General features: G+C 28.2%; 8 protein-coding genes and 1 long non-coding RNA gene across 19 annotated transcripts; 4 read left to right on the top strand and 5 right to left on the bottom strand.

Moving 5' to 3' along the window:
• Positions 1–19137: 19137 nt before the first annotated feature.
• On the bottom strand, positions 19138–21671 carry LOC111035466 (coatomer subunit epsilon). Its single transcript, XM_022317105.1, has 7 exons — positions 21398–21671; positions 21211–21320; positions 20944–21107; positions 20059–20208; positions 19853–19988; positions 19432–19656; positions 19138–19369 (listed from the first exon to the last, which is right to left on the bottom strand). The coding sequence occupies exons 1-7, from the start codon at positions 21402–21404 to the stop codon at positions 19253–19255; spliced, it is 909 nt and encodes a 302-aa protein (XP_022172797.1). The 5' UTR covers positions 21405–21671; the 3' UTR covers positions 19138–19252.
• Positions 21672–22497: 826 nt separating this feature from the next.
• On the top strand, positions 22498–28099 carry LOC111035464 (set1/Ash2 histone methyltransferase complex subunit ASH2). 4 transcript variants are annotated; one of them, XM_022317102.1, is made up of 10 exons: positions 22498–22770; positions 23863–24056; positions 24724–24902; positions 24959–25131; positions 25243–25411; positions 26510–26899; positions 27033–27177; positions 27253–27382; positions 27471–27737; positions 27810–27908. In XM_022317102.1, exons 2-10 carry the CDS (start codon positions 23887–23889, stop codon positions 27906–27908), a joined length of 1722 nt encoding a protein of 573 aa, XP_022172794.1. In that variant the 5' UTR covers positions 22498–22770; positions 23863–23886. The 4 variants fall into 4 exon arrangements, with proteins under 4 accessions (XP_022172794.1, XP_022172793.1, XP_022172795.1 ...); XM_022317101.1 differs by having other exon boundaries at positions 22499–22935; XM_022317103.1 differs by lacking the exon at positions 22498–22770 and adding an exon at positions 23045–23062.
• Positions 28100–29851: 1752 nt separating this feature from the next.
• Positions 29852–30888, bottom strand: LOC111035465 (ras-like GTP-binding protein Rho1). Its single transcript, XM_022317104.1, has one exon. It carries the CDS (start codon positions 30845–30847, stop codon positions 29915–29917), a length of 933 nt encoding a protein of 310 aa, XP_022172796.1. The 5' UTR covers positions 30848–30888; the 3' UTR covers positions 29852–29914.
• Positions 30889–32601: 1713 nt separating this feature from the next.
• LOC111035483 (CDK5 regulatory subunit-associated protein 1) lies at positions 32602–36387 on the bottom strand. 5 transcript variants are annotated; one of them, XM_022317126.1, is made up of 9 exons: positions 35930–36385; positions 35600–35836; positions 35305–35518; positions 34893–35038; positions 34624–34829; positions 34275–34559; positions 33653–33802; positions 32877–33014; positions 32602–32778 (listed from the first exon to the last, which is right to left on the bottom strand). In XM_022317126.1, the coding sequence occupies exons 1-9, from the start codon at positions 36189–36191 to the stop codon at positions 32665–32667; spliced, it is 1752 nt and encodes a 583-aa protein (XP_022172818.1). In that variant the 5' UTR covers positions 36192–36385; the 3' UTR covers positions 32602–32664. The 5 variants fall into 5 exon arrangements, 4 of the variants coding, with proteins under 4 accessions (XP_022172818.1, XP_022172820.1, XP_022172822.1 ...); XR_002604651.1 differs by lacking the exon at positions 32602–32778 and adding an exon at positions 33076–33216 and having other exon boundaries at positions 32897–33014; positions 35930–36387; XM_022317128.1 differs by lacking the exons at positions 32602–32778; positions 32877–33014 and adding an exon at positions 33075–33216 and having other exon boundaries at positions 35930–36387.
• Positions 36388–39979: 3592 nt separating this feature from the next.
• Positions 39980–44941, top strand: LOC111035476 (solute carrier family 35 member F6-like). Of its 2 annotated transcripts, none has more exons than XM_022317118.1 (9): positions 39980–40261; positions 40541–40687; positions 42126–42273; positions 42337–42487; positions 42932–43102; positions 43198–43308; positions 43920–44081; positions 44155–44309; positions 44436–44564. In XM_022317118.1, exons 2-9 carry the CDS (start codon positions 40614–40616, stop codon positions 44562–44564), a joined length of 1101 nt encoding a protein of 366 aa, XP_022172810.1. In that variant the 5' UTR covers positions 39980–40261; positions 40541–40613. The 2 variants fall into 2 exon arrangements, with proteins under 2 accessions (XP_022172810.1, XP_022172809.1); XM_022317117.1 differs by having other exon boundaries at positions 39981–40333; positions 44436–44941.
• A 2874-nt stretch (positions 44942–47815) lies between these two features.
• LOC111035478 (reticulon-4-interacting protein 1 homolog, mitochondrial-like) lies at positions 47816–56198 on the top strand. 2 transcript variants are annotated; one of them, XM_022317121.1, is made up of 6 exons: positions 47816–47901; positions 53555–54014; positions 54106–54329; positions 54413–54610; positions 55289–55401; positions 55703–56198. In XM_022317121.1, the coding sequence occupies exons 2-6, from the start codon at positions 53666–53668 to the stop codon at positions 56130–56132; spliced, it is 1314 nt and encodes a 437-aa protein (XP_022172813.1). In that variant the 5' UTR covers positions 47816–47901; positions 53555–53665; the 3' UTR covers positions 56133–56198. The 2 variants fall into 2 exon arrangements, with proteins under 2 accessions (XP_022172813.1, XP_022172812.1); XM_022317120.1 differs by lacking the exon at positions 47816–47901 and adding an exon at positions 48152–48287.
• A 2057-nt stretch (positions 56199–58255) lies between these two features.
• On the top strand, positions 58256–67330 carry LOC111035470 (reticulon-4-interacting protein 1 homolog, mitochondrial). Of its 2 annotated transcripts, none has more exons than XM_022317112.1 (6): positions 58256–58377; positions 60572–60928; positions 62087–62316; positions 62898–63095; positions 65240–65352; positions 66278–67330. In XM_022317112.1, the coding sequence occupies exons 2-6, from the start codon at positions 60724–60726 to the stop codon at positions 66681–66683; spliced, it is 1152 nt and encodes a 383-aa protein (XP_022172804.1). In that variant the 5' UTR covers positions 58256–58377; positions 60572–60723; the 3' UTR covers positions 66684–67330. The 2 variants fall into 2 exon arrangements, with proteins under 2 accessions (XP_022172804.1, XP_022172803.1); XM_022317111.1 differs by having other exon boundaries at positions 58277–58377; positions 60450–60928.
• On the bottom strand, positions 60799–62080 carry LOC111035471. Its single transcript, XR_002604650.1, has 2 exons — positions 61059–62080; positions 60799–60962 (listed from the first exon to the last, which is right to left on the bottom strand). It is a non-coding gene; the product is annotated as an uncharacterized LOC111035471 (long non-coding RNA).
• Positions 67331–69678: 2348 nt separating the features above from the next.
• Positions 69679–71348, bottom strand: LOC111035475. Its single transcript, XM_022317115.1, has 4 exons — positions 70867–71348; positions 70570–70799; positions 70166–70500; positions 69679–70099 (listed from the first exon to the last, which is right to left on the bottom strand). Exons 1-4 carry the CDS (start codon positions 71247–71249, stop codon positions 69752–69754), a joined length of 1296 nt encoding a protein of 431 aa, XP_022172807.1. The 5' UTR covers positions 71250–71348; the 3' UTR covers positions 69679–69751.
• Positions 71349–72089: the final 741 nt, after the last annotated feature.

Raw genomic sequence — 72089 nt, 5'->3', positions numbered from 1 at the left:
AGCTAAGATGAAATAAAATTATAAAGTTAATGATTTTCAAAATGCTATAGTTTTATTTTACATGAAGATTAAAACAAAATAAAAACCATCCTAGTGAAAACTTTAAAGTCATCATTCATAGAAATTTAACAAAATGCTTTTAAAACCCAAAGCGGATAAAATAATAGCCAGAGTTTAATCACTTAAAATACAAATCAACCAATGCATTATTAATTCAAAATACGTGTGCCAAAAAGTTTCAAAGTAAACAGATAAAAAAGTAATTAACAGAATACGAATCAAGAATATTTCGCAATGCGCTTGAATATAATATTACCCACAAGGGATATTACGAGGCTAAGACAACTTAAACTAAATCTGGTGTCTAAGAATTGTTTTTAATCGCAACTCATAAAGCTAGAAAAAAAATATATTTATATATATATATATATGCTTATGAATCAAGAAGTTTGACAATTTAAATATGTAAAGTACTAATCTTAATAGAATTTAAATGACACTTTAAGTTATAATAGCTGCTATAATGTACCATAAAATATTAAAATTTGTTATAAATAAAACATGTATCTTAAATATATTGCGATCATAGAATTACAACTTCAAAAATAATTTTCCTATAATATTATATGATGAAAAAAATGTACGTACATATAAGAGTTGTTATCCTATTTTATATATACCTATTATACGATATAGATTTGGAAACTGATTAAAAAAAAATGATATACCTACTCTAAGAGGTTTAGTAGGATTTTAGGATTAGCACTAAGTAATATTGCAAGTGAACCAGCAAGTAAAAGAAACATTTGAGAAAAGCTATGTCAATTAAAAACTTTATGCTACATTGGTCTAAGTAATTATTATAGAACTTTGAACGAGTTATATTATTAAATAAAATCAATAATTAAAAAAAAAATGTATTTGTAATTTTAAGTATCATATCTAATTATTGTGTACTGCCTCTTAAATATAAATATGCAATATAATAGTGTTAGATACTTTATTTCTTGGTACTTTTCGTGGTTAGTCTTACTCAATAATTATAATACAAACATATTATTTTAATTAACTTAAAATTGTAATATTTAATTCGTTTTATGTTCAATTAATTTATTTTAATAGGAATAATTTTGGTTTAGATTTGTTTTTAGTAAATAAGAAACTAAGCTGATGTATTAAATTAAAAACATAAGTCAGTTTAACATTTTCTTAAATAAATTAAAGCTGTGGGAAAATAAAATAAAAATAACTTGTTATTTATTTACTATCATTTTTTTCATAAATTGAAGATAGCAACCAAATGAAAATGGCAGTATTATATTATAGCTACCGTGTGCTATGCGTAACGCTAATGTATAATATGATTTAGATATTTCCGTATTGGAAAAATGTATCTTATTTAATGTTAGCTATATTCTTTTCTTAACAATTATATTTTATCAGTGTCTAAAATAGTTAGGTAAGGTGAAACTTAGTTTTGTTTCAATTTTTACATTATAAAGTTTATGCAAAATGAAATAACTTGTATCTAATATATTATTTATATTTGATTTAAAATATAATGTTAATAATAATATGTTATATTTGTAATAAGGTTACGTTCAAAATGTACACACAAACCACTGACTAGTAGTTTAAAATTACGAAACGAATATGAAAATGTTAAATGTAATTTTTGAACAGAATATGTTATGCTTGAGTGCAAAGCTTATATTATGAACATTTACATCACAAAATAATAAAACCATAATTTATAAAAGGTTAACATTTTTCAATCTATACATTTTGTTAATTTAAAATTTTAACTATTTTGTATCAAACATTTTTGCAAATATAATAAAAAAAAACTCATAACTATAATAAATCATATGACATTGAGTTATTTTCTTCCTACAATAATAAATCACTTGGCTACTCTGTAGTCTGTGTTTATGTACCTATACAACATTATAGATGGAAACTTAATTATTTTTTTAATGCATTGTTATATCTAATTTTATATTTATTAATGAGCCATATTGATATCATATAATTTTTTCAATATTTGAACACATATAGGAACCAAATATTTTTAAATCTACACCAAAAGTTTATATTTGTCGAATGCATTTACCTAAAGAACGCTTATCGTATAAGAAAGCAATTGAGTTATTTGTATTCCAGGTAGGTGAAACTCAAAAGTTTTAATGCCACATATGATAAGAGTGAACAACTAAACTTTTTTATTTTATATATCATTTACAAGCAACATAAGTTGCTTGGAATAACAATATTAAGCCTAAAACTAACATTTGTAAATAGCTTAAAATAAATGAAGAGAAACTATATGAAAATACTTTTACTTCCAATTTACCATCACACATGATTAATATCTATAAAACGAACATTCATCTAAATAAAGATTATTATTTTAAAATTAAATATTCAAAAAGGTATACAATAATAAAATTAAGCTCTATTGAGCTTTGTATGTACAACTTATATGCCAAAAGACATTTTAATACCCATTTCATCTTTTTCGAGATAAAACCCAAAATAAAATCCAAACGAGGTTTACACATTCAGAAGAATCTGACAGTTTTAGTCGATGAATAAAACATGGGATTAAACGAGTGATACTGACTTGTAGAGTAAAGTTTGTGGGTTTCTTTTCTTGTTTTTATTATAATTCAACAAACGCCTTAAAATCCTTACATTATAGTATTTTTGCCTTGCTAAATAATTGTTTGGACAATAGTTACTAAACTAATATAATATATGATTACTGATTACTGATTACTGATTACTGATTACTGATTACTAAAACAAATGTTATAGTGTTACTATTTTACATACAATAAATAATACATATTTTTGTTTAGCAAATTTATTTTTATCTTATATTTTAGGTACACATCACTTGTTTAAATTAAAAGCCCTTTTTCTTAATGAGCGCAACATTAGCAGAGCTTGATATACCTACTTATGTGAATGTTCTGAAGTCCCAACTCCATATTTTCATAAGCTTTATAATTTACATGAATAAATATACCTTTAGTAAACGGAGGGGAGACTAATTTTATAATAGGCAGAGCTCAGTTACTAGCTCTGTAAATGTAATGATTTGCCTGCATACAGGGTGTTTTTTTAAACAGTAAACATTCATTATTTTAAATAATTTTGAAACATTTTTCTATGTTCTTTTTTAAAAATTTAAAGTATATATTATAATTCAAACATTTCGTATAAATTATGATACCATAATTGCTTTACTCATACGTATTGAATTAATTTAGGTTTAGGCGTGTGAAATGAATAATTATGATATTAAAACGGGATTAATCAAATCTTATAACGTTTTACATATTACCTACATTTGCGAACTTTTTATTATCTACTTCTCTTATCTACTTCTCTACTCTATGTAAATACTTCTATAGATTGAAAATATCCAATTATAAGTTTAAAAATTAATCATATTTTCAAATGAATATAAAAATCGTACGGTTAAGAGGTTGTCAAAATACCAGTCACAATTATTATTAATTTGTTTCCTCCTTTTCGATGATTATTTTGAAAATCGCCAAATTGTTGAGAAGTTTAACGCAAGTTTTAATTGTATTCGTGGTTATGGCAATAAGAGGTATCTATATATAATACTAAACGATAATAAATTATTTATTAAATAAAAATAGTTAACATTTTATACATAACTCCTAAGAATACAGTAAATCTACCACGCAAAACAAAGAACTATGGTGCTCAAACACCAACACCAATTTATTTTCAACTTAGAGCAATTATATCTATAAACAATATTTATGTCCGATTTCTATCGAACATAATAACAAAACATTCCATTAAAGTTTAAAAACTTAGTTTTACTACGATTATTCAATAATAATATATCATAACACATCTTTTTTTTTTCATTGTGGTATCGCAACTGAGGTGGGAACCACTATAGTATTACTTACACCTCAGTTGCATCGTATATTGTACAAATTGTGTCAAATTTCAACATAACATAGATACCTATTAAACAATTATGTAATATATTGTATGAGGTATATGTTCAAATAAAAGTTTCTTGTAGGTAAGTGTATACAGTGCGTTCACCAATTTAGGGCACACTTAATTTCTCAGCTGGATTATATTGAAATTAATCGATTTTTTTTATAAGCTAGTGGTATAAATATAGTAATATAGTAATAATATAGTATATTTATAGGTATGAATTTCAAATTTTTAACCCACTCAATACGCACGTTCGCAACACAACTTGAATTTTTTAAATGGCAACAGGCATTTTCGGATAAACTGAATTTTTTTCTAAGTCATTTTCACCTATTAGCCATGTTTGTCTCTAAAATCAAAATAGACTGAATAAGAGCCATTTAAATGTTAATAAATAATACATTTTTAGGATTCATTAAAATTCATAAAACCATTTATAATATTATTTAGTATTGGTTACTTTTTGAATATTTTTAAACATTTTTTTAAGTGTTAAAAACAAGATTGACAAAATATGGGTGTAAAATGATTTATTAAAAATCGATTACAATAGACAACAGTTATTTTATAATTACACAATGAATTAAATAAATTGTTCAAAGTTCAAAGCGATTTCCGATGCATAATAATTTAAAACGTTGTAGATAGTCAATTAGTTGCTGACATTATTTGATTTTCAGTAAGGTTATTACACTCAACTACTATTTTTTAAATCTGCTAGATTAACTGGTGGATCTGCGTAGACTATTATTTTCAAATGTCCCCATAAAATATATCAAGTGGAGCAATATCTGGAGATCTTGATGGCCATTCAATGGGTCCATAAGTGCCAAACCATTTTCCCAAATAATTTTATACCGATATTATGTTAATCTTGTTTATAACACTTATAAAAATACGTAAAAATATTCAAAAAGTAACCAATAATACATAGTTATAAATGGTTCTATGCATTTTAATGAATCTTAAAAATTAGAGCCATGTTTAATAAGTCAAAATGACTTTAAAAAAATAAGTCTATCCGAATTAAATATTGAAATTATCGGCTGCATTTAAAAAAATGTTAAGCTGTATATTGCTTCGAGAGGGTTAAAAAATTGAAATTTATCTGAAATGTGTACTTATATACCACTAGCTTATAAAAAAAATTGATTTATTCCGATATAATGAAGCCGAGAAATTCAGTATTCCTTAAATGTGTGAGCACACTGTATATCTCGGAGCCAACTAAAAGAATTTATAATTTTCGAAAATCGTGCTAAAATAATTCCCCCAATATATTATACCTCCGTATATAAAATCTGTACATGGAACAATAAATAATGTATAATAAGACTTTGAAGTTTTTGCGGCACCATTATTATAATAGTTGTACACTAAAAGGAAATACTTTTTATTTCGTTTTTATATAACCGAATGTGTACTATAAATAATATACTCCGATATACTTTTCTACCTATTAATCTATTCTTAAGTGCAACCACAAACTTTTTTAGAATTTTTTTCCATTATAGCATTGACAATACTGGTTTTGGGTAGTTGGGTGCCACTTGACTTATTATAAATTGCTGCTGCCCATACACAATAGTAATGTCTTGGTCAATGATCGAACACCGATTTCTTTTTCATATATATAAATATCATCAGAAAACAAACATATCATCGACCTGTATTATCATTATTTGTTCTTACCTAACCTAACCTAACCAAACTTAGCCCTTTCACCTTTGATACGTTATTAATTTATCATAGGTTATTTTCATTTTGTTTTTTCACATATCGAAAATATAGTCTACTTTAATAAATTTAATTTTAAGACAAATCACAAATCTAAAAGTATGACGAATAATTGACATGCTACATAACGGCAATTAATAATTAATATTTTTTATTTAAATGTTTGAAATACATTTTGATAAGTAGTTTAATAAAAAAAATTTTTAATTTTAAATTAATTTTTCATCAACATGGGTACATATTTTGTATTTAATTAATGTCTGTTTTTTAAATCGTACAATCGACTTGTGCAACTTATATCAGTTATCAGTATTTATGAAATGATACTAAGCTTAATGTTTTAATATTTTAGAACATTCATTGTTTCATAGGTAGGTACTCAAGTCGTATTTATAATGTACAAAATTCTAAAATAGCTTAGTTCCACTGGACTACCAAGTAAAACTAATTCTGCTTTAAAACCTAATCCCTTAATTTGTTTCAAAACTATATTATGCTAATTGTTCAAAAAATACTATCATATACATTTTAAGTCTTGGGGTTCTTAGATATGACATGAATGCATGATGTTTAAAACATTTAATCAATAAAGAGTGTTAGATTTAACACATAGTTGTATAGCACATAAATAGACTATAGTACATATATACATTTTACATCTACATTACATTATGACATCAAGGTCATATAGGTCAAACAAATTCATAAATAGCATTATTAACTTGTTTAAAGTACTTAAAACTTAAAAATACTGTGTAAATATATATTAGTATACATGAATACCTTTGATATACATGTATGAGATAAATATCATAAATTCATAATACAAGGGAATAATTTAACAATAAATAATTAATAAAGTAAATTATATACCTATCATCTTACATCAATATGTTAACCTTTTCTTGTATTACTCTTGTATTACTAATTTATTTACTGTTATTGACAAATAAATAAATTATTATTATTTATTATTATATACCTTCCTACTGGAATAAAGTGCTTCTTAAAGGATTCATACATGCAAATTATTGAGGTCAGAAGAATTCGTCATTCTAGCAGTAAGTATACAGGTTGTAAATGTGTAAAAAAAAACAATAGATGATTGACAACTATGTAACTTTTGATCTCATAAATAAAAATAAAAATATTTAAAAACGGATGAGAATTTAATTTTTTCTTGTACCTAGTTAGTTAATTAAATATTTCAGTTCATTTTATTTTACTCTGAGTAATTAGTGGACATAGCTAATCATTCCATGAATGAAATAGAAATATATGTTAATAGTTTTATTTTTTGAAAAATTACCTCTTCGTAGTTCTGATACTATAACATTCATTTTTTTGGAGAAAATTATCTTCATAAATATTGCTATACTAAATTATTAATTATTTAGCCTATAATTTGAGCATATATTATTTCATAATCAAAGATTTAAAAATTATTTAGTTTTCATTCCAAGTTGAACTTTTTAAATTCAATACTTTTTAAAAAAAAATTTTATTTTACTAAAACACCACAATAGAGACAAATTTCCCTTTAACTTTTATTTTTTAAATATCCATCCCCTTAGTTTATTAACCTTGATCAGCCGTATCATCCTATCAGTTATGTTAGGGTATTTTAAATTCTAATGTAACAATTGTTATCAAAATGATAAAATTTTCAATTGACATGTTTTTACAAAATGTAATATCAGTATTTAATTTCATAATTATTACACAATAATTAAAAAGTTTTTTTAAAAACAAAGCTGAAGTTTTTTCTGATCCAAACATTTAGCTAAAAAATATTTACACAAAGTTGTATACAATGTTGAATTTAGATTTTTTCTATCAACAGTGATTTTTCAAATTTTCAAATACAGTATAATATATTATAATTATTATTATCTACTAAAGATTAAACGCTATCATATCTTTTCATTTATAAGCGCTTCCTGAAAAAATGTTCATAAAAAATTGTATCGTCTCATTCTGCGTATAGACTATGGTACACCACAGTAAAAACCTTAAATGAAATATATGAGACTAGTATTAAGAAAAATTCTATCCAAAAATTACAGAGTAAAAGAATTTTATTTAGGGAAAGAAACAAGTTTAAAAAATCATGGAAATGATTTATTATAGTAAATTTATCTTAAGTAAACGAAATCTTACTTAGAAACAATTACAAAGTGATGACAAAATTACTTAAATTATCAATAATTTAGGCATGAATAAATAAGTTTTACAAAAACGTTAAGACAAAAAAAATGTTTAGGTACATTTATTATAATTTATTGTTCTTGTGTATTTATGCGATGGCTATAAAGAAGTTTATGCATTAGCATTTTTAAGTTATCAATAGATAAGTGTCAACGCTGTTTTCAGCAAATTTCCAAATTCTTCAAAGTAATTAACGTAAGTGCCAAGTGATGGTTTCTTCAAAACTTTTCGTTTTTATTTATTACCTGATTTCAAAATAAACGAGCATGTACCGTACCTACAGTTCATTACGTATGTAAATAGAGTAATTTTTCTGGTTTTCATATGATATTCCACGAGATGGGAGTATCATGACACTATGTATAGGTAAGATGGTATTATGGTAAGTACTAGATACCAGTCTACGGGCTATCGCAATACTAGCTTAGCTAATCGACACAAAAAAATGTTTTCTTTCCATATGCAATAAAAAAAAACAAGGAGTTTTATTTTAACAATCAAATAAAATGAAGTTCAGTCCATCGTCTGTATTTAAAACATGTTGACTGACAGATGACTCCCGGTGGTCATCTGTATTATAATTCTCAAATTTTATATTTTTGTACCCTCCAGTGCTTATAATTGATAATAACTACCACGCCACATGACCGCAGGCGACCGTAATGGTTTTATACTATTAACTTTTCCATGTAGTAAAATGATCGTAGTGGTGTAGTTTTTTTTATATTTAAAATATTTTTGATAATTATTACAATCAAGTCCCTACAGAGTACGCTAAAACAAAACATTTTTATTGTTAATGATGGAATTAACGACAAAAGCCTGTAACTCATAAGTCTTAAGTATAAACTCACAAATATAAGTAAAAAAAAAATGAAATCCTCTGGAATAAAAACCATGATACTTTTATAAGTAAAAGATAAAAAAACAATTTATTAAAAAATAAAATAAACAAAGGGTGGAAATTGGGAACCTCTCTGACGTATACAGTAGGTGTCACTATATCGGATGTGTTAAATTTGAATTTAATAATATAAAATTATTGTTTTTGACCGATGACAGTCCACCAGCCCCTTTAATATACTTATATTTTATGATATGTGTATATATTATTAATACTATACACGCAAAGCACAACATTAAAATATTTATAATTATACATGAATTTAAATTATTAAAATTATGAATGACTACTTATTATCAATAAAATCTCACCAGATTAGGTAAACTTTACTCACTGTAGATTGCTTCATCACTTTCACACGAACTATTTAAAAGGTTATCGTATTGAATAATCGCATACAATACATTACTTTAAGACCACAGATAAGTGATGACAGAGTTACTTCCGGATATTACTTTGGACTCCACGTTGTTCACGAACAATTGTATATGTTACGTTTAATATACTAACGTTTCTACAGTGAGTTAACAATAGAAAATAAAATGAGAAAACTACGAATAAAGTAATTTGTCTTGAAAATCTTATACGAGCTGAACTCTAAAAAAAAAAAACCAAGAAAAATTGCAAAAATACAGATACCACTGCAGGATCATTATTGAATGGACTGTATATTTCATTTGATTAGTTTTTATAAAAAATATGTTTGGAAAGTTTTCAAAAAAAACTCATTGTCTTACATAACTTTGAATCAAAAACGTTACACCAAAAATGTCCATTGGGTTAAATTTGAACCTATTATTAGTTTCATATGATTCATTATTATGAGTTGTAGTATATCTGAACAGTGAGCAGTACATTACCACAATAAATCATTTTAACTATTAAAACGTCATTAAATATTAAATATAAAAACGTATAATACCTAGTGATTTAACCTCAAGGGATTTTTGTTCTTTTGTTATCAATCAGACAATCAACAATTATGAATGTTAGAAACTTGAAACATTCCAACACTAATACTTAAATTATCATTTACTATAAACACTGACATTTTAGAAATATTCATACTAACTTTAAGCTATTTTTAGGCATTTTAAATGATCGATGAAACATTTTATGTTCAATAAAAAAACTTGAAAATGAAAAACAAGATTTCTTAAAAGTTTTATTCATAACAATTTAAAAATATCGAAAATTCAACAAGATAAATTTTTGTAAGAGTTTGATGTTCAAAATTCGACATAACTCTTTACAATCGAGAACATATTTTGCAAGTTATTTTGTGTATTTTAATCACTAAGGCTTAAAAATAGAATACAAGTAATTATTATACGTTGTTCTTACTGGCAATAAAAATATATTATATACCGATTTATACACAAAATGCTTTACTATACAAATAAAGTTAAAACGTTGTCTAAAGGTAGTACCTCTTATGATTTTAGTCATTTTGCTTTAATTTAAAACCTTTCCAACCCTCTCGTTTCTCATCAGCAAAGATAGTCCTTAATGGAGCAACACCTGCTGAACACCCTTCAGTATCAAGGATATTTTCTAGGAATAACAAAAATACCTATAAAACGACATGTTCAATTAACAGCATTCCACCAAATACTAAAGAAACTATCAAGGAACTCAAGATTTTAAAATAATAGATTTTATCAACAAATTTATATTTATAATTAAAATGTAAAATGTAAAATGTTACAAGACTACAACCACCACCAAATTTTAAAAATAATTTATACCTATTACTGTATTTTTTTTAGAAAAAACATACATACATTTTAGTACTTTTCGATATATTAAGTGCCTATTTAAATAACCATACTGTATCAGGTATATTGGTACCTATAATATATTTATATTGCATGCAAGAAATATATAATTTATTGTAGTCGAGACTCGGGCACTCAACTCGAAGTGTTTATGAAAATAGACATATTATATGATATTTCGCATGATTGCTTATTCGAATTAAAACGATATAGTTGTCGTTTATTAATGTATTATGATTCTAATAATTGATCACCTCGTGTAAACCGGGGCTGAAAAAGTGTTTTATATATACATATAGTCGTAGAGCATATATACGTAAACGTTTGTCAAAATCGATATTCGGCGATACGCAACACATCAATCCTTAGGGTCGACCATTATACTGAGATTTCACATAATCATTTGTTGATGACTACTAATGGAATTGTCCGTTAAGGATGATCAATATCTTGTAGGTATGACACATTTCTAGTATATTCGATGGATTTCATTTTTCCACATCGCACGGCGTGAACTGAAAACGCACATCGAATTCTCCTAAATTCAATTTACGTTCTATTGATGGATAAAAAAATAAAATAAATACACCATTAAGGCTGTCTCCCACTTTCTATTTACCAATAGTATTGTTTCGATTGTTATCCTTTTCCGCATCTATTTCACAAGACATGTAAAATTAAATGTACCTAAAGGTTATGGTTAGGTGCATTGTGCATGTAGCTGGTGTAGTGCCTAAATTATAATATTAGGTACGCTTACACAGAGCGCTAGACGAACATTTTGTAATTTAAAGTTAGAGGTAGGTACTTATCCCAGTTTAGTATGTACCTAACTATATAAATTCCGTGACATTTGTTAGTTTGTTAAAAATAAAACAACTAATAACACTATCACCTAAGTATGTAATCTATAGTAGGACAGTTTAATGATATATTAACTTTACGAATTTTTATGAAAGTTATAATTCTATAATTAGCGTTTCTGAATAAAAATTACCTGCTGCAGTACCTATAATAATTTTTCAAATAGGTAGATACGCAATAATAAACTACTTTATTGGATAGACCACTCAAGCGTAAAAATGGTTCTTCTGGAAAATTTCCGGAATTTTATGTAGGTATAATATGTTTCGTTATTCAGATGTAATATTTTAAATTTAAATTAAATCACCATATTATACCAACGTGCCAATCGATGGTGAAAATAACAGTTCTTTGACTTCAAATCGTAATATTGATTAGGTTTATAATATTAATAACAATTATGGGTTGTATGCAGATATACAAATTATACAAATTATCAATAAAAACATTGAATCAACAAATTAAACAAAACAAACTGAGCAGCACTGATAAATAGCAAGATAGACTATAGTATCAGGAAGAATTAGGTACTAAATAATTAAAAATTAATAAGCTAATATTTTGAAGTACAAAAAAATACTATAAGAACCGGATATATTGAGCTTTTGTCTTAATCGTATGGTTTTTATGATTTTGTTCATGGAAGAGAAATTCTAAGTTAATATTTGTTATTATCTGAGTAGTGCAATAATTTTAGATTCTGAGTAAACCAAAAAATGTATACAGATTTTACATTTTTTAAATTTTTTTTTGAAAGTCTATATTCTATACTCTGCAGACACTTTTTTTAGAAAAAATCATGCTCTGAAAATAAACTCTGGGGAAGTTTCTGGTAACAAATTAGAACAAGTTGGAACTTTTGGGAGGTCAAAATTGAAAATTCTCAGCACCTACTTTTTATAATGATAGGGAATTACAAAAAAAAAAACCAACATTTGTTAAAATTATTTTATTATTATTAAAATAACTATTTGGTAACCTTGCCACCTTAGCTAGGTACCAAAAAGTTTGACTATTTTCACTCAGAATCGTTTTTGTGAGAAATGTGTAAGAATGTCCATATTTTCTAAAGACAAATTGATAGTATAATTCTAACAGTTATTTTTCAATATTTCAATTAGTAAATATAATGTAATTTTTAAACCCTAAAATAGTTTTATTTTGTTTTGTAGGCATGATAATTACGCATGAAATAGATACAACCAATATAATTATTTTATTTATAAGGTTGTATAAAAATCAGAATGAATAATATATATTTATTACACTTGTCTCTTAAAAGTTAAAAGTGGAATAAAATAATCAACTTATTAGTTTGATCATAAAACCAATTGTATTCTTGATTAGTTTGGAATTGAAAATAAAAGACACCAAAATTTAACGACTAATATAATTATAAAATTAAGTACCTAGGTATGGTTATTTACGTTTAATCTCGTGTTTAATGGCTATAACTTTTTACTTTCCAATAAAAACTCTAATTTGTTTTACAACGAACTTTAGTTGAATTCGCATTTATGAACCCTTTGTTGTGCATTTGTAAAAGTAAATTCATGACCAATATAGTCATTTGAAATAAAGATCGTTGGGCAGAAGAGCCAAAGTACTCTTCCATCCCATCATTCATTTGGTATATATGTAATGTCTTCTCAAAAACCATTTAATTGACCTTGTAGCTCGTAAACTGTTTATTTCGTTTAAATACGCTGTTGTGAAAAACAAGAAAAAACATACAAATATAATTAAAATTTACATATCTGGACTAATTTTTCTAAGCCTTTTAAATAAATAATTACCATCCGTAATGAACTGTTAGGTACTTATAAATCATTTATTTAGATTGTTTAAATAATTAGAAATTATTGTTTCTTAACAGTAATGATTTAAATACTCCTATCCCTATATAGATAAGATATAAATATAGGTATGTACATCATCATAAGTTATTTCGAGCTTTATCTCTATTCTCTCTGATTCTCAATATAATTATTACGCTTCGACTAATCCATTATATTATTATTCTGAAATGTCCCAGAAATAATTAGTACATGGTAGGTCATTAATATTTAGTCAAGATGTGTTCTTGTGTTTAGTTAGTGCCTATTCAATATTATAGTGTTTCGTGAAGATTTACTAATTTCAATAACGTCTTCGCCATAATTTTTGTTTTTAATTATTTATAAATGTTAAGGGTGTCGGTGACTGTTTTTCTAGTTTTCCGCGATTCTATAAAATTTGAAAATTATTTTTTATTTTTTTGTTATTATCTTTATTATAATACTTTTCAACTAATCTACTGCCCGATACCTATACTTAGGAGGGGTTGATACACTGTATATTATATCAACGAAAATGACTTCACAGGAAAAACTTTCATACCCTGTAGAATAGTCTGATTTTGTTAATTATTTTTTATTTAAAAGAAGAAAACTTTTTTCAGGACGGATCAAAGCTCAAATTTTAATTTTACTTCACATAGTGCTAGAAAAATACGTTTGAAAAAGAACAAATATTGTACATTATTCAAATGCACATTTTAGCTTCTATAGTTATAATTTTGAAAATTGGGATTTAATCTGACCTGCAAAATATTAACTTCTTTAAAATAAAAAAAACTAAGGAAAACTGACTATTCTACGGGAAGTTTTTCCTATAAGACATGTTTTTATATTCAAAAACCAACTAACTTCAACACCCTTCGGCTATTTACATGTATAAAATGTCAAATATTAAACAATAAACATAAAGATAGTTAATATGTATTAAAAGATTTCAAAACAGAAATGTTTAAGGCCAAATATCGATATTAGGAGAGAATAGATAAATACCGGCCTATAAGAAAGAATTTTTTCATGTTTTAAGACAATAAATATTATACTACTACAATAAATTGATACATAAACATATTGACTGCATTAAGCCGATGTCTCAGATTTTTTAAACCTATAAGCTTATATTTTTAAAATTATTTTTAAAAAAAAATGTAAACCACACAAATAAAAACACTTACAAAAAGAAAAATTTCTAAAATAGTGATTCAAATTAAAAGTGTTCTCCGCGGATATAGTTACTGAAAACGAATACTAATAAAAAAAATACTGGGTTGAAACAATGACTATTATTTTATATATATTATATCGAACGGTATTTCCTCTTTTGACAATTAATAAGAAAATATTTTTAGTCGATAAACCATAATACTATTAAATAATTTTAAAGTTTAATCATAATATTTTGTTTGATATTTGTCATAATCATAAATCATAATATTAAAATTTTGTTTTATGTGTGCATCTATAAAGAAGAAATATATATTATAAATAATGAAGATAACAAGAAAAAATTTTTTTAGATAAATTAACGCTAAACTAATTTTACACACTGAAAATATTTATTGATAATATCGTTCTGATTACAATTAGTATTTGTTATGATTCTTAACCTTTTTGTATGGTCAACATAATTTTGAATGCATTGGTTTATTAGATAACGATGAGGTGACTGGCACTACTGACCAGCATTTTTCGATTCTTCTCTAGTATAATTTAAAGATCATATATTATAGCTCAAACCAAGGGATCATTCATAAGAAAGATTGAACAGGGAAGTCGGAATATGGAATGTCTCGCGAGACCTTAAATGGGCAATTGCAACTCGTAAACTTGTACCTACGCTTGAGCAAAATGAATCCATCTTTCCAAGTCGTTTTAGCAAAAAGTTTTGATCCATCCTATGCTGCCTCATGCCTGTTTTTGAAAGAAATGAGATTTAAAACTTCGATGATAGGTTTTGAATAATTCTGAGTGTTGTAAATTTTCAGTTAGAAACCTAAAACCAGCATAACTATGGACTCGTTATTTCTGAACCAGTTCCATTAATCGTTTATCAATTTGTAGTATAGGGTTCCAAATTATCAATCCGTTATCAATAATCGACCGTACAAGAGTAACATAAAGGGTTACTAAACATGCTTCTGAATTACCTATTCAAAATTATTTTTTTCATTTCTCTAATACAAATATTTACGAACTCAATGAGTACTTTCGAATAGGTTTGAAAGTTTGAAATAAATGATAAATCATCGTACAACAAAATCATTTTGATCTATAAGTAGGTACACCTACCTAGTAATTTAAAATTTAAATGTAACATATATTAAGGTCATAACGATATAGCCTATATAATTAAAATCGAAAATGAGGATTATAATATAAATCTTACGATGATAACGTTACGTATACCTACCTACTTACATCTTACTGTAACCCTAGCATTTATTTTATACTAGTCATGGTAGTATTTAACATTTTACTAAGGCTATGAAAAAAGTAGGTATTAACTTTATGGTTCAATAATATTTAATGGACTAATCGGCAATCATAGACCAAAAAATCATTTTTAAGCGACCATTATTGATTTGTTAAATGTGTAGTGATTGTTCATGTAACCCTGCATGAGTGTTTTGGTTTTCCAAAAATGTATAAAAATGTATTCAAAATGTTTATAAAACAAAATTATTTTAACAGAATTTCAATTCGTCCCACTCCAACGCCATAAATTGATAAATTATGTACTAAACGTCTATACCTAGTATAGTTGGTCTTTGGTGTATGCTTATGAAAAAAAAATCCGTCCAAAATGTACTTTACCCACACAAAAGACGTTTAGAAAGTTATAAATCCAAACAAAAAACTCCATAAAAATGTCTTTATGTAGAAAACTTGCCCACGAGCTATTTAAACAATATTAAACTTAATATACTGCCAAGTGCTCACAATATAACAAACCTATTCATTATCCAATTTAAATATTAAATTCATTCGAAAAATCGAAAATAGATATATTTAAGTACGATGGCTTATGTGTTGTGTTGTATTTGTATATTTGTATAAATTATAATTAATATTTATAATATATGCAGCGATATTATATAAATTACATTTTGATTTTTGTTACGTTGTTCAAAATATGATTAGCCATAAGCCATTATTTTTTTTTTATAGACAGGTTGTATTTAGAAGTTTAAGGACGTAGCACGTAGGTATAAGGTACCTACACATTTTATTTCAAATATTGGTAGAAAAATTAATTCAATAAATATTAAATCGTGTTATGTTATTTACAACGTAACAAATTACATTTTTCCGACCAATAATTATATTGTACCTACCTACCTATTAAATTGTATAGATGCATTTTTATATTTCAACAGTGAACAAATTTCGAAAAAACCCCTAAAATTTGCCTTGTTGTGTTTGCAAAAGTTTATTTATACATAGTTGTACATCTTAAACGGAGACATTAAATGTCGATGTAACGCACGATTATAGATAGTATAATAATAGTATAATACTATCTATAATCGTGGTGTAACGTCCTTTTAATATTACGATGTAATACCACAGATTAAATGAAACATGTTTCATTTAATCTGTGGTAATACCGACTGACCAATTAGTGTGAGTCCAGAACGCGCGAAAATACCGCAGTGTGGCGTAAATCAAAAAGACACAATTGTCTGACACACACTAGTACACTACACACACAATTATTTATTGTTTTTAAAGTTATGATAAAATATACAAACTAAATTTTATTTTTTTTAACTTCCTAAAAAACTTCGTTTTACTACTACTCAAACTAGGTGGGAGGGGGGGGGGCTTGTTAAGGGCGCCAATACTTCTTGCGCCGGCCCTGGCCTAGGTAGTAAAATTGTATTGGTGTTCTATGTGACTATGTATTACCCCTCTAAGGCTTTAACCTATATAATATTATAAAAAATTATCGTTCAAATTTTATATATTTCTATTATGTTTTATAATTTTTTTTTGACAGCTGTAAACAACATTTAGGTATAGACTTGAGGATTTTACTTCCAGGGATTTTTTTTCCGATTGCCGGTTACAAATGTAAACTACCTACTCAAAGATATTTAACATTTTTTTATTTTTTCCTAAAATTATAATGCGTTTTTGCTCAGTAAAAATACTTGAAAATGTACATACTATAAGATTTCTCATAAGTCATGGGTCTAATAAGCTTATATTATAGATTTTTTTTTTACATCTAATTATTTATACATAGGCTGATAATCACAAATTGTATTCAAAATTTAGTGAAAATTCATAAAAATTTACTAAAAATTATAATAAATTATTTTGTAGTTGAAAATGTATTTAATGTTGAATTTTTATACTAAGATTTGAAAATATAGTTTGAATCAGCATGTTTAAGTAGTTCATACTGAAACTAAAAAATCTGAGACATTTTTATAAAATTTAAATTCATTTTATGCTATTGCCTTTTATGCTTCTACTTATTCACACCATTCTACGGTAAGTCGGTATTGACTCAAAAGTTAATAATACTATAATAGTATAAAATATTCTATACAAATACATACTATTATAATATTAAATATTAATGATATAAAAAATGCAATGTTATCTGAAAAAAATGTATTAAAGTCACTGTATTAATTACTAATAGTAAAATGAATTACTAAATAGGTCAGTCATTCAAAACCAGAGTGCCACAAACTTGAATTAAGGGTGCCATGAAATTATTTCAAAATACTAATTAAGTAATTAGCGATCATACACAATATTTGTTACAATTTATGAAGAAAATTATTTTATGAAATATATACCTAACGTGCGTGTTTAATGTAATAACTAATAACTAATAAGAATAACACAGATTACACAGAAGCTTTTGTGTTTATACTTCATACCTACCTTGCTAAAGAAAACCGAAGTTGATAAAATATAAATATAAATACACGATATACTACTGTAGGATTCCAATGGGTTTTTAGAAAATAGTTTAAGGTGTCATGAGTCAAAAAAGGTTGGAAACTTATAATATAATATATACCTAACAGCAATGTAAATTATAAATTTATCATAATATATAGGCTATAGGTAGGTACCTACTTGGTTAATAGGTAAATATGTTAACAGCCGTCTTAGTTTACAATTATTGTTTTTCGTATGAAATGATTTATCCTTGAATTCATATTTAACACGTAAATTAAGGTAACTTTCTCGATAACGAGGTAAACTCGATACCGACTGGCTACTGTACAGTAGAGCGCTTAACCACACACTTACAATGTTTTTATCACTCATTGACAAGTGCTCTATTATTAAAATTTATAACTAGTTTTAATTGTGTGATTAAATCTAATCAGATTAAAACTGGTGTACATAAAAAAATCTACTACTATGCATTTTTGGTAAAATTTATGTTTTCCAATATTAATTTTTAAAAATATGTTGCCTAACGTACAATATATTTTACATTATTGATAATCTAATAGCAAAGGATGAAACAAGACTGCTTTAATACACGTAAATGTAGCAAACAAAAGGATTATTATAATCATTTTTGCAAAAGTAACCAAAAATAGTTATACCTAAACGATGGGACGGTAGGATTTTATTTATAATTCATGTAAATTATAAAAATACAATTTAAATACTGTAATAGAGTTTCACTCTCTCGCCATTATAAAACAACATACTAAGTAAGGTAATTAATTTAAAGAAACATAAATCACCTATTTACAGTAATCCATAGACATTAACTAATTTTCAATTTGGCAGTAAAACAATTAATACCATAAAAAAAATTATTTATTCAATTATATTTCAATCTATTTTTTGAATATAATACTTTCTCAAATTACAAAATAGCTTAACATTTTGAAGCAAATAAAAATAATATATAATTTAGATTATAAATGTAACTTTTTAAAAGAAAATTATTGTTGGTATGCTTGGGACAATGAATCAAATTCAGCTTCTTTTTTATTGTATGTTTCAATAAAGTCAGAATTAGGATAAGCATCTCGCAGCATATTTAACTGCCTTTTAGTAACCTGCAACAAAGAAGAAATATTACTCACTAAATAGTAAATCTAAATCTATAACAGTAACTTACATCAGCTGATACTTTCATATGGACAGAAATAAACAACGAATTTACTAGAGAATCAATATCATTACTATCTTTTTCTAAAGCATCTAGTAATGTAACCTCAGCTTTTTTATATTCACATTGACCAATATAACATACTGACTGACTATTCAACAACAAAGCAGTCACTCCATATTTGTCTGTTAGTTCTTGAAATATGTAATAAGCTTCTTGCAATTTGTCTCCGCCCTATACATCAACACATAATATTATGTTTTATTAATTTTATTGAAGTAAATTAAAAACATTAATTACCAATTTAAATATTTATAATATAGTGTACCGATAGTTTTTTTGTTAGCTTATATCTTTTAGTTCAATAATTTGTCATTTATATATTAGGATTAATATTGCTTTTTAAAACAATATTATTAAACGTTCTTACCAATGCTAAGTTTAACCAAGCTTGAGCCATTTGTGTTAATGTTGCATCTTCGTCCTTTTCTTTTAACTTTTTAAATTCTTTTGATGCTAAATCTACTCGATTCATTCTCAAATATATTATCAAAGCCAATGTCACACTAAAATAAAATAATATATGCTTACCGATAAGTAACTAAAAAATTGTGTTTTCCATTTAAAAGTACATACCCTTCAAGAGTGTCATCATTTTTAAGGACTCTTAGAGCAGATTCATAATTATGTTCATGATTGTAAATTGTTGTTGCAACAATAACAAGAGAATGATTTATTTCATACATATTTTCCAATTCTTGTTCCAATGTTTTCAAAATAGAATTCCTTGAAGTACATAAAAAATAAAATACATCATGTAAAATCATGTTTAACTAAATTTATTGTTTTAAATAAATGTAGTAAGTAAAACCTGACACAAGGTTACTCTAGTATATTATTTATATTTTTTATACTATCTGTTATTCAATAAACATTAGAACTCCTTAAAAATGACTAGAAAATTCAGAAAACTTTTTTTTTGATAAGCTGAGTTTCTCATAATAATTTTTCAAATATAATGATATAACATTCAAATTTATAATACATATTTATTAATACTTATCAATCATATGACCAGGCAGGTGAACTAAACAACAAATCCAACTCTGAATCCTATCTAGATTTTTTTTCTTAACTTTTGTTGACATTTCTACACTGTTCAGCCCATTAAGTATTCAATATTTTGAATTGAATTTGAATTATTATGGTAGTTTTCATTATATTTTTTTTAATGACAAAAATTGACAACATTTCAAAAATAATAAGTTTGTTTTCATACACGATGGTATCCTATAAATATTTATGGCTACCATTTAATTTAATACAGTAATGGTCCAATAAAATAAAATAATGTTTATCGACTTCGTGACATAGCAAAATAACTAGTGTTAAATTATTTATTACTAATATTTTAAATCACAAAAAAAAATGTGTAACTTAACTCACAATTGAATACTTCTACTAGTGTCTTTTTTAAATTCTGTACAATTTTTATCTCATTTTTCATTTAACTAATCTTACCTATTACCAGGAGTTTGCAAATACTCTGCTAACAGTTTAAAGGGTTTTAGTTCTGCAGGTGAATTAGTTTTTATTTCTGCTAGTACAATGCCATATTTTTTTTGTGCCAAGTAAGCACGGTACATGAATATGTCTCGTTGTAGACGTAAATTTCCATAGTTTGGCTATAAAGGAAAAAAAACATTTAATAGCAATAGAATATGTCCTAAACAATAAACATTAATTTTGTACTTCTTAAGCTAATTATGATTATAAATTACAAAATACCGGTTCTTTCTGAGCATCATTAATACATTGTTGGTAGTTTCCGATGTAGTATGAGTTTTTGATGTCGAACAATTCATTTGCCTCATAAGACTCTGCTTGTTTCACTATATCTAAAAGTAAAAATAAAATAATTGTACTAAATGAGAACTACTTTATAAATAAAAAAAAAATATATTTTACTCATTACCTGTCATCTTTTGTATAGACTGATGTTAGGTAAATGTACAATTTTCAAAAATAATCAACTGGAATGCCCACGGAATATGAATCAAAATATCAATAACAACTTGAGGAGATTGACAGCTAAATTGCAGAAATAACAATTATATTAACTGTAATTTTGTCAACTACCCAAGTATTAAAATTTAATTAGTTATTCTCAAAACTCAACTACACAAGTAGACAACTCACAACTCACAACATTGAATCTTATCAGTTATATTTCTCTATTTTTATTATCATCCGCAATCACCACGTCGTCGTAACACGAATTTCCGACCATGTAGACAATTAAATTATATGAAATTGTACCAAACGACAATATGCAATCTTAAATACATGACCACTAAATAATCACTATATCATTTTTTATTTTTGTAACTATTGTCACATTTAATTTACCGCAATATCGATGGAATTTTGAATTTTAAACATAGTTATTATTTTTATTTACATACAAAATATGAATCAAGTTGTTATAATTATGACACTTTCAAATTGAAGCGTCAGACGTCAGTAGGTCACTTCGAGTTTATTTCCTGAAGGCATAGGCTGTGAGCTTCGCTTATTCTGTGCTTAGAGCTTAGAACTTGGATCATATTATTATATCTAAAGCTTAGGCGGACCTCCATTAGCCGAGAGAGCGCAACTCGGCTGGGCATCAAATTTAAAATGAACAGTACTAAAGTCAGACCACTTCTACTTATAATAATGATGTAGCAATCGTGGCTGCGGGGGGACTATGAAGTGTTTTGAATTTTTGATCGGTGTATAGCTGCGCGGCTCTCTGGGTCATAGATAATAATTATAATAGAATTAAGCCATTAATACATAATCATTTACAACAACACTAAACCACCAGGCAGAGTGTCGCTTCTATATTGTTCTATACTTCTATGATATAACAAATCTAATAATTATCCTTGCTCAAGCTGGACAGTCAGTGTCCAGTGAGTAGTGGCAGTAGTGGTGATGTGGCGAACTGGCATAAAGTACATATCTATCACTACTCACTCAGGACTCACCATAGAGTAAACTAAAGATACTCACTATCTATTCTGATTGTTGTTTTATATATCTGTGTACTGTGTATAATATCTTTAACCGTGTGTGATAGTGACTACAGACATTGTGTTGTTAACTACAACTGTGAAGTTGTTTGTGTTTGTGCTTTCGTACTATCGTACTGTCTCACTCACTCACTCGCCACAAGCCCACAACCGTCCACCGGACGGCACCGGTAATCGGCATCGTGTTAAGAAGTTTTAACGGATTGAAATTAGATAGAGACCCGAGTTGAACTAGAAGAGTTAAATTACTACAATTTTTTTTTACTGAGTAGTGAGTTTCCATGCGTGTTTTGCTTTTATCGTTGCATTGAATCTTATTTTGGTTTTTAATTGTAAGAGTACAATCAAATAATTTCTTAGTATTGTTACAAATCTATTGGTTTATGCACAATTATTATTGTCTGTTGATACTCTAATTTGCAAGTGATAAATTTTAGTAAGTAATTGAAATCAAAATATTAAATACAAATTACAATATGTCAGTACCTACCTATATCGTTTCATAATATAAGACCAAAACTTTGAAAATATAAATTCAATAATTTATAAACTTACCTACTAAGGTGAGTATTTCTGTTAAGTGCTGTATCTAGTTATCGTTTTCTGAGTTGTTTAAATAAATAAATACTTAATATATTTTCAAATAGATACATAAGAACTCTATTATTATAATTTGACTTAATATTAAAATTTTTGTTTTTCTACGTGTAAATGGATAGTCATTTACGTATTACGTTAATAAAAGTATTTCTCTGCAGCAATTGATGGTTATTAGTTATTACTTACAACCAGGGTTTGGGACTTATGGCATCTGCATATCCATCATAGGTGTAGTTAAACTTAGCGGAGGTACCTATGCTTACAATTACGTCTCAAAGTACAAAATATTTAATTGCAAATTTTAGAGATTCTTAACAATTACCACCATTATTCACAATTCATGATTATAGATTCATGGATAATAAGTAATTACATTGTGTAGGTCAGAAAACTATTGCACTTCAAATTGATCAGTGATCGACGATCTAAAACATGTATTCATTAGTTAGTTTATTAAAAAACATCACATAGTTACTCATAGGTAGTTTTTTGCATCCAATATATTATTATTATTTTTATGTTCATGTACAAAATTATAATATTTTACTTGTTTTTTCCTGAAACTTAAATTGTTATTATTAAATGTCACATACCTATATGAAATTTATTTAATTTTTTTTTTTAAGTGCTTATTTTTAGGTTTTTTGGGGTTAATATAAAAGGATATTTTAATTTTTTTAATTACCACAAATAACAATGGTCATTGATTGATTATTATAGTTATCAATAATAATATAATGTATGAATTTTTTAATTTTTATAGGTAAATGAGTAAACTGTGATTAAAATGGATGATAATACTGATATAAAAACTCCTACTGAATCCATTCAAACTGAAATGGTCTCAACTAACGGTAACGATGTGCCCAAAGAAAATTTCAAAGATAATTCCACTAAATCTGCACCGGTTACAAATAAAATTCCAGAAAATAGCATTCAAACCGTCAACTGTTATTGGTAAGTTTATTAGTTTGTAAATGTGAATTCATTGAACTAAGAAATTTATTGATTCAAACTGCAATCGTTTTTTATGTATAATTATTTTATGACATTTCTTTTTTTTAGTAACATTTTTTTTAAAAAATATCATTTAAATGTAGGTTGTTTATGTCATGTGTTACCTAACAATTAATTGATCAAATTTAATTATTATAATCATAGATATTGTACATATCTATTATTTGTGGTTATAATATTCTAATGATTGGTAAATACTCATTTCAAATTAAAAATATATTTAGGTATAGATAGTATAATTCAGTGGCTTGGCAAGCTTAAAACTTTTCAGAGACTAGTCAAATAATATTTCATGCACCATGTAGCTACAATCCAATAAAAGCATTTAATGTTACATTTATAAGTACGAGTTCCTGTCATAGTTATTATTAAAATATTATAATTAATAGGCCATTACCGACCACAACCCCTTAGAAGACTCTCAGAGTAGCTGCCTCTCGATGTCTCCCTTCGCCACGCCTCTAGTAAAATTAGAATAATGTATAGATTTACAAGCTAGACAACTGAATGCTTAAAACTGTTAAATTATTGTTTGTAATTTAATCACTGTGTCAATTCAATTTTTAATTATATGTATATTAGTACAAAGAATATTGTATTATTTTAGCAATAAAGAAAGAAATTACAATATCATTGAACTATTATGTGCCAACTGTAATCGTTGGTATCATGAATCCTGTATTGGATATCAACTAGGAAAATTGGTTCCGTTTATGTTAAATTATATATTTGTCTGTAAAAACTGTTCACCCACTGGTCTTGAGAGTTTCAAAAAAAATCCTGCAAGTAAGTTTTTTTTTTAACAAATATTTTCTTTATTAAATTAATTTCAAATATTTTAGTGTTTCCACAAATGTGTGTGACTGCAATTGGAAATTTGATGCAGGAAACTATTAAAAGTGGAAACCCTCAAGTTTATTTCTCAAGGGATAAAGATATTATTCCTTTTATTGAATCACATTGGGAGAGTATGACTACAACTGCAAGAAGAGTCACACAATCCTGGCATTCAACAGTATGTACTATGTAATTGATACAATAAAAAATGTATCCTTGTCTATTATATATTTACATTATAGGTATAAACTTATAAATTATAATTATGTTTTCTTAAAATTTATTTTAGATTACAAGATCATTAGTCAAAGAAACAGACGTTTTGTTCAGTGTAATAAATGGTGAAAATGGTTCCCAGTCTTATAAGCTATTATTTGATATTTCTCAAATCAAACCAAATTATGAAGCAATGATAAAAGGGGGCCATCTTAAAGTTACAGAAACTGGAATTCAACCTAGTAAGTTGGGATTGATTTATAATTTATGTACACAAATTATAAATAGTTAAATTTAAATCTAATTTTTATGAATACTTTTAAAAAATGCAATAGGTGTACAAAATATTAATAAGTTTTATGAAAATTAAATTTATGCCTCTGCATTTATATATAAAAATATCTCCTATTAACGCTAGAGCTGTATAGTGTACAAATTTCTTTGCCGTTACTATATGTATATTGCAAAAAAACAGCATGCAAATTCATTATATCTTTTAATTTTAATTAAAATCCAATGAACACTAATTTGAAAGAATTCTTAACCAAACAGATCTTGTGACAAACTATATTTGCTCTTTGTTTTTTAACCTCCTATTCTATATCATTAAACATATTGATTTACTACATATAATCTGATAATCTATATGATGTTTTAAAATAATAATAGATAATAAATAAAGGTACATGTAAAAACATCTCTTTTTCACTACAAATGCTGAGCACCACTGTAAGGTACTGCCTTATTTACAAAATAACTGAACCTCTGAAATAAATTGACTATGCACTATTTTCAATTTAAAGCACAAATGTTTCTTTAAACATTTTTTTTAGTATTACAAAACTGCCAATGTGCAATGTACATATCCCAATCATACATTTTCCATATTTATACACGTCAAGTATATTATGTAGAATATACTAGTGACTAAAGATTTTTGCACTTACAAACCAATTTCTATCAAAACCCATAGAATTTCTAATATAGCCAATGCAACTTACCTGGTAATGAACCTTAAACATAATTGTAGAAGAAACTTCCACTAAATATTTATTTAATAAAAGAACAAACAATACCATGCCAAATGTCCAACAGTTATTATTAGTTGACCGTAATATAAACCTTATTATTCTTATGTAACAGGTTTTAGTTAATAATACAAACATGTTCACTTTTACTAGATTATTATCTTTTGAATTGTATACTTTTGTTTTAGGTTATACTTATTTTATTGATGTTGTGTAAAATATTAAATTTGTTTTTTTCAATATCATTAAATAATTGATTAATTAATTAAAATTATAATTTATAACATATTATCGTTTTTATTACTTTTCTAGCAATCACAACTGGTCTCAAGGGACGAGGTGCTAAGAGAAAAACATTTGGTGACGGAACAAGTGGAATAGGTAGTGGCAAGAAAGGTAGAAGTGCTGGTGATCAGTCAAATGTAAAATTACCTGCTCATGGGTATCCACTTGAACATCCGTTCAACAAAGATGGTTATAAATATATATTAGCTGAACCAGATCCTCATGCTCCATTTCGACAAGAGTTTGATGAGTCTAATGAGTCTGCTGGAAAATTGATTCCGGGGTGGTTATATAGGCCGCTTTGTCCAAACCAAGTACTGTTGGCATTACATGATCGTGCACCACAGCTACATATTTCTGAAGACAGGTTGTCAGTAACTGGAGAGAAAGGGTACTGTATGGCACGAGCTACGCATAGTAAGTTATGATTGTACAGTAATTCCTCGTTATCCGTGCAACTTTGCTGGAACGTAACCTCCGCAGATAACGAAGGATTACCGTATATTATTTTCCTTACATAAGTAATTATTTATTTATTGTTAATTGTAAGGTGTTACCAGTGGAAATTGGTATTGGGAGACAACAGTTGAAGAAATGCCCGATAATTCGGCTTGTCGTATTGGATGGAGCCAAGAATTTGCAAATGTTCAAGCACCATTAGGATATGATAAATTTGGCTATTCGTGGAGATCTAGGTAATAAACATGATAAAAACCAAAAAAGTTATCAAAATATAATGGTTTTAAAATATTTTTGATTAATTTTTAAAGAAAAGGTACAGTGTTTCACGAGAGTCGTGGAAAACATTATAGTAGCGGATTTGGTGAAGGCGATACATTAGGCATTATGATATGTCTACCTACCAACATGATATCTCTTCCACCAACTCATAAAGATTTGGTACTTCACATTATTTATAAATATTTACTATCTTTAATAATGCCTTCCCAAGTAATACTTAAATATGTTATTTCATATGCTCTTTTAGATATTGATAAAATTCAAAAGCCATTTATACTATGAAGAACAGTCTCAAGATAGCAGTCGTGATGCACTGAAATGCTTAAAACCACTAATTGGGAGTAAAATAATTTATTATAAAAATGGAGAATGTTTTAATGAAAGTGCTGTCGATTTATATGATGGAAAATATTTTCCTACAGTATCTTTGTATAAAAATTGTACTCTATCTTTAAACTTTGGGCCCAATTTCAAATACCCACCACCTCAAACAGATAATTTCAAATATAAAGGGGTATGTATACAGTAAACCATTATTCATTTTAAATTACTAAAAAACAACTATGTAATAATAAAAAATTTTCAGGTATGGGAGAGGGCTGGTGAAGCCATATGTGAACAAACTTTAGCCGATATATCTTTTTTAACAATAAATGAAGGTAAATTAAAATTAAGTGATATATAACAATATGATTTTGTATGTACCAAATTATGCTATTTTTGTAATATTATTTTTTTTATTGTATTTGAGTTTTGAATTTAATATTACTACCTACTGCCTTATGCTAATCTTCATTCATTTTTTCTGTGTACTTACTCTGTATGTTGTGTACACAATGAAAATAAAAAACTGTAAAAACTACTACTGTATGTGAACTTAAAGTTTAAAATTACTCAATTGTGTATTACCAAAATATATACTTTAAAAATACCTCTATATAATGTTATCATAGTAAACACTGCTTTATCAAACTCTATGTCTACTATGATCGGTTTATGGATATAACTAGGGCAGTGAAGTTATTGCATTAAAAAACACACTAAATTGATTGCATTATTGCATTAAAATATATTAAAAATTGCACTTATAAATTTAAAAATTGCATTGAAAAAATTAAAAAAAATTAAATTATAATTAATAAAATTAAATATATTAATACATAGTAATAATACAAATTAAATATTAATATTGCTTACGTCTATCGGCACATACTTGCACTTCAAACATTTTACAAAAGAGAATACTGTCATCAGAAGAAAATATAGCGTCACCAAATTCTGATACATAATTTTTTTAAATGGCTGATTTAATCGGTTTGACTTTTGGCATTTTAACGGATGAAATAGACGCGACAAAGTATAACAAACGACAGTATATGCCACGAAACTTGTCTGACAGTGATAGACGATAATATATTATGTTATTGAGGGACAAGTTTTGCTATAATCGCTCTATAGAAATAATAAGTAGGTATTACAACAAATATAGAAATTTGTTCACTGCTACGTTTAGTTACTTTTATTTTAAGTTATATAATCTTAAATGTAAACGAAAATTATGAAAAATAGTTAAAATTGCAGTAAAATTTAAAAAATCGCCAAAATTGCATTTATTGCAATATAATTTTTTTTTGTTTAAATTAAGAGTTTAACAAAACCTATTTTAAGCGCACTCAGCAATAAATATAACCATTTAAAAAAAACATGCAAATGCAACAACTTTACTGCCCTAGATATAACCCTGCAATGGGATCTATCATAATTCATAATATTTTCCATACATATGTGTACTATTTTCAAAATCACAAAAATTTGTAAATTTATTATTTTGTACCTAGTCATAAATTTATGAACATTTTAATTTTCACATCATCCTGACTGACTGAAGGAGATATCCATTTCCGGCGTGGTCACTACTTGTTGGTTTAAAAAGCTTGAAAATGTAATAAACGTTTACCTAACAAATTATCTACAATCTTGAGTAAATTACTGTACCAAAAATGATTGATATAGGTATATAGCGGTTTTAATAGACTAATCGCCGATTAGCAATCGTTTGTTATAATATCTTCCCCGGATTCCTTATAGAAATATTAATCTCTTTATTCCAATCATGTGAACAAAGCAGAACATACCTATTATATTAGGTAGTATATATTTATATCATATATTAGGTGGGTACTGCTATTAACTTTAAGTCAATAATACTAATAATAACTTATCAAATAGAACGGTGAGAATAGTTATTAGTTTCGTAGTGTAAATAAATAATACCTTAAAATGAATCATATTTTAAAAATGTCATTGTGTATAGTAAAAACAAAATATATTATGTAAAAAGTTTAAGTAAACACACACGTAACAACTGTAAGCAATTTTTATTTTTTAATATTGCTTTACTTGAAATTAATAATTTAGTAGAATAACAATAATTGTTTACAGATTTGAAAAATATTTTGATGGTGATTCAGGGTGTGCTGAAACATATCTGGCACACCCCATAGTTCTGCCTATGATAATAATATATTATAATATCGGTATACCCCTCCCATTACCCACAAACTGTATTAATATAAATGTAGATATAAGACAAATCTATAACATATAGGTATATGAATTTGTGTATCTATACGTACCTATATAATATAGGCACCAACGTATAAATTAAAAAATATATTATTTATTTTGTGTTTAAAGTAAAATGCACTGCGTACTATGTTTGGAAGTCCGTTTCGTTGCCTTCACTGTGGCAACGAAAACATCACGGACTCCTTCCTTGGTCTTCGAAGAACATTCTAAAAACGCGAAAGCTTTTATATCTTCCGCCACTGATTGGCCAATCTCTTTGGTAATCATGACATTATATTCTGGTATCCGAATGGTAGTTTTTCTCGGTGTATCCACATTGTGGTTTTCTGCGGTGGGTATAGATGTTTCTGGTTCTAATCTGTTTGTATTTTTTTGACCAATTTCCGATACGTCGAATTCTTCTCGTCTTATTGCTACTATCAAGTCACTGTAGCCATCCGATTTCGCCTGTACTGCAGGCAGCCCTTCGACCGTTTTATGTGGTTTCCTGTCAGATTCCAGTGTGGATTTCTCGTGTGTCAAAAACCTGCACCAATCGATCTTACCCTGCAGATCAATACATGTCACCTTGTCGTTTTCAGTAATAGTTTGTCCAACAGGGACTTCGGTGGAGTTGCATTTGTCCTGGCCAGACTTCGGTAGATCAATATCCTGCAGCAGATGGTTATCGCGGAGGTCCTTCTTATTTCCAACCAATATCACCGGAACTTCCTTGCAAAAAAACCGCACTTCTGGCACCCATTTATCAATCACGTTGATCAATGATTTGGGAGTATCGATAGAATAGCATATGATCACTACATTCGCGGTCCTGTATGACAGTGGTCGCAGCCTGTCGTAATCCTCTTGGCCAGCAGTGTCACACAGTTCGAGCGCTACCTTTTTCCCATCAACTTCGATCTCGGTTGTATAGAAGTCAAACACCGTTGGCACGTATACATCTGGAAAAATATCCTCCAAAAACACTCGCAAGAGGCATGTCTTACCGCTCTCACCATCACCGACGATCACCACTTTCTTCTTAATGGGAGACATATTTTCCTACGACAAAAACACATGACATAGAACGAATTTCAGATACGTGCATTTTTTTTTATTATTTTTTTTTTTTTGTGAGCTTCAGCAACACGGTCTGTAATCTGTATATATGGACTATGCAGCGATACGGTTGAAACGCGTGTTTAATATGTGGCAAGGATTCGTCGACAACCACCGTGCCATACGATTACAAGACCTTTCAAAGGAAAAGTACCTAAGTTAATTGTAAATATCCATACACTTTTAACTTAACCGAGTTAAAAAAAATTAGAATTACTACTAACTTTAAACTCTTTAAAATGTTCTCAATGAACTTAACTTAACTCAATTAAAAATCAACATTAACTTACTCAGGCTTGTCAATATGGCGTTCTTGTCATATAGCCCATTTTTACAAATTAATAAAGTTGATGGACCAGAACATTTTCAAACCACCATAGCCCCCATATCTTCTGAGCCTATTATCATGGACCTATTGTTCTTAGTACAATAGTACCTATACAAAACATAATAGATACATAAATTATAACTAAGTACTGGTTTAGATTTTATTATAGGATAAATCCCCTCATCACTCCCCTCTGTTTGGCCGCCACTAATTCTTTACTTAATATAACTTAAATTACCAACCTTTAACTCAATATTTCCTCGATACTATAGTATATCTTGATCAGATTATATAGGTATACCTGTTCAGGAGCACAAAAAATAGGTAGTTTAATAAATATTTGTGCGAGACGTTGGTTATAAATACACTTTTTTTAACACAGAACACTAAATAAAACAAAATAGAATAATAAATAGTCTTGTGTGTTTAATAATCGTGTGTGAATGTAATAATATGTTAATTGTTAAGTGATATAATGATGGTGAAAATTCGAAAATTCCTTATTCAATATGAAAATTATAATTTATGGATTATATGCCATAGAAGACTCGCGTTGTCGCGTGGTGAAAATCGCAGTGCACGTAACTCAAAATTATCGGAAATGATTTATGCACCTACTTACAATAGTACCATATAAAATATGTGTACAATAATTATATAAAATTAATACCAATAGGTAAATAAAGTTTGATACACATTAGAACACGACAGGGAGGGGTGACGGATGACCCTCCTGATTCCTGTCATTTTGTAACTAACCGTAAGTTAAGCCCCTGACCCTGAGTCAAGGGCCAATTTGTCTTGAATTTGTCATTCATATACATATTCCTAGTTAGTATATAATTATATATAATTTTAAGCAAATTCAAAATTCTAATTAGATGTGCTACTACCTAACCAACACTATTACCTAAATTCAATAAATATAACTACAAAGTACCTATTAAAAAGGTCACCAAATGGCATAAACTTTATCCGGCAAACAGACATAACATTTATTTTTTAAATTAATTTCTTAATAGTGAATTAAATGAGATTTTCTCAAATTTTAATTTAATTTTTTGATTTACTTTCTTTGAATAAGCTGGTACATACAATTTTTGAAGCCCCTGTAAACATTCAAAATTCCTATTGTGCCACTCAGAAAATATTAATTAGTGATACCTGGTATATTATATCAATAATACACTGCTTAGTTGTTGATATTAGTTGTAGGTACTAAAACAATCGGCGGCGTCGCGGAAGTAATGCGAAAGCAGTACCCGTGACGCCGTCGGTTCAAACATGAAAAAAAAAAGGTACTAAAACAATTAAGTATATATTTGTTATATATACTAATATATATTATACATTAAAGCTCAAATAACAATGAAATATTTATTCGTACATCAATCAATAATCAATATAATACATTTAAAAATTGTACTTAACATATTTGTTCCTTAATAAATTTTGGTATTTTTTTATTTTTTTCATATTCTTGGAGACCTGTATGTTTCAGAGGCATACCTTTTAATATTTGAGAGTTTGATTCAATTATCTAAAAATAAAATTTAATCTCAATAAAATTATTTTAATAATTTACTTTACTTATTATTGCTATACATAGTAATTATAAATATAATATTAAGTACCAACCTTTACTATAATATAATCGCCAGGTTTAATATCTTGATTTAACGATGATCCTTCATGTGATAATTTAGAGTTTGGAATAATTACTTTTATGTTTCCATCAGTCCGTCCGCATAGATCAGATGGGCCTCTACGACTTTCCTAAATTTAACATATTTATGAGTGTGATAATTGTTTATAAGTTCTTACTTATTAGAAATACTTTAAACCAGAGGTATTCAAACTGTGCGTCGCGGGAGTTGTCGAAGGGGGCCGTGTAGTATAATTGAAAACCAATAAATATTTTTACAACAAATGTTTGCTATTATCATTGTGGCACACCAGTTGGGAAACGTTGAATTGTCTACAACAATCATTCGCCAAATTAGGGTAATTTTTTTTATACATGTATAATATGGTAAATAAATAATAAGTATAAATTATAAAATATAAATTACATTCATATAAACATTGTTTTTTTTGTCGTTTATAATTTTTGAGCCGTCAACATTTTGTGAAGGCTTAAAGGAGCCGTGGGATGAAAAAGTTTTAATACCTCTGCTTTAAACTTTTATGTATAATAAATAATTTTCTTCAATCTTTAAGTCCAATCTAACCTAAACTAGATAAATACAGGAAAACCAATGACAGTTTTAAACTAGAATAAGTTGAATTAGAGTAAGTTTTTAAATATATGTAATCTGTATTTACTATATTAAGTTTCATAAATTAAGAACCATAAAATTTAAGACTAATTTGGTCTAATGATAATAATTATAATCACAACAAAATTAACTTACACCTTCAACCAACATGAGCTGTTCAGTATTAACAAATTGTTTGTTTAAAATTGCTGCATCTCTTCTAAATACACTGAACATCTTTTTTACTCTTTCTACTTTAATTTCATGTGGAACATCATCTTGATAACGACGATATGCTGTTGTTTTCTGGAATACATAATACAATTTAAATAATTATACCTTTAAATTGTTCTTATACACATATATATTAATATATAATATGGTACCAAACTAAAATATAGTCATGAATTAACTATAATATTTCCCTATGGAATTATGAGTTACTGTAATGTCTATCTATATTCACATTATCTTTGAAACCATTATTCGTGTAACAATAAATAAGAAGGAAACTAATGCACAGTATTTCATTTACTATAAATATATATTGGAGATTCAAAATTATAAAACTATTAACTATTTATATAGTTTATAAAATAATATTAAGTTAGATATTTAAAAGATAACTTTGAAGTACAAAATATTTTGGTATGAAGTTATTCAAAGGTTTTTTTGGTAAATTTTTGCTCATTGAAATTTTTTAGAAATTTAGCCAAACATATAAAATATACTAAATTATAGCATAATTATTATAATTACATATAGATATTCATCATACTTCTCTCATACTGTATGCAAATAAGAAAGCATTATGATATTTTACAGTTTCCATCAAGCTAATAGTATCTTCAAATTCTTCATCAGTTTCACCACAAAAACCTGCTATGAAATCACTAGAATATGTTACACCGGGTAATCGATCTCTTATATGTTGAGCCAAGTTTAAATATGATTCACGTGTGTAACCTCTTCTCATTTTCTCCAAAACTTTTGTATTTCCACATTGAGCTGGTAAATGTAAATTTTTGCACACATTAGGTTTCTCCAAAATAATATCCAAAACCTGGATGATAAAAATAAAACATGAACTGATTCATTAGACACTAATAATTAAATAAAGTATTAACTTCATCAGGAAAATCTTTTGGATGTGGTGAAGTAAATCTTATCCGCATTTCCGGATCAACATCAGATACTCTATTTAGTAATTCAGCAAATCGAACACCACCTTTCTTTTCTTTATAAACAGTTTTGAATCCTGATGCTAATGTATTAGTTGAAGGCATAAAATATGAAGAAGTACTCAAATCACGATAGCTATTTACATTTTGACCTATTATAAATGGATAATAATTACTATGATGGTATATTCAAACAAAAATTAATTAACAATTACCCAATAAAGTTACTTCCTTGAAGCCTTTTTCTGATAAATATTTGATTTCATCTAATATGGATTCAACAGGCCTAGAGCGTTCACGACCTCTGGTAAAAGGAACAATGCAGTAAGTGCACATGTTATCACAGCCTCGCATTATAGATCTGGAAATATATTTTTTTTAATATATTAGCTAATAGTTATATAGTAATAACTAATAAGTAAGAGAAAATAATATTTGCATGGAAATTATCAACCATTAAAAAAATAATTTTTAGGTATCACATTTATTTGGACAATATTGTGCTGCACTTTATGGTAGATATAATTCTTTAGTACACGGGTGAATTTATTCCTCATAATTAAACACTTATTTAAGTACATAGGTAAATGGAAATAATATTTTGGTTAAAGAAAAACATTAACTTACACATATGCAGTAACATTGTCATCATTTAACTTAACAGGTTTTATTTCAGCATAAGTTTCGTCAAATGATAGTAAAACATTAACTGCTTTTTGTCCGGCTTCAGTTTTAGCTAAAAGTCTTGGCAAGTCCCGGTAACTATCAGGACCAGCTACAAGATCTACAGCTCCCTTTGTATCACTGACCAATTTTTCTTTTAAACGTTCTGCCATACAACCTACAACAGGAATGAAAGTGATTGTAGTTCTATGAACATAAGTGGTGAGAAATTAATTTTTTTAATACAATTAAGTTTTACCTAAAATTCCAATTTTTAATGGATCCAATTTACCTCTCCAACGTTTTACTGACCGCAATTGTTTAATACGTGTCCATATTTTATTTTCAGCACCATCACGAATAGCACATGTTACAAGTAAAACTACATCTGCTTCATAAATACTATTTGTTTTAATGTAACCTTCATTTTGTAATATAGACCAGACAATTTCAGCATCATTAACATTCATTTGACAACCATATACTTCAATATATACTTAAAAACAAATCATGAAAATTTAATAATAAAATATAAACTCATTATAACATTTTGAATTTCAAACAAAAATAGTCATTTTTAGTTATTTACCTTTTCTATGTTGTCCAAAATCAACCATGTCATCCAAATATGGAATTTTATCTTCATTACTTACAATCTCAATTTGTTCTTGAGGTAAATCTTTGGCAATGAAGTCTTTTAAACTAGGTCCATTAAATTTGTATTCGTTTTTTTTTTTAATAGTTGTACCACAACTATTCACAATATTTGTTGAGTGTAATAATACGATACTTTTGTGTTTCGAAATTAATTTGGAGTAACGATAAGCAACATTGATTTTTTTTAAAATCATTATAGTAATACATTCACAAGAAAAAATAAATATTATATACACCTATAATTGGTGAGTTATACCAAATATAAATTTGTATTTTGTACTTTTATCTTTTGAACTCCTTTTGAAATCAGATTGTAGTTTTTAAAATATATATTAAGTCTCATTTACAATTAGAGATACTGTGGTTCCCAACGACCTATTAGACAAATGTTATCACACGGCATTCGATTTAAATCAAAAAGTCATGTGTTCCGTGACTGTTTCTGCATATTATAGCGCTCTTATTGGTTAAAATGAAAACTAAATTGTGATAAGCACCCGTTATAGCCTTCACATTATGGTAAGTGGTAACTGGTAACCTCACTTATAGTCTATATTTACTTGCCGTGTTTTATGATTTTTCGATTCTGGTATTTTGTTCACAAAACAAAATTCTTCACACTACATTTCTATTAAAATGGTTTTTACATTGTACCTACTTGAATTCGGTAGTTTGCAAGTCGTGGTATTTTTTTAATTTTAATAAAATTTTGTCTGGAGTCTGGGCATTTCATATTTTCATTACCTACAACGTTAAAAGTTCATTCGATGTATTCAAACACTATTATAGGTACTGATTTTGGTGAGTGCTTTATTTTGTACATTGTTTAAGTCACAATTTATCACACATGCATCTATGAGACTATGAACATTTCAACAAATGTATATGCAGATATATTATGATTGACTTGACAGAATTACTATTTACTATGTAATATGCTCACATACATAGGCGTAAGGCGTAGATCGGGGAGGGGGCTTAGCCTCCCTAAAATAAATAATTTGAAGTTGAAGCCCCCTAGAAATATTAAACAAACAATACTGTAATTTTGTACGGTTTGCAGAATTTTTTTCATTATTTTATATTCTTATATCCACAATTATATAAGTGTACCTAGTGCATTACATACATACTATTTAGTATTTACCCATTAATTACCGACAAACTGCATTAAGCTGGAGGTGTTCTCTTTTATTATATAAACAAATTCTACGACCATTACTTCTATACGCCTCCCAGTGTGGGGAAATTGTGCAAAAACCCACATCCACAAAATACAAGTTTTCCAATCAAAAGTTCTGAGAACCATTTCTAATGCTCCATGGTTTGTACGAAATGATGCACTTCACAAAGATTTTCAGCTACCCACTATAACAGAGTACATAAAAAAATTAACAATCAACTTCTTCGATCACATCAATTCTGCTCACAGTGCGAAATTTTATAAACTAAGTGACCCACCTTCTGTACGCCGACTCAAGCGTGGACGCCCACACGACCTGTTGTTATAACTATTATTTATTATTATATTATTATTTTTGTTTTTTTTTTTCCGATTTGTAAATACTTTAAAACGTTATTACGTTTAAATTATTACGTTTTCTATCTATTGATAGTTTCTATTTTTACTAATAATTTTTCTAATTATTACTAATTGTTATATTTTTTTTCCAAATGTTAAAAAAAAAATGTATCTAATCAACATTAAGTTAAGATGACATATGTCAGTAAAACTTTATTTTAATAAAAAAATTTTAAAAAAAAAACCCATTTATTATTTACGGTAACATACCGAACAATTAAGTCACAATTCACAATAATATTATATTGTGTTTCTATACCTAATATTAGTAATATTGTACATATTTTGTACCCTTTGGCCATCAATATTGAATAACATATTATACCGTTCTATATTCTTCTATTTATAGATGGGCAAAATATTATTTCTTTTCTAATTTTTGTTAATTCTCGAGAAGCGATAGCTGTTATAGGACTATCGCTGTATTAAACCTATCGTAAAGTTTATCGTAATTGAATAAATCGTATGTAATGGGTATGGACGTATGGTACATTCGTATTCGTACCGAAAAATTCGTTACCCAAGGGCGCCCATAGTAAAATTCTCAAGGGGGGGGGAGAACATTTTAATTTTTCAATCTATTTATAAAAAGTAATGACCACGAGGTAGGAAAGGGTTTACATTATATATATACATAAAACTGGAAGATTAGAAAATAATTATTATTTATATTAACCATAAAATTAATTTATTGAAATTTTTATTTAATTAATAATATAAATTGGACACTTAAAACATTAATTATATTAAACAGATTACAAATATTCATAATAAATTAAATTAAATTTTTTAATTCTATTTAAATAAATAGATTTTGATCACAGTTAACAATTTTTCAAGATTTTCGACATTTTCCAGGGGGGGACATGTCCCTCCCTTGCCCCCCATATGGGCGTCCTTGCCGTTACCGTAACCTTATTGACCATTTTATACTAAATTATACTTTACAATTTACTTATTGTTTGATGTTCTTGGGAATACGTTTCTTTTGAGATAGTGATTTAGATTTTTAATAAGTAATTTAATTCAAATATGTTTGAAATATTTATAGGCAACCACTACGATTTTGGGGGGCATACTTATGTCGTGTTTCTTATCATATACTGTCCCGTATTGTCATATTATATTATATTTGGTATATCGTACATAACATAGATAACAAATAATGATGAGTAATATGACCTATAAGCCGATGTTACTAAAATCAATAAAAAGAAGAACGAAAATAGTTGGTCCATTTGGTGTATCCATTTCCCTTGTAATACCAAGGCTTGTATTAAACTAGAGCAACGAACTAATATTATAGGTACTATATACCACCGGGTATTGACTTATTATCAGGGGCACCATTTGGGGTATCGCAGGGTATACATTGGCGGCCCTATTTTTCCCCGGACCATAATTGGCCTGCCTCAATTTCATGTTGGCGCCGATGCCGAAGTGTGTCTTTAATTCATGGTATTAATCATTTTTTTAATTAAGGTGCTATTATTAAATGTTAGAATTGGGCTTATAGATTACATAACAGCTTATTGAATATGTAGTATTTCAATTTTCATTGTTATCACTGTGGCCAGGTGGTAGAAAAATGTGGCGTGGTAAAAAATATGGCAGCCCTATTTTAAAACTGAAATAGCGCCCCTGCTTATTATATAATTATTTTTATAGTTGTGTAATTTTTGAAATAATGTAGTATAAAACCATTGTTCTGTGATAAAACTAAGGGCTGAGGCTGATGTTATTTGATTATGGATTCCATGTATTATTAACTACCTAATGACTCAATATAAAACAATTTATAATTATAAATTATAACTTAAAATACAACGTGTTATGCATACAGGAGTTCACATTTATATTTAAATTTTTTTCCATGGGTTTTTTTTTTCGCGATTCGTAATTAGGACTTGGAAGGCGGGTACAACGATGTAGCTGGGTCGCTGGGGTACGTAAGGTTTTAATCAATATTATTATTACTTGAAATATAGAGCCACCCCAAAAATTAGAAATATTAGCGCTTAATGTAGAACACGGAACTTAAAAAAATACAAATAATAGACAATACCTAGTAGGTATAAATGGTATAATATAGTAATTATGGTGTAAACTATAAACTCTAGCTTATAGGTAACAAGTAACAACGCATTGTCATTACCGGATTATCCCCGCGACCTTGAACCTAAATATTTTTACGTAATAATACCAATTATAGATCATGCGGATCGTGGATAAAATTATTATTATTTACCATTTTACCAAGGTGGAATGATAATAATATATTATATAAATCCACCTTGACAATTACAATAAAATGTTATAATATTATGATGTATATTACAAATTACAATACAACAACAGCTGATAAGTGATAACAGTCTGTCTCTGTTGACTGTTTAATGTTTTACTTTTAAGTTTTTTAATCCTCTCCCGCTTGGTTTGCGTGATCAGCGATTACTGATTTCGTTATTGGCTATTGCCCACTATCGTTGATTCGCTTACCAACGACGACAAAGACGACCGATTTATAAAACCTATTGTCTACTCTTGACAATAATAACTATTAAATAATAACAAACAAACGATAAAAAACAGTTGACCCGCACCACCGCGCGGTACTGAATGTACTGGCTACTGCTTCCTCTCTACAGTCAGCGCTCTGTAGTTGTTTTCGAGTATTGACGAGTAAGTACATTTACAGATCGTCCTGCGACGGGCGAGCTTTCCTGCGGATTTCCACACACACACACACGCACCGTACGTACACACAATTGATCGATAGAATTATTTATAGGGATTATGATATTCCATTATTTTATTCGGACGTGCTTTTTTGGTCGGTAGATAACAAAAAATATTGTGCGCAAAACGTGACATTTTTTATCTCGACGCACATAACAATGGACTGATATAGAAGTGTCTCGAATTGTGTTTCATTTATTAATTTTTCTCTTTGTGTCTTAGGTAAGCTCAAATCAATTCGTCTGTTGGACGATCACTGTTTTAACGAGTGTAATCCACATCCACTGCTACAATCATGTACTCTTCGTATCAACTGGTGTTGGCCATTGGAATGGTCATCACAGGATCCATCAATACGCTCAGCGTCAAGTGAGTTCAATATTTTTAACTAATAATTACCATTACAGTAATAGTACCATATACCTAATGTGACATTGCAAATCATTAATCTATGCCTCTTTTTTTTATTTGATTGTCATAATTGTATGTTTATATTGACCTGAGTCCAAATTAATATTACAATATTAATGTATTTATTTATTGAATAAAATACAAACTGTAATTTCTACATTCTACAATTGATTATTGGAGAATTTATTACTATCCGTATATAGCATGTATACAGAAAGCATCCATTTTTGATACTCCGTGGTAACTAAGTTTTAATTAGTCAGACTCAGGCAGTAAAAGTTTGAAGACTATTTTTTATTTTCCATAATTCTATTAAAATATAATATGAATGATATGTATACTACGGTATACTGTTTCTAACTCATCATCCTTATTTATATGTAAACTTTTACATGAACCATAGTTACATGCATGTCACTCAACTTGTTAACCTTGAGTTAATTGTACAAACATTACATATTTACATGTAACATGTTCCATTTAAACAATTGCTCAGCAAAACAACAGATCATCCATTGTGCACTTACAAATTGATAATAAACTATTTAAAGACAAAATTGAAATACTATACTAGTACAAATGTGAGTTTTTAGGTTCACTAAGAATTACTTAACTGAAATTAATTACTACGTATAAACTATAAATTGATAATGATAATACAATAAATTAGTATGATCTATACATATAAAATCCAAATACTACTTAGTCACTGATCGCTGTAACTCAAAAACTATGCAAGTACAAACTTGAAATTTGGAATAGAGGTTCTTCTCATATTTTCACCGTGCTCTAAGAAAGGATTTTCAAAAATGTTGCGTTTTAGTGGAGTAATTACCAATTATAATTATTCATCGGCAATACGTATTATGCTGCACGGAACGGGCTCATGGCGGCCTGCGGGTTTCCAGCTACCTGCAACCTATACTTTTTGTCCGTCGTGTAGATGAGACCCAAGCCGGGTAATTCAGATAGTACTTGATTTATTTTACCCACCAAATTATAAGCACTGATGACAATTAATGTGTAATATTATAATTAATCAGATAATTATTTTTATATTATTATTTAAACAAATATTTAATATTTTATTGTTCCAACATTTCATTAAAAATGTTAATAGTTGATATTATTAATTATTAAATTGAACCTATAATTTAAGAACTGTACACATGTATTAGACCATGTATGTTAATATAGTATAACTACATAGAAAATTGTTGGATTTGTAAATTTGTCCAATACATGTGCTCTTGAGATGATACTACACTAGTACATTTCTAACCTGAAATTTGCACTTCTCAAAGTCTCAAAGGTGGTAATTTCCCAAATATCCCCTTCTTGCAATAATGAATTTATTGTATTATACCATGTTATATTAATATAATTATTGGTTTAGATGGGCTGATAATCTTAAAGCTAAAGGTTCAGATGGCAAGGAGCATACTTTTGACCATCCATTTTTTCAATCATTGACCATGTTTTTTGGAGAATTTTTGTGCTTGTTGTTCTTCAAATTGGCTTATAGATACCACGTAAAAAGACAAGTAAGTTTTTTCCTAAATAAAATTACCAAATTTTAAATAAATTAAATAATATTTTTGTTACAGTATCCGATTGAGGATAGTCCAATAGTTAAAGGCAATCAACAATTCAATCCATTTTTGTTCTTTATCCCGGCAATGTTTGATTTGGTGGCCACTTCACTTATGTACATTGGTCTCACAATGACTTTTGCCTCTAGTTTTCAAATGTTAAGAGGTATTATTATAATCAGCTTATTTACACTATTAAGCTTGTTGATAATATAATAATAATGAACTCTACACCTCTATGTGTTGCCTCTACTTACATATGTGGAACATAGACAATCTTTTTACCAGATTCATACTACAGTATATTTATGGTTAATGTTACATCAAAATTAATGATAACTGAATTTTTAGAGAAGAATATAAACAAACTATGAGCAAAGAGTTTTCAAATCAATATATGCGAAAAACCTCTTTGCTCAGATATAATTTATTCTCTCCTCTACAAATTCAACAATTTGTTATATGTATGTACATTTATTCTTATATTAACTATAAATAAACTGGAATAAGAAAATGGTTATGTAGGTTGTTATGTAAAAGTTCAAGCTCAAGTGTAGCATCCTTTTAATAGATTGCTACTTATTTAATACATTGTTCATTTTTTATTAAGGTGCTGTAATAATCTTTACTGCTATATTTTCAAAAATGTTTGTCCATCGACAAGTATCTGTTCGCCATTGGTTGGGCATATTTACAATAATTATTGGATTGGCCACAGTTGGTATATCAGATTTGTTGTCAACTGATTCGAACTCAAAATCTACTAATGACATCATTCTTGGTAATAAATAATAATCAATCCATAATAATATATTGATGCTGTTAGTAAAATAGAACATGTCTATATCAAAGTACATATTTATTATTTATTTTTAGGTGACTCATTGATCTTATTTGCTCAGATTATAACAGCTGCTCAAATGGTGTATGAAGAAAAATATGTTGTTTCAAATGATATTCCACCATTACAAGCTGTTGGTTGGGAAGGTATTAATATTCTATATAATAACTTAATAGAATGCTACTTCATTTAAGTACATTAATGGTTATCCTAATCTATTTCATTCATATATTATGTGCATAACAAAACTATGCTCAAGCAGATTAATATTAAATTATTAACAGGTGCTTCCTAAACCAAGTGCTTATTAAATACATGAAAACTACATTTTTGAAAGCATCAATTTTCTTATATTTCATTGTATAGTGGTCCTGGGCTCTGTAATCACCTCAGAGATAGACTGGGACCCATATAGCCCAATATTCCGAAGAAAAAAATGTTTTTAAATATGTTGCATAAATAAAATAAATGTATATTTTGTTATTGTATGTTTCAAGTATCTAACATTTAATTGCACTGTAATTTATAATATAAACATTAACTGTTTATTTACGCATCACAAAAAAATAAAAATGTTTAATTTCTAGTAACAAATAATAATTTATTTTAAGTTACAACCTGAAATAAATCTTTGAAATTTAGTTGATTGTGGTGCACATTGTGGATTAGTCCACCCATGCTACATCTTCTGTATAGTCTTATTACAATAAATGATGATTTAAGTATGGTATATTTATATGTTAATTACTTTTTAAAGGTTTATTTGGATTCCTGATGATGAGTTTGCTCTTAGTACCATTTTATTATATCAATGTCGGTTCTCCACTTGCTGGTAATAACTCTCGTGGGGTCATTGAAGATTTTCCAGATGCTATTACTCAAATAATGAACAATAAATGGATTCTAGTTGCATTAGTCGGTAAATGTTAAAGACTTATACACTAGTATGGTGTGTTTCTTGTATTATTATTCTAATGTGTGTTTACTTCCAGGAAACATAATAAGCATTGCTTATTTCAACTTTTCTGGTATAAGTGTTGCTAAGGAAATATCTGCAACTACTAGAATGGTATTGGATTCCGTTCGAACATTCTTCATTTGGACTTTTTCATTGGCAGTTGGCTGGCAAACATTCAATCCACTTCAGGTAACATTTTAATATTTTAACCATTGCTGTACCTCATTAAACATGTCTAAATTAAAGGTTATTTTTGATAAATAATTCAAATAAAAATAGATAAATGTTAATTTACATAAAATTATATCTTTATAGCCTGTTGGATTCCTTCTGTTGCTTATTGGCATGTGCATTTACAATAACTTATTAAAAGCTGTGCCCAGAAGATTGAGAACTGTCGTACACTATCCTACAGATGAACCTATTATTGGAGGAGAACCGTAAGAAAATGTGTACATCTGTGAATGTTCAAACATGACTACTTTCAACAAGTTATATCAAAATAAGGAGCTAATAGATGAACTGAATATTAATGCACTTTTAGTTTGTTTTAATATTATAATAATATAATATAAATAATTTAATTTAATTATTCATACAATACTCGTTACTTTGAATAGATTATTACTAAACCGAAATATGATAAATATTTGTCAGTGTATTTTATATTCAATGTTTTTTTTTTTCTAATAAATATTGTTTAAACTAGAACTAAAAAATTTAGGTGAATTAGAACTGCTTTAGTTAATACCAATGTAGATTTGAACCATTATAATTTGTGATTTAGCATAACTGACATATGCTAATATATTTAATCACGGAAAACCAAGTAAAAGTGTTTTAAAAATATTATACACAAACAATATTATAGTTCCTTATTATTATTTTTATTATATATTTTTATTATTTTTTAGAATATTATTGATTTATAACTTAATTATTATTGCTCATAGATCTTTCATTTGGTGATTTTGGCGCCAACAAGTAACAATACTTATAATATATTCGATAATGTTGTTCAAGTTATTTGTTATAGTAATTTAACTGAGCTTTAAAATATATATTTTTATTATGTTTAATTTTAATGATTAATCTAAAATGGTTGTATGTTATTAATTATTAAATAAAATTCAAAAAATATAGTGCCAGATTTTAAAATAATATTAACATGTTTATTTCATTGTCTTGTGTAATTGTATAGTGCAATTTAATGACTTCCACCATATCATTACTTATTTTAATTTTTTTTTTATGAACATTATGAAAAAAAATATATGTGTTTCTGCAACAGTCTGATATATCTGACCTACTGAAATATTATATAAATTTATATGTCTGGTTTATATTATATCCATAATTTGTTGTCAAAAAAGAAACAACATTATGAGTGGAGTGGATAAGGATACGAAAATTACTTTCATAAATACTTTGGGGACGTATGATCATGGTCAGGGCAGTTAATGTGAGTTTACCAATTGCATCCGGTAATTTTCAGGGTTGAAAGACTTGTGCTAAATCACAGCCTTAAAATATTTATTTTATTCAATACAACATGACATTTAATTTATATAGTTTAATGATATACATAATATACTTCTGTTAATTTTTTGGTAATTGTGGTAAAATTTGTCTACAAGTTTAATAAATATGTATAATGCACATCGTTTAATGGCAAATCAACTGCATTGATTGCACTTTATTGTGAATTATTTTCAGTGGTCGTGTTATTACTTGATCTTTGCTTTTATTTCTAAAGAATTGGCAACAATTTGTCTCTTTATATTTGGACTTGCTTCGTGGTAATGTTTTTAGACATACACACGTTTTTACACGGGTAATGTTAAAACATAATAATCATTTGTAGTCATATTTAAATTACGTTATAAAAAAAGTCCGAGGCATAAAAATTCTGCAGTGGATAAGTCCTAAGCTTAAAAAGTCCGGGGTAAGAAGGTATACGGTATATATTATATGTAGGCCGGTCTTGTAAAAAATACATTTGAAAAAGTATTAAGATACTATTACTAGTATTTGAATAAAATAGTATTAAAAATACTTTAAAAATTTATTTTACGAATACTCACAAAGTATTTAAATACAAATACAATTTTTTTTTTTAATTTTAATAATATGCTATAAATCAGTGCAGCGCCACTGCAGCCTACCTAGGGGTATCTAGTAGATCAAGGGAGATCTAAACGCCAAATGGGTAATTTAGATCCCCAACTACGATGGTGTCAACTAGTTCCCTATGGTTATTTAGATCCCCTGTCAATTAGATCCCGTTGTGTCATTTAGATCACGGGGATCTATTTGGACGGGGATCTAGGTGTCCGTTCACCCAGCCTACGGGTACCTCGTACCTATATAATATTACTACTGACCACCATAGATTTTATTATTTTAACGATTTTAAAAATACTATAACATGTCAGGCCATTTAGAGGTAAATACAGGTTAACGTTTATATTTCTAGACACATATTAATAAAAATAAATAAAAATTAGTATTAACTATTAATATTTATCTATTTTAAAATGATTAGATCTTATTTTGTACAATAATTGTACATTTGTATAAATTATATTCTATGAAACTACACGTTTGTACGACTGTACGGCTATAGCACTATACTATATTATTATTACTTTTTTTAAATAACAATAATAGTATAATACAATAAAATATTGTTCTTAGAAGTATCAACTATAAAGATAGAGAATTATAATGATTATAATATTATTTCAACGAAAACAATATTATTTTTATTGATGTCAATTGTTTTGAAAAATAAATAATAAAACGGACTTAATGGTTTTTAAATCCAAGTATTAACATTTTATTAAAAATACTTTTTAAAAGTATCCAGAATACTTAAAGAATACTTTTAAAAATTAAATTAAAAAAATTGAATGGTATTGAAACAGTTTTATTTTGCATAATTTTCTACATTATTTCTATTATTTATTATTAAACTTATTTTACATAATTGTCTATAAATATTATTTATATTATGTATAATAATACCTTTTTTGTAAATAATAAAGATAAACGTCTAGGTTTTTTTTCCAAATTCTTCAATTTAATTTCGAATTTTCTCATAGTAGCCACTAAGCCGCGTTACATAGTAGACGTTGAAAAAAAACTGAAGTAACTTTGTATCATTAGGTATACATTTTCAAAAAATATTTTTACGTATTTAATTTTACTATTATAATTATTACTATTGTTATTGTTATTATTATTATTACATATACAAGTGTTATTTAGAAATCAGAGTATACTTGCAAGTTGCAACCCCCTGATAAAATTCCTGGGCGCGCCTATGTGTGCCCCCCCCCCCTATCAAAATATCCAAGGTCCGCCCCTGCCATCACAAGTGTATGCGAAACATGGACTTTATGGAGTTCATTTTGTACTTATTAATCATACTCATAATATACGGAGGTTCCGTCATTGGTAATACTACATAAGACGTATATTTAGCTATTACTTATTATTTAGGTTATAATAATATGATGGTCTATGATGCGGGAATGCGGGATCAGTATCGCCACAGATATACATAATGTCATTGTGATGCTTATTGCTTGTATTTTGATTATATCATGGTATATGTTATCGATTGGGCGCATTTTTCTACTGCGTAATAAAATATAAGAGTAATTTTGCTGCAGTTTACATACAGCCGCAGAGAAGCCGAATATCGGGACGCACCGTGTTTTACGCGAACTGTATATGTAAAAATAGCGAGTGCACTGAAAATGAATTTTTACGAACGGTAAGACGATCAATAACCGATACTGGGAACGGGACTACGGGAGTGTGTTTACGGACCCTAGCTATTCACACATACTCGTTTGCACGAATTTAAAATTAGTAGTCGGTAGCTCTGCGATTTTATTCCCCCCCCCCCCCCCCCCCGAGATTACGAAAGACCTCGTGACTAATGGAGTGTTAACTAGGACACTTTCAGCAAAAATATTCTTAGTGTTTGTCTATCAAGTTGAACTACCTATATGTTGATAGTTGACACCTTAAGACATGACTATCACTATGGACGGAGCCATGTCCATCACACCAAAGTAAACAATTTGTAGCACATATTGTAAGCGACGATTTTCTGACTGATGCTTCTGTTCAGATATAGTGTATTACTGTAATAATGTAAGTAGCCAAATAGGTATAATTAAACACATTTTTATATTATGTAATATACTAATATACTACCTAATATTACTTCGTTATTTCGAAGCCATGGTGTACCGGCGTAGCGGATTGTTCAACCCCCATAAACTACTAAGATAATATTAATCCAGAAAATATCGAATCATAAAATACTAAGTAATAATAAAATAAATATTTGCCGTGCATACGCAATATCATTATAGTAGATACCACCCGCACTCTACGCCACTGGTTCTTCCAATGATTGAATGTTGTTTCAAGTCGACTAACGTTTCTCATTTTCTCAACTCCTTGACCCTTGTGTCACACTCACCACAAAGTTAACCTGATCTTTGTACCACTATTGTTATTTGTTAATATTTCAAATGAAATTCTTATACGCTTGTTATTTTCTTCTAAGCTACAGAACATTGGGTCCTCACAATAAATTCGTTGTTATCATGCCCACTAAAATAATTGTTATTTATGATCATAATTCATAGATGAAAAAATATCAAACTATTTTGACTCATTTTAAACTATTTTACCTATATAGCTGTGAGAAATTTTGCAATTTATTATCGTCGATAAATAATTTGTTCTTCGATCAAAAACCTATTGAAATTGTAATAAAGGGTTCCTCATGAGTTGTCAGAATAGTATAATTAAAAAAAAAGTTGATCATAAATCCACTATACATTTTTATGATTGTCCAAAGTTTTATTTTGACGGAATTTGTCAAAGATATGAAAATTATTTTTCAGTTGAAAATTCATGAAAATGTTTCATTTTATAGTATTAGAAAATTTAATAGAAGTGTCCCCTTAATTGTTTTTACTTCAAACTAAAAAAAAGTTAACCGGAAAATAACATCCATTTTTTATAGCCAGTTGAATTTAAAATAGTTAAGATAAATATAACATTATGTAACTATAATGTTATTTTTAATAATAAATGTAGGCACAACAATTATTCCAACAATCCGTAGGTATTGTAGGTAGGTATTCCTAATCAAAAAAAAAATAAATGAATAATATTATTAAAACTACTTATTATTAATAAATTATAAAATATCCTTAGAAATAGTTTTATAATTAACAATTTGTATAGGTATTATAATTTATAAAATCTTTAACTCTCAATCTCCAACACAAGCTTAGCTTATAGGAGATAAATAATCAATAATATGTTTTGTAATTTTTAAAATTATTATGTATATATTATTTTTTGATAAAAAAAACAGGCTGATATATAGAATTGTTTTTCTTGATTTATTGAATTCAAATTTTAACACACCTATTACAGTGACCCACTCTATGACTAAGAAAAAAGAGGGTAGGTACACTCAAAAGTAAAAACTTTAAATATAGCAGACCTATAATATAGTTATAAGTACAATAACTGCTTGTTGTTAATTGAAATAATGTATGTACACACATTTAAACTACTATTACTATTTTTACTATTATAATTTTAGAAACGAACTTTAATCTTTATACTCATACAGGTATACTGTCTATTGGCTATTTGAAAATTAATGAATAAATGTACAAGGAATAACTATCCATGTGTCATATAAAATCATGCTGTCATAAATCATAATATAGATTAAATAATTAGATGATATTGTATTATGCATTTATTTTATGAGTCCAATCTATATAATTAATTATGTTCAGAAATTGGCTGAATGAAATAAGTGTATAAATAAATAAATTAAACATTGACTCATATTATTTGATTTATAGTAACCGTAGCCTATAAGATGCAAAATCGTATATAAATGGCTAGTGCTCTCTTAAATTTTACACCGATCGACACAGTACATACATCCTATGAAAAATATTTATACATACATCGAAAAGTTGTGTAAATAAAATCTAAGTAAAATATTGGCAAACAAAATGGAAATTTTAACGGTATTTTCCTAAGAACCTTCCTAAATATTATTTAATGAACCTGTTGGGAATTGAGATCTCTGCACTCGACAGAAACAATTAGTTTTTTATGTCATCTCAAAATTAATTATTGTGCATTTAAAGACATTTGATTTGACATATTTTGAGGGTTACTGGGAGAGAGGATATGAAATAGTTTTATACATTATTATTTTATTATTTCTAATAATTTACAACATAATCTTAACTAACCTAATCAACTATATAGGTATCACTCATAATATAAATGGGATCTAACTTTTAAGGCGTAAGCATATAGACGTGTGTAAATGAATACCGCCAATGAATTTGCTACATTTTAATATTTGTATAAATTATAAATAATAATATACCTAACTAGCAAATGCTCAAAATAATAATTGCTGGTTACAGTGACATTGAGATTAATGGTCGAATAAATAATAATTTAATCTTCATAAAAATTCATTTCAGTATTTTTGTATCTTACCTAGCTAAATCATCATCATACACCTTATTTATCACGATTCCGAAAAAGCAATAAATAAATACACGTAACCTTTTATGTTAACTATCAAAGAGTTTAATAGCTTATGCATAAATGAATTTTTCTTAAAGTGTTCTAACAATAACAAAATAACCTTACTTCATAATTTGCAAATATTTGTTTATAAATACAATTTTATAGTTTATTTGCATTAATTAATCGATATTGGAAATTAGGAACACGTTATACGGTACCGATTTGCGTCAAATTTAATATTATTTTAAGAATTAAAATATTAAATTTGATTTATTGGCCGGTTTAAAGGACTATTACTGCAATTACCTACACTATTACGGAGTATATTATACTCATGTCTGCTGCTCTTGTAAAAATAGATTGATATTTTATGTATATTATATGTAAACGAAAATAAAAGTGATCGGTCATCCACTTAAATTTGAACATAATTATGTTTTAATCAACCTAAATAGTAAATAGTCGTTCCCCACATTTCCGACTTGTGAAAAATAATCAATTATTACTATTTTAGATAATTTTCAATTTTTATAGCTAAGGATTAAACATTTTAAACAATATTAAACTTAGCAGTTTTTACCGTAACTAAAAAATCTGGAAAATATATAAATACAATTATTTCGTACAGACATTTTAAGTTCAAATTTGGACAAAATTACATATTAACACAAAGAATAATTAGGTTCCAAAACAGCCCAATTTTACATAATTTTTTTAAATATTTTTCCAGCATCACTGATAACTTAAGGATAATATTAATTCTACTTACCGGCTACCACATTAATAATAAGTAATAACAATATAAAATATTCTAGACTGACCTACCGTCCCCGCTCAGAATCGTTTTTCGTATACAATGATATGATATCATTGAATTCAAATTTAATACCATCCATTACAGCTACCTCCTATTGGCACCTAATGTACAGCAGAGCGACATCCACATACCAGCTTTTTATGAAATCGTCTTATAATCATTGTGAAGGTGTTAGCATATTGCATATATATGTATGATTTATCAAAAATAATTGTAGGTACCTACTTATTGTCCGGAGGCAACGGCTTCTATAAGTCATCATTTTTAAGTGAAGCAAGTCATTATTTGAATCCCTTTAAAAAGAAAAGTTTCATTTTATATTTACCACATTATTATTAAATAAGTATTATTCGAATAGTTTTTTAATTTTATCCTATACTTCACTTGTACGACCAATACATTATTTTTTTTAAGAATCATAAGAGGTGGAAGAAACTAAGCAAGAGACTAATTGATTATCGTCCTCTCCACCCGACGAATATTTAATCTCATAAATTATAATAGATATTATGATATTATAATGATTAATGAACAAATAAATGTACCATGTACTAGATGCACATGCCAGATATAGGTAAAAATAAAACGTAAATTCAACTTTAAATTACATTACCTACGGAGAATAAAAATAGAGGAATGTATGGCCAGAACTTTCGGGAGGAGGAGGCTAAGAATCACTGTTCATCCTCTTCAGTCTTCACAAAATTATAACATAATATTTATTTTCAAAAGTATAACTAATGTATATGTTGGTACCTTACCTGATATGAATTTTATGTGTTATAGCTATTGTATCCAATAGGTACTTCGTCTGTAGAAATATAATAAGCTTCCCAATGAACCGACAAAAAATAGAATAGAGAAGTCCCGTTAAACAATCATATCCAGGTTCATTACGAAGCACTGTTTTATATGAGATTAAATGTTGAAAATTAAAGATCAACTACTATCGTAGATACCGGGGTCATGTAGAGTTGCTTAAATTTTCAATAGAAAATTTACGTTTGGGTAAAAAATCACAAAATATACATTATTTCAGTGGTTTTATTTCTAAATTTACATATTTTTCACAGCACAACAAAAGTTTACACATGACCACTTTATCAGATCTTTACAAGATCTTCTAAAAATATGTTAAGGTTCTAAGGTTTTGAAACATTTTTGTTGAAAGCAAATTTTGCAATAGGATTTAAATAAACTACAAAACAACAGTGTTTTGCTTAAAACGGGTTTCCAGGTATCAAATATGAAACTATTTGGTGGGAATGTCTGTCAATACTCGATCAGTCATAAACGCTTTATGTATAGTTTTTAGTATTTTTCCGGTGAGTTATAATCATAATTTTCCTTATGTTTTAGGTTTTTAATAATGTTGGAAAGTAATAACTTTGGGTCTTTGCGTGTACAAATCCATCAGTACGCTGGGCTTAGAAATTTGGTGGTTCTGACGTTCTTCCGTGGATCATATAGCGTTCCATGATTCTACAGTGGTTTATTTTTGTACCACAATACAAAATTATGATAGGTATTATGTATCCCATATCCACGAATAAAATATATTAAGACATTATTATTAAATAATTCGTGCCCATCTCATGCCTCATATTCATGAATAAGCCTATGCACCCATTTTGGACTTTCGATTTACTTTTTAAAGCTATAGAGTAAGGCGCCACTGCGTCCGTAGATATGGTAGGTACATAATAAATAATAATATTATAATATTTATCAAGGAAGTAGGTGTAGAATAAGTAATAGGTAACTATAAAAAAAAATGTACAGGCATCGAGTAATACTGTAATAATATTAATAATAATAATATTAATTGCTTCGATAACGATTAATGATTACGCAATGGACAAAAATGTAATAAATTATAAAACGAATAGTTAATTATTATTAGGTAGTGACTTTAATTGCTGAAATTAAAGAAAGAGAGAGTACCTAGTGACTAGACAGTGAGAAATAACGACAATAATCGTATTATTATTAATTATTATTATCATTATAGGGATAATATTAGCAACCGGTGTGATAACCGACTGATAGTGGTCAGAGGGGGCATCATCAGCACGAATCCGGTGGAGATCGAACAACAATAATAATTTAATATATTACTAATATGTCTCAATCAAATACAATATTCAGATTAGTCTTTCGTTCATTTCCGATCTCGCCTTCGAAGAACACGTTCGTGGTTCGGACGATTCGACGACGCACGTTAACTACCAGCTGCATCACCACCGCCGACAACATGACCGTCGACATCACCGAGACCGATCACAACACTGAAACGACACAGACCCAGACTTGGTCGTCGAAAATGATCGCTTGGCAAGCTCATTCGTACAGCACCATCGATGATCTGGTGCTGACCAGTAATGCCAGGTCACCGACCATGGTGGCGGCCCATGAAGTGTTGGTTCGCGTCAAAGCTTCATCTGTCAACCCGCTCGACGTTCTCATGGCTGGTGAGTGGTGACTGACGGAAAAGAGAAGTCGAGAAGTGTGTGTACTCATTGGACAATACTATAATAATTTCCGTCCTTTCACGGTTTTCAGAGGGCTTTGGTCAGGTACTATTGGGCACCATCCGGCAAGCAGAGCAATTGTCCCTGCACAAACCTGTTGAGTTCCCACTGACTTTGGGACGTGACTTTTGTGGAGAAATCATAGCCAAAGGAGTAAAAGTCAAGAGCTTTAATGTCGGTGATGTGGTCATGGGTGTAGTGCCTCCTTTCCATCAAGGTTGCCATTCAGAATTTGTTGCCGTTCCTGAAGGTCTGGTACGGTACAAAACTATATTGATCTTAGATTTTCATCAACATAATATGTCCAGGGTAGTAAGATTGACAATATGTTCTTTTAGATAGCTAAGAAACCAGATCATTTGACAAATGAAGAGGCGGCAGGATTATTATACACTGGCATGACTGCATGGTCTGCTTTGAAATTGGTTGGAGGCTTATATGTTATGAAAGCTACTAATAAAAACATACTAGTCATTGGTGGATCCGGAGGTGTTGGTAATTGTGCCATACAATTATTAAAGCATTGGGGTGCTAAGGTATTTAGAAATTAGTCTCAATTTTGATTTAAACCAATAAGTGTTGATCACAATTAACAATAATTAAACATACAAATGATCTTTCGTTTTTATCTTCAACATAAGAATTTTAGTAGTAATAATATAATATGTTAGTATTAATACATATATTGTGGGATGGCATATAGTCTTGATTTCTGATTATACATTTTTTTGTTAAGGGCTAAGTGAAACATTTTAATTGAAAATGATATATTACTCTTTTTTAAAGAATCCGTTTAAACTAAAAAGAAAAGAAAACATTAGATGTCTGTTATTGAAAGATTAAATTAATTTCTTTTAAATATACTTTGATGAAATAAAATTGTATAGGCATATGATTTTGTATGGCATCAAGTTAAAATCAATTGCATTTCAGTATATTTTCATTTATTTATAAAAAATAATTAATAATATTAAATAACAGTAACAATTATGTATTTAAATAACTAAAAATTATTTCATATATAATTAGTATTATATCAATTGTGTTATTCAATTTAAAAACTAGTACTTATTCCTTAAAAATGTTAAGCTCATATTTAATTTTCAAAATCATTTAATATATTATATGCGATTCTCTTCCTCATTTCAAAATATATTATGTACATTTTTTTAATCAGAAAAGTTTTTTTATTTCACTGATTAATTTTTATTTAGGTTACTACTACTTGTGATTCAACAGCCATAAACTTAGTGAAAAGTTTTGGGCCTGACAATATTATAGATTACACAGCTAAAGATGCACGACAACAGTTGGAAGAACATGGAAAGTATGCAAACATTATATTTATAAATATTAGTTACAATCAAGGCCGTACCTGGGGGGGGGGAGTTTGGGGTTCAATCAATCCCCCCCCCCCCCCGAAATTAATTTCCAGTTACGGCCTTGGTTACAATTATATTGAATTTTAATCATATTAAAAAATATACTAAAAACATTTATTAATGCTATTCAAAATATAATGTTTGGTTTTGGTACATTATTTCATATTTGTTCATTCTTGAATTGGATATCAATTTGACACTACTAAAAGCCTCAAGAATAATCTTAACTACAATTTTTTTTTTCAGGTATGATATAATTTTAGATGCAGCAGGAATATCATATAATAAAATTGGTGCTTACATGCCTTTGTTAAAAGGTTGGTCTTGTTCCACTTTTATTACACTTAGGAGTCCCCTTTTACACAATACGGATTCATATGGCTTGGTAGGGGGCATGGTTAAAAATGCTATTGACCTTCTAGTTCCAAACATTTTATCTGGAGCAGTATTTAAAGGATCTTCAATACGATGGGGTACGTTCCTTCCAATAGAGTGTGGTGTAAAAGAACTGGCTAAGTTAGCCGAAGAAAAGAAAATTTTAATTCCTCTGGAAAAAACTTTTAAATTTATGGACCTTAAAGATGCATATAAACGAGTACAAGATGGACATCTGAGAGGAAAAGTTATTATAACTTTTGATAAACCTAGTATGGATAAAGCTAGATTAACTAATTGAATGCTATTTATTGTAATGATAGATTTTATTTTGATGTTTACCATAATGAATAATGATGAATCATTATATACAATTTTGTTATCTGTTAATAGTTTTAAAATTGATTTGTTTTCATAAATATTATTTTTTTAAGAAAAATTCCTAGTAATAATAAATTATTATTAATACTGTTATATTAAATTGTTTGTTAAAAATTGATATTATTACCAAATGGTATTAAGTTCTGATTTAGTCCTTTAAAAAAATAAATTATGCTTCTATGATACGTTTTTAAATAACTTATTTTAGGTTGAATTATCTAGCTAAATTTCAAAACTGATACTTGAAACTACTCAAATAATAATTTTAAAAAACTTGCAGATTGCACAAAATAAATAAATTTTACAATTATAAATACTTAAAACTAGTTATCAGTATGAATGAGTCATTATTAAATTTTGGCAAATGTTTAAGTTTGCTAATGTAATAATGGGCATTAATGCATAATGATATATTATTACATGTATTATTTTATGTATTATAAATATTATGTTACATTATAATAATATGTTATGTTTAGTATACTGTAGTAGGTACTATAATTTGTTAACAATTTGGTAAGCCCTGATAAACTTAAGGTAAAAATAAATTATTTATTATGTCTTTCACGCTTAGCCATGAATGTAGATATGTAGTATTAACACGGCCAGAGAAGTATTTTCTTAGATTTGTTCCTTTGAAAAAATTACCATTTAATGTACGTTTCATCCCTCTCAATTATTGAGATGGGATATCTGTCTCCTGATATTTTCTACTTTTTTTGTAGTTTAAAACTGAAATCATTTTTATAAAACGTCAATACAATTTATATTAATGAAATATAAAAAATTTAATTAGGATTATGGCTGACCCTAATTTAGGCCCAAACTTAACATATATTCAGTCCAACTTTAGATGTTTACCAGTCAGCATAACTAAATTAGAATCACTTGACTGACTTTGCTTGAGTCAATTGAAATTTTCAATAATACTAGAGAAACCCTCAAGGAAAAACAGGAAAAAAAATTTACAACAAATTTCAGAAAGTAATTGAAAAGAATTTTGGATTTAAGACTGGTACATATTTCTAAAATAAATTCCGGGGGAAGGAATGGAAGAAGATTTGAAGGTTTGAGGATCTTGCATTCTTCAAATATGCTTCCATAGCATCAGTATATGTAGAATGATCATGTTAGTTTAGAAATGTATTTGAAATTGTATAAAAAAAATAAACAAATTACTATTAAAAATTAAATACTTATAATTTATGAATTATAATTCATTTTCTACATATTTTAGTGTTATTGGCTAAAAATACATATTCTATGATTTTTAGAGCATAATTTTATTGAAAAATGTCGCTGCCATATTACAATTGTTCACATTAAAATTACTTATTCTCTTTACAAAATATAAAATGTCAGTATAATTGTTAAATTTCAATTTATTGCCTACGTCTAACCCATAAATTAAGTTATTTAATAATAATAAGTAGGGCTGAGAAGCTGATGCATTTTGAATTTTTTTTTTTGAAACTTTTAGACAATGCTCTCCTGACCACAAATGTGTTTCATTAGCATCCGAATCTGAACAACTAATTTTTAAATAGCATTTTTTTTCATTTTTTGGTGTTAATTACTTTTTAACTCATTATTAGGTCATTTTCCCACATTTTTAGTTATGTTTACGGATTTCACACTAGTTCACTTTTAATCGTTTCTTTTGTAAGTTTTGATAAATTTATAAAACAAATATTTGTCATTTTTTATTTCATTTTTAGGGACATTATTTGTTATTTGTGTGCCATATTTTGAGCAATTTGTTAGCTTTGATAAATGTATACAAAATGTTATAGTAAAATATTTAAAAAAATGTATTTTTATAAATTTAAAACAAATATTTGTAATTATTTTAGGTCGTTTTTTAAGGACATTTTTTGTCATTTTTATGTCATAGTCGCATTGCTTTCAGGTCATTTTTTGATGTTTTTAATGTCAATAACAAGTATATGATTAGTTCATGGATCACATCAAGAAATCAGAAGAGTTTTTTTTTTTATTGCCTGTTAAACTTTAAACTGATATCACTTATCACACTTAGTCGTTATCAATTTATCATTAATTTACATTTTCAATTAATATTTTTTGAACAAGATACAAGTTTAAGCACAGAATATTTGAAATTAAATTGATCCCGCTGTTTGGAGATTTTTCATTTCTACTTTTATGTAAGTCCGTTTTAAGTCTCTTAAGTCTTGCTACAATTGTGATTAAATGCTGCCACATAAACAATAATAACGTTAGGTATATGGACATTTCGTATTCGTAACATCATATAAGCTCATACAGAACGTATCCTACGACCATACCTAGGGGGTAGTACCTACCTAATGTTATAATACATAATATACTATGCAGGTAATCACGTAAACTAATACTAAATAACAGACGTGGATTAATAAATAAATGTTTATAAATCCACCTTGTTAAATAACAATACTTTGGTTTTCCTTATCGGCTTATCTATCATCTAAAGTCTAATGCTACGGTGCATACTTTCATACAAAATAAGTTAATTTTATGAACCAATCAAAGGCCTCTGAATCGTGTTTAAAAGAGAGTCGAAGGAGGAACCATTAGTCCCCTATCGATTCATTATAAAAAAATAAATGTTAACTGTTTTGATTATGCAACTTAGTATTGTCAGCTTTTATTGTCTTATGGTATTGTCGCTTCGACAGAAATAACCACTACAATAGTACAAAGATTATTATATTATATATAATCACAGATATTTACAATAAATAAATAAATGTTTATTGTACACATTATATGTTAATCTATTTATTGATATTTATGAAAAACTGAAAAATCACGATAATGCATTTCTTATATGATAATATGTTATTATGCGCATTTCATCAATATCTTGCATCTATATCATAGAATAGATTTAATCTATTCTGCGGCTATATTATATTATATATATCTCGTACTTCATAGAATCCAAATATTATATTACATTTCGGCATTCATGAACCATGTATTATTATATTGCGTAAATTGTCGTGGGCATTCGTAGGGTATGTGGTTGATAAAAAATGCTGATACTCTAAAAAATAAATGTCCCTAAACAAATACTCAGATCGTTTTATAGAATAGGTTAATAATATTGAAATCTATCAAATCTATTCTGTATATAATATCTACTTATTTCTTACTTTAATTTAATTTATGATAAGTTGATAACCATTTTAACTATCACTGTATCACTGCTTCTTATTGGTTGTTAGTTATAACACAGAACAACCACAGGTCACAGACTAAGAAAATAATGGGTACTTCAACATTTTTTTTTATGTTGAAAAATAAAAACATGTATTTTTAGACGTGTTTAATGAAAATGATGTAATTTCATAATTCTGTTACATAATTAAGGTATTGATATTTGACATATCATATGGTAATCGTACCTGTTCCAAAAACTTTGTTATTTTTTATTTTTTGGTTATTACTTATTGGTTTATATTATGCCTTCAAAAAAATGTCTGCCCCTAGCCCACAGTGAGGCACAGGGTATGTACATACCCTGAATACTTTGTGCGCATACCTATGATTATTGTATATTATATTCTTTATATTGCATATTATGAATAATATCTTATTTCGTGGTCGCGGCGACTTGTGGCGCTCGTCGCTCATGAAGTCATGTCCATAACAATACACTTGCCTTTCTGCATTACGTTCCGGCTTTGAATGATATTACGATCTTAGGATTTTTTTATAATCATAGGCGAAGTAATTTTGTTTTAAAACAACGTTTAATAATTGCAAATGCATGTATTTACCATTAGATAGTAGATAGTAGATACCAATTATTACTTACCATTACGATTACCTATAGTTTTTCTTAATTATTGCGGGTAACTCGTATACATATACATTATATTTTAATAGCAATATTTTATAAACATTAATTGTATTAAAAATATTCGTGTTTAATTTACAATGTGTAAGATGTAAATACATCTGTGACAATGTGATAGTTACTTATTTTGTTAATTCGTCTCTATTATTATTATTATTATTATTTTAATATAATCTATTTTATGGACAAGAGTGAATGTGACGTCACTTGTTGAGATGAACTTATCGTAATTCGTAGGTACGAGCACAACTGGCTGAACTAATCTATTATAATTATACACAAATTACAATAATAGTTTTTTGGCTCACCGATAGCAGTGCGAGCATATTATAGTTGCGTATACCTATATAATATATTATTATAACTATGTAGATGATAGATGGGTCGTAGTATTTCGTCACTACCGCTACCACTACCACTACCACCACCGTCATAGCCTAGGTCCGAACTACAACACAATTTGTTGTGTGATTAGTAAACCCGTCTGTCCACAGCGTGGGATAATCACCATTCACCGCGTTACTGCGTCATTCTCGCGTGCGACCTCTCGCCCGTAGTTCTGTCGTTCGGTTAATGCTCGTCCACCAATCTCCAACACGAGCCGTATAGTACCTCAGTACCCATAATTCAGCTCTGCAACCACGACATGACGAAGACGGACGTTTCTGCCGCTGACGGCGAGCGACCATGGCCCGACCGAATGACGGCTTGGCAGATTGACGCCTACGCGCCGTTTAAAGACTCGGCCAAGCTCAACGACAAGGCAGAATCGCCCGCGTCCCTCGGGCCCAAAGAAGTTCTGGTGCGCGTCAGGGCATCGTCCGTCAATCCCATTGACGTCTTCATGTCCGGTATGTGAGCACCTCAGATTACATGATATACCTACTATATGCGGATGAACCCATGTGGCATATAAATTCCGATAATTAAAAAAAAAAATAATTAGCTACAAGTCTTTCGATGAGACACATAGGTACTTACGCATGCGTATATAAACCAGATACTCGTCGCTGTTGGATGTGCATAAAATTGTTTCCCCGGCATGATGGTTCTATCCTTAGTAAATACATTCTAAGGTATAGACACATAATTATTATTATAACCGTGAACTTAATGCTCTATTATCGAGTTAATTTTGGGCGTTTTTTCAATTCTAAAAACCTTACTGCATGTTTTCAATTTTAATGTTTACAACAGTGGTCCATTTAGTTATTCGTCACGAAAAAAATTTACGAATTATTTCGTGCTGACGTACTGTATTAAATACACGTCTATACATATTAGTAATTTTATACAATACTCGAGTACCGCATCATATGTCATACATCATTCAATAATTATTTGTAAAAATTAATGCGTTAAAAACAAATAAGCTATACATTTTTTAAGAGATTAATTAGGGTTGATAATGCTGAATTTCTTTCTAAATTTAATTGATCTTAAATGTTGGTAATTTATGCAACCTGCTAAGTCTTTAAATCTCTATTAAAATCTTTCATAAATAATAAAAGTATAGAATTATTGATCAAAAAACAAAAGATAACGAGGATATAGAGTAAATATTTAAAATGGTTCCCCAAGCGGCTATAGCAGCCGACCGACGCTCCAAGTACTAAATAGACACATCGCACATCAATTATAGCCGCTACACATTTTTCTAAACGATTAGAACTTACTTTACCAATAATATAAAACATGAAAATGGCCAACGCCCATATGTATCATTATTTATTATACGAACCGGTATTGAAGAACTTTTAATATTAAGCGTCTTGTTATGTACAAAGTAATTGAAATAAGTTAATCTGCATGAGTATACCTTATACCTACATATTATAAAAAAATAACTAAATTATAGTATCACGTTAATCATGCTGGGTTACGTTTTTATAAAATAACTATTAAGCGCAGTCACGTATTATGATTTATAATGGTCAAACAAAAGTTAAAAACTTACCTTATTTGCATGCGTTTTCATTACATATAAACAATTGTTTTTTTACTCGTAGAGGGTTATGGTCAAGTGCTATTGAGCAGGGTCCGGCAGGCAAAAAAGAAGTCCTTTTTTAGACCCGTCGAGTTCCCGTTGACTCTGGGACGGGATTTCGCAGGTGAAGTAGTTGCGAAAGGAGCTGAAGTTGGCTCGGAACACTTGAACATCGGCGATGCCATTTTGGGCGTCGTAGCTCCTTACCAACACGGTTGTCATGCCCAATTCGTCACCGTTCCCGTAACTCAGGTAATAATGGTCGTGGTCGGTCCAGTGTTCGGAACGTTCACTAAAAAAATGAACTCGTTCACGTTCACGTTCAGTACTTAAAAAAGGAACTCGTTCACGTTCGGTACTTAAATAGGAACACGTTCACGTTCACGTTCATTCAAAAAATGAACTCGTTTATTGGGCGTTCATTTAATTTTTTTTCCCAGTAATTACTAATTAAATTTAAATTCGATATCATAGGAACTATAATGGAAAATATTATTATAATACGATTAATTAAAATATTTGAAAAATATATTTATTAAATGGTAAATAAATTAAACGTCTTAAAAATCAATGAAGTTCATTACAAATATAAACGTCGTTCACGTTCACGTTCTATTTTAAAAATACGAGTGACGTTCACGTATCGTTCACTATTTATAAACGTGAACGCGTGAACGTGCGTTCATGAACGACGTTCTTTCCAAACACTGGGTCGGTCGCAACTCGCATGTGTGGGTTGACCGTATAGCCCGTATAGGTTCAAACTCTTAACATAGTTAACATCGATGTCGATATCAAACATAAAATAAAACTATTTTACTATGTTGTTGTAGGTAGCCAAGAAGCCCGATCATATGTCCTACGAGGAAGCGGCGTGCTTGTTGTACACAGGCCTAACCACGTGGTGTGCCTTGACATCGGCTGGTGGCGTGAACGCTTCAAACGCTGCTGACAAGAACGTACTGGTCATCGGCGGATCCGGTGGTGTCGGTAATAGTGCGATTCAGATACTCAAGTCGTGGGGTGCTAAGGTACTGTATACGCTCGCGAATGGACAATTTAAAAAAAATTTAACTTAAAGCCAAATTCCATTTGCAATATTTTGAATAATTTCAGTTTTTTTCCTATAAATGTCTATATTTTTCTTTCTCAGAATTAGTTTAGATTATTGTATCAGAATTAATGTTTAAATAACTAATATAAATGTAGGTAAATTATTAATTATATATTCACTCATATCCGGATAACGGACATTTAAAATATTATACATTTATACTGAAGTCTGACGCTAAAAATATCGAGACTAGCCAATTTAAATAATTTAGTGTTTAATTACACAATTAATATGCAAATCGTACCGTGATATCAAACGATTAAATATTTAATTTCAAAAAATAGTGTTTGTAATAATTTAGTAATTTAGTTTCCACAATAGAAGCCTTTGCGATACTTACTCAAAGCCATTCAAAGCATTCAGCTTTACGACGATAAGAAAAGTTAATAATATCCGATTTTATTTTGCCACTCTAATCAGCTAATTAGCATTAGCTATACACAATTTAAAAACATCGCTACGAATTATCATTAAAATAATTAACGATCCAACGATCACAAAACAGAATATTTGTTCACTATAGTTCACTCTTACTTTGATTAGTGGATATGCAAGGATGATAGAAAATTAAGAAGCTGCCTATAATATTGCTATAGGGAGTAGCGGTGTCTACAGTTAACCCCGATCTAGAATTATGATCCTGCTTATCGAACCTTGATTAACAAAATTAAAATAATTCCCAATCATATTATTGAACGACAATACCAATATTTTGATTTATGAAGATATTTATTTTTCGAGATATAATTATTTTTGTGATTTTTGTGTTCACAGGTTTATTTTTCAATTTTTTTGTCCATTTGATTGCACCAATTCATTTAATTCTTTTTTTGGTATATTTGCGTTACTTGTGTTTTCATGATGTGCATTAGATATTGTTGGTCCTTTAATCGAATTTGTTTTAAATGAATTGAGTGGCTTTATCTCATACTTTGATAAATCAATGCTTTTTTGATTTCCAGAATTTGAACTGAATAAATATTGCATTAATATAGGTATCTGTAACATACGTGTTACGCCGTATTTTGGGAAACATTCGAATGGATTTTCTAATAATATTTGACATTTTTTGGTGCATTTGCAATTATTATTAGAATCATTCATTTTTAACTAACAGACTAAAAAATTAAATCAAATAAAGATAAACACTGGAAACATGCAGCTTAACAAATTCTATAGTTACCATTAAAACATTTTTTTAATTTTTTCTCATTATTACTAGGATATTCTTTGCGATTAATCACTGGCTATAATAATTGTATTATAATGTATAGCATAATTTATGATATTTAAAAAAAAACCGCATAATATGAATATAATATTAAACACTTTAGGAATTTTCAACTCTGAAGTAATTTGAAAATGTTCATACTTTAAACACTTAAAAAAATATTGTGACTAAGCATTTCTGATATTTTTTAATGGAATTATAAATAACTTAAGAGAAACTTTGTAACTAATGTAAGAGGTTTTTTAAATGTCTACATAAAGGGTAATTCTTTTATCATTCAACACCCTTTATTTCAAAAAGAGTAAATGCTTTTGAAAAAATAAATGTACGAGGACATGGTTTCTAGTCGTTAAAATCAACATTTAAAATAAAATACATATTATGTATTTTATTTACTTTTTGTAAAACTTTTGTAAACTATCATATAAAATAGAAATAAAAATTATAAAATAAGAAAACAGACAATAGTATATTAAACATTGGCGTCGCCATTACCACACAAATGTACAAAATTTGAATGGTACAAAACCGCACACAGATTTTAAAATACTGGATATCCCATTACCGCACGCAATCGTATATTTTCCATAAGTCAAAAAAAGCCATAACTCAGAATTTGGACACTTGTAAAAATTCTGTAAAACTGTTGGACACTTTTTTATGCTTAAGAAATAATCTTTCTGTGGTACATATAACTGCAAAACTATTTCGATACCAGGCATTAGCGCAAGTCATCTGGTTTTTTTGTAGCCTATAGTAATTTTTGGTACTTCGTTCCAGCTGCCCTCCAAATATTATTATTTATTAATTAGTTGTTTTCTATTATTAAGGTAACTACCACATGTAGTACAAATGCTATAAATCTAGTGAAAGGACTTGGACCAGATAATATTATTGACTACACCACCACAGATGCGCAAAAACAGTTGGAACAATTCGGAAAGTATGTAAACATATTATCTTAAAATATATAATAAGTAGTCAACTCTCAACTAGAATAGTAAAATATTAAATAATAATAAATAAATAATGCAGTATATGGCGTAAAAATTCGTTAGAATTTATCAAAATGAAGTACAAATAAGTTCTATAATATACGACTATTATTTAATCAATAATAGATAAAATGTTACGTATACAAGCAGATAAAAAAAAAACTTTTGAGTGCTTTGGTGTGGCGCGGTTTCAACATTCAGTTGCCTATGCGCTCTGACTTCTGAGTGTACTCACAGGTTACTAGTTCCCGGATGGATGACTCCCCGGGATTTTTAGTTACTAATTCTCGCCACACGTACACGTATTCCGACCCAACCATACCACCCCGCAAGATAAGGGTTCAACCTCCCCCCCCCGGATTTTATTTTGAAATAAGATTTAATTATTTTTTAAATAAAGATTAATTTAATTTTAAAAAAATTTTATGTTTTCATATTTCATTATGTAATGCAATATATTTAAACTCTAGGTACCTCCCCCCTCCCTCTTAAATATTTTTCTGGCTACGGCCTTGATTTTCATATTTTATTATATAATATAACATATTTATACTCAAAACCCCCCTAAATATTTTTCTGGCTACGGTCTTGCCACCCCGTACCCCCCATAGTAAATAACCATGCAGTGGATGCTATTGAAAAAAAATAAAAACCTTTTATTAGTCGTGTAAAATTGTTCCAACAATAGTCGTATCATGGATAATGGTAGACATTGGTGATTGGTATATAATAACTAATAATGTAGAATAAACTTGTATTTTGTTCATTTTACGCAAAATAGTTGTTTTAATAATAATTGATAACATTTTCAACGCCGTATTTTTGTTATTGTTATACCTATTACGAATTATAATGAAACATAATATTATGAAGGTACGACCTGATTCTGGACGCGGCCGGGATACCATACGAAGATATCGGCGGCTCATACACGCCGCTGTTGAAACCTTGGTCATGGGCAAAATTCGTCACCCTCCGCAGTCCTGTGTTGCACAATACGGACTCGTACGGAATGGTGTTCGGAATGCTGAAGAACGCATACGACCTGGTGGCGCCGAACGTCTGTTCGGGCGCCGTTTTCAAAGGCTCCTCGATCCGTTGGGGTTTTTTCATGCCCGCTGAGCGTGGAGTTGAAGAGCTAGCCCGGCTGGCCACAGAGAAGAAGATCACCGTACCCGTCGACAGTGTTTACAGGTTCGCGGACATGAAGGAGGCGTTCGAAAAGGTAAAGGCCGGACACCTCCGCGGCAAAGTGGTCGTGACGTTTGACGAAAAGTAACGGGAATGGCCGGTGTTAACCTCGAATTTCAGAACTTCTATATAGAAGCAAAGACCGAATACAATAAAACATTATCTCCGGCTTGTTAATACAAAATCCATTTGCTTCTGAAACTCTTTATTTTGTCTTCCCGAGAAATATATCATCCATCCTACAGATTGTAATGATCAATTTCTAACTTAAATTTATATATCTTCTCTTATACCTATAATAAGTTACATTCTATTTTACATTATAATTGAAGTGTACACTCATATAGGTACTCATTTATATAATATTAAGTAGGTATTGCCTAAAAAAATGTCATCCATTCATCTCTTATTCTGCAGAAAATGAGTCTTAGCAATTACTAATGAGTATGTATCAGCTTGACCATTGATCAATGTCTGTTTAAAAAAAGAGGTAGCATTGTATATTTGTATGCAAACTACCTTATATGTGTATTTCCAACATTATTTAGTCTTATAATCTAATGTGTAGTATATTTTAGAGTCTGATATGTGAATGTGTTATTTCAATCAATTTTTTGTTTAGTATAATTATTGTAATTTGTAGTCTTAACTGTGTATTTTTTTTTGAAATTTTATTTTAAACCCATTTATTTTATAAGTACTACTTGGTAATAAAGATACATTATATTGCCATTCCACTTTAATTTATTATTTCATTAACTAAGTTATAGATATTGGTATTAAAATTATCAAAGCCTAAGTTTGTACTGGCACAGTGCATGAACACAGCTTTCCCTACACTTATAATATTTGTACAACATCACAATAACTTGGTCCTATTTTTTTTTATTTAATTCAACTATTTGTAAGTTTGTCCAGTCTCGCCTATAGTTCTGATTCATTGAAACATAAATGTTTAAAAAACAAGTAGAGAAAATTTTGTAACTCTGAAATTAAAGAAAAAAACCCTTATGAAAATATAAAAGATTCTTTAATTTTTCAAGCAGTAGGAAATGTGCAAATATTTTTAGTACCTATTTATATATCTGAAACAATACAGTTAAATACATTTGGTGTTAAAAAGTTGATTAATTTCAGTAAATCTGAAATATTAAAATAGTCGATAAAAAAAAAATTTAATTTTAAATCTTATTTTTATCTTATAATCACATAATTATTCCAACCAACTAGGAATCTTGATATAACAATAAGTAGTTATTTTCCAATTTTTATTTATACCTGTTGAAGTATGCAGTATCACAAATGTCAAATTATATTATAAATAAAATGTATTCATAGTTCACTTTTAAAGTGTCATATTTCAATCATCCAGATATTTCTATACCCAGAACACCTTGATATTAATTAGCCCACTTAATCAGCATTTTACTGTACTTAAAAATCATAAACAGATCATTGGCATATAATTTTTTTTTTAAATGTCTCTTATCCCGTGAAAAGTACTTGATCATGGTGTATATGAAAAACAATTGGCTTTGTTCGAACTTATATTTTTTGTGTGTACATAATTAAAGTGCTATTATATAAAATTTAGAAGGTGAAATTAAAAACTTATAAAATGAAAATATTTGCATGTATGTATGAATATTTATTACTCAACATGTTATTTATAACTACCCTGCCAGAAATGTATGAGCAGGCTTATGTACGGTGGAAATATATCACAACTATATTTTTCTTAGATCCGTTATATTCCAACCACACCATAGCCACAAGCGACAAGCATGTGGCTAACTTAAGAAATGTACACTACGCTCTTTAAAGAGTTACTCATAGAAACAGTCATATAGTAGGGTGGGAAGTAAAAATAGTTTTTAATCAGTCAGATTAATAACTAACAAGTTTTTAAATGTATATTATGATAGAAATAAACCAAAGTTTGACCCATTTATAAAACAGGTACCATAAATAAGAAATAAATATAATCAACCAATATATTTATTAGTTGAATAATGAGTGCCACAAAAGAGATGACGATAAAAATGTATCATTATATGAATTTCCTATGAGAAAAATATATTACAACATTGAACACTAAGTTTACATATAACAATTAAATCCGTTGATTAATATTATGCAATTTATGGATTAAAAAATAATTATAATTGAGTTAGCGAAACGACAATAAATAGTACACATGTTGTATCAATCCAACTCTTTAAATCCCATAAATGTATAAATGTAACTAAAATGTATATGAATTCATCCTATTGCTATGTCACCTACTTAGAGAGTGAAAAACAATGAACAACAAATAATAGGTATGTGTTACATTTTAATCTGGAGAGGAATACATTCTGTATACTCCTAGTTGTTGTATTTAAACTTGTAAAATAAAAGTTCAGTCAAATAACATACATATTTTGATCATTTTAAAATTAACTTATCCCTCAGTTTTCAAATCAATAAATTATGGCAGTAGTCAAAATTTTAATAAAAAAAGTCTATATTAATATGAAACATATATAAAATAATCTAGTAATTTTGTGAACAAATATTATATCAAACCAAGTAACCATATATAAAGTACGAATAAAAAAAAAGTTTAAAAAATCATCTCTTTAAACTATAAATATAAACAAATAATAATACTAAAATAAACAATTAAGTCTTGTGATGATTACATACGTAGTGGTCAATAAATAATAGGTAATTAATGTAAAACATTTAAAACAGAACAATTACATTAAATTAGCACAAAATCAAAAAAAAAAAACCATAATAGATTTTCAATATAGTTAACAAAAAACAATAAAAATAAAAAAACAAATCAAAGTCTTTTGGTTACGTAAAATAGTAAAAGAAAAAAATGTTTTGCAAATTAAAAAATTCTGCTGGTGACAATAACATTATTCAAATCATTTAAATGACCAAATTATTAAGTCAACAACAATTATGAATACTAACAATTTAATACAACACGCATCTACTTAAAAATATAAATAAATTAAGATCGTAAACAATTAAATAAATTATAAGTAAATCAAAAAACAATCATATTAAAATAAATCGAGTAGGAATCATCAGTCACAAACAATAATAATAAAACTAAAATATACATATGTAATATGAAGCTTTTGAATAATAATGAAAACATTAGTTAAAATTTCTAGGAATTCTGTGGACTCTATATTTTAAAGTTTCGGCAAACATCAATGACTTGTCAATTTGCTGTTTCATGAATGTTTGATTGCCGATTATTAATAAGGTGCATTCCAAGTATTTATTGATAGACATTCCGAGTAGACTCTGGGCGACTAAAGAACGAACCTTACCAAGTTTTTCTAGCAGTTGATTTAGCAGTTTCTCCATGACAAGGACTATGTCTTGTTGTAATTGGTCGCCAACCACACAATTCTTGTTCGGTATGGGATAATGTAATATATCTCGCATGTACGACATGAATTCACACAGTTCATTTGGAGTAACTTCCAAATCCAAAGTCTGTAATCAAAAGTAATTAATTCATTTTTGTTTGCCCAAAAGCCATGAGTGTATTCAAAATATTACCAATAATAAGTGGTTCAACTTTTGTGACCGATCCCTCAATGCCTTTGTCGATAAGCATATCTTTTTTTGTGCCCCTTTTGTAATGGTATTTTTGTTAACTTTAGCTATGAAATCATCAATATTGTCCTCATCAATGAATTCAATTTCCAGATAACTGAGGCTGTTGAAGAACCATTGGTATTTATGTAGTTTCAAGTAGTAAAGCCACTTAGCAACTGCTCCATCCATTTCTTGATCGAGAATCGTCAGGTCGTTTAATGACTGCGAGTCTCCCAAAGCCGTGGAACTGTTAGTCTTTGCAATCATTTCCAAATGGTTGTAGCCAAAACATTCCACTAAAAAAACAAATTGTACATCATGGTTAAACATTGAAATTTGTAACTTGGTCAATGATTAATTCTTACTTCTAAAGTGTGGTAGACCAGGAACAGAATTTAAATTTGTCGGTTGCAAAATGTTTGGCCAAACCGGTGTGTTTTCGAGTTGAGTAGGCCGAATATTAAATGTTTGGAAACGGTCTGCTTGTGGTGGTCTAAAATAATTTGGCCAAAAGCTTTCTGTCAAGGTTTCTGTCGGCATGTGGCGTTGATTGTTGTTCAGATGACTTACTTGGCGAATTAGATGTTTCAAATTCCTAAAAATTTATAAAATGGTATTACTAGTTGAAAAAATGTATTGAAAAAATCAAACTTTAAACTCACTCGTGAATAACGGTTAGGTTTGGTGATCTCTCAATCAAATGGCATATTTTCACTGCAGCCTCAATGTTGGTACCATTTTCAATTGTTTGGCTTAGCATACGTCTTAAATTGTACGTGTACTCCTCTTTGGCCATTATGTTGTTATTTTTTACCAATATCAATGCTTCATGAAGTCTTACAAATGATTTTGACGATGGATTTTTTAACCATTTAGTAATTTTATTTGGATCATTAGCGTCCAGTTCTCTTTTTTTCATCTCTCTATATAACACAGTGTATAGATCAGGATAGTTGAATGACAGTTGATCCAGAGATTCACTCAGACGTTCTTGTCGCTCTCTGAATGATTTACACTGCAATAATGCCTCTGCTAGTTGTTTCATCTCGTCCACTAGAAATAAAATCAACGTTAAGAATTAAGAACTAATTACATAAAATAATCATACAAGGAGGCACACAAATATTCTCAATTTTTAAGACATATATAATAATAAAATTCTATATTTTCAAATTCATTAAATTCAGTCTTGTAAAATATTTGATTAAATGTATTTAAATACTGTATTGGATGTATTCATATTTTTAATTCGAAACAATTATTTGTCTGCAGTCTTCAAGTGTTTTTGATAATTATTTTATTTATAATACTAATTGTGTAATTTATTAAACTATATTTTGTAAACCCAATGGCCCATGTTGCCAATGTCCCGTTAATGATTATTTCATTTTTTGGTATACATTTATGAAGGAGGTAAAAAAAGTTCTAATAATACCTAGATGAATGTCACATTACATTGTTTTGAATAAAATGAGTTTTCTTTTTGCTCGTTTCAAAAGTATTTAAATACACGCAAAGTATTTGTATTTATTCTTAAAAGCATTTGAAATGTATTTAAAAAAATCTATGTAATGAATGTATTTGCATGTGTATTATTTTAAAATTATCAGCTTTTAAAAGACCTATAAAAGATAAAACATTAAAACTATATACATTTTAAAACAATGTCGGCTCAATATTTGTTTCATCTCTCAGACCAACTAACGACATAGATAAATGCATTCAGAAAGTATCGTTTTTGGGATTTGCGAGATATCTTTTAAGTAAAATAATCCTTTCACATATCGGTTTTACATTTCATCATTGTTTGACTTTATAATATAAGATTCAACAATAAAAAAAAATTGAACATTTTAAAGAATATTATAAATTGTTTTTATATATA

This window comes from Myzus persicae, unplaced genomic scaffold, assembly GCF_001856785.1.
Source record: "Myzus persicae strain clone G006 unplaced genomic scaffold, MPER_G0061.0, whole genome shotgun sequence".
Taxonomy (NCBI): Eukaryota; Metazoa; Arthropoda; class Insecta; order Hemiptera; family Aphididae; genus Myzus; species Myzus persicae.
The sequence above is the reverse complement of the archived record's forward strand: the minus strand, read 5'-3'. Positions and strand labels throughout refer to the sequence as shown.

Excerpts from the sequence above, each read along its gene's own strand:
- LOC111035466 (XM_022317105.1), bottom strand. Across the intron at positions 20,209-20,943 it reads TTGCAAACTCCTGGTAATAG|GAATTCTATTTTGAAAACAT; the intron begins GTAAGATTAGTT and ends ATGTACTTCAAG. Across the intron at positions 19,989-20,058 it reads AATGATGACACTCTTGAAGG|TGTGACATTGGCTTTGATAA; the intron begins GTATGTACTTTT and ends ATTTTATTTTAG.
- LOC111035464 (XM_022317099.1), top strand. The coding sequence starts at position 23,887 with ATGGATGATAATACTGATATAAAAACTCCTACTGAATCCATTCAAACT. Across the intron at positions 25,132-25,242 it reads CACAATCCTGGCATTCAACA|ATTACAAGATCATTAGTCAA; the intron begins GTATGTACTATG and ends AATTTATTTTAG. Across the intron at positions 27,178-27,252 it reads GGCTATTCGTGGAGATCTAG|AAAAGGTACAGTGTTTCACG; the intron begins GTAATAAACATG and ends TAATTTTTAAAG.
- LOC111035465 (XM_022317104.1), bottom strand. The coding sequence starts at position 30,847 with ATGTCTCCCATTAAGAAGAAAGTGGTGATCGTCGGTGATGGTGAGAGC.
- LOC111035483 (XM_022317126.1), bottom strand. The coding sequence starts at position 36,191 with ATGATTTTAAAAAAAATCAATGTTGCTTATCGTTACTCCAAATTAATT. Across the intron at positions 34,830-34,892 it reads CAAGGAAGTAACTTTATTGG|GTCAAAATGTAAATAGCTAT; the intron begins GTAATTGTTAAT and ends CATTTATAATAG. Across the intron at positions 32,779-32,876 it reads GCGATTATATTATAGTAAAG|ATAATTGAATCAAACTCTCA; the intron begins GTTGGTACTTAA and ends TTTTATTTTTAG.
- LOC111035476 (XM_022317117.1), top strand. The coding sequence starts at position 40,614 with ATGTACTCTTCGTATCAACTGGTGTTGGCCATTGGAATGGTCATCACA. Across the intron at positions 42,274-42,336 it reads GATACCACGTAAAAAGACAA|TATCCGATTGAGGATAGTCC; the intron begins GTAAGTTTTTTC and ends TTTTTGTTACAG. Across the intron at positions 44,310-44,435 it reads AAACATTCAATCCACTTCAG|CCTGTTGGATTCCTTCTGTT; the intron begins GTAACATTTTAA and ends ATATCTTTATAG.
- LOC111035478 (XM_022317121.1), top strand. The coding sequence starts at position 53,666 with ATGTCTCAATCAAATACAATATTCAGATTAGTCTTTCGTTCATTTCCG. Across the intron at positions 54,330-54,412 it reads TTGCCGTTCCTGAAGGTCTG|ATAGCTAAGAAACCAGATCA; the intron begins GTACGGTACAAA and ends ATGTTCTTTTAG. Across the intron at positions 55,402-55,702 it reads CAGTTGGAAGAACATGGAAA|GTATGATATAATTTTAGATG; the intron begins GTATGCAAACAT and ends TTTTTTTTTCAG.
- LOC111035470 (XM_022317112.1), top strand. The coding sequence starts at position 60,724 with ATGACGAAGACGGACGTTTCTGCCGCTGACGGCGAGCGACCATGGCCC. Across the intron at positions 60,929-62,086 it reads CATTGACGTCTTCATGTCCG|AGGGTTATGGTCAAGTGCTA; the intron begins GTATGTGAGCAC and ends TTTTACTCGTAG. Across the intron at positions 62,317-62,897 it reads TCACCGTTCCCGTAACTCAG|GTAGCCAAGAAGCCCGATCA; the intron begins GTAATAATGGTC and ends ATGTTGTTGTAG.
- LOC111035475 (XM_022317115.1), bottom strand. The coding sequence starts at position 71,249 with ATGAAACAACTAGCAGAGGCATTATTGCAGTGTAAATCATTCAGAGAG. Across the intron at positions 70,800-70,866 it reads AACCTAACCGTTATTCACGA|GAATTTGAAACATCTAATTC; the intron begins GTGAGTTTAAAG and ends ATAAATTTTTAG. Across the intron at positions 70,501-70,569 it reads TGGTCTACCACACTTTAGAA|TGGAATGTTTTGGCTACAAC; the intron begins GTAAGAATTAAT and ends TTGTTTTTTTAG.